We start from the raw sequence: 61,145 nt of genomic DNA, 5'->3' as shown, positions 1-61,145 counted from the left end.
TCTCTGATATCGTCATTCACTTCATACATGTCTTCTTCGGTCGACCTCCTCCCCTCTACCTGATTGCTCCTAAAATACAATAATATTAAAAAAATTGACCGTCAATCGATCTCATTGATAAAATAGATTTCTGTGATCTGATATGCTTTTTCAGCAAAATTTAACAAGCTTCACAATATGGATAAACAACAGTTTAGTATAAAACAGTGACAATATTTACCACTTTTAAGACAAATCTAAAAATTAAACCGCGCTTCTTTAAAACTTTAAAGGTGATTAGGGCGCCCTGTAGGCTTTTTTTTTTTTTTTTTTTTTTTTTTTTTATTGTCACTCTTTTCTCTGCAAGGGTGCAAAGCTTTGAAGGCTGGACATAAGATCTTTCATTTTTGTTGCTTAGTCTAGGGTCTTCTCAGGCATTCCGTCCTCTATTACCATTCCAGTTCTATCATTTATCCCTCTCGTACTTTCGTTCTTCTCATTCATACTTTAATTCTAAACTTAACTTGGGGTCTAGGATGTTTTGGGATGGGCAGTTTACTTTTATTACAATTTCTTAATCTACATAATAATTTACTTACAAATTTTCTTACTGACTATATCTTACGCTATACTTAACTACTATTTATTTTAACTTCTTCCATTAATGCTACTCTACAATATACTCACGATATTGTGATAACATAGTTTTATTCTTTGTTTTTCTTATTTACTACTTTTACTATTTGTACAGCATAATCTATAAACAGTTCCTTAACATTCTTTTCAACTATCAATTTACACAAATTTTCCTTATTTACAGTTATATTTATTTTGTTTTCTAGCTCGAACCTTTGCTTCCCAAAAATGGGACAACTGGTCAGCAGGTGTTCAACCGTTTCCGGCATGCCAGGTTCACAGGCACACGAGGGGTCCCCCTTACACTTGAACCTAGCCAAGTATTCGGAGAACCCTCCGTGCCCCGTAGTGAACTGGGTAATGTGCCCAGTTATCTTCATCTTTCTTACAGTGCTGTACGCCGCTACTGCATCCGGAAAAAACATTTTAGTGACTGATGCTCTGTCGCTATCCCGATATCGCCCGTTCCATTCGTCAAGCGAACCACTCCGGATGATTCGCTTGACGTATGAAACGGGGCACAGGTCGTAATTTGGGCTCTTTTTCGACAGCAGAGCAGCTTCCTTAGCGAGTTGATCTGCTCGCTCGTTTCCCTCCAATCCCGCGTGTGCCTTAATCCAGTATAAGGCAACGGTCTTATTTTGCAGTGCGCATTGTTTTAACATTTTTCTTATGTCTACGGCTAGTGGATGGAGGGAACCGTGATTTATGACTGTGAGGAGTGCCGCTTTGCTGTCGCTAAAGACTCCAAAAGTAGACCCGTTTCGGAGCTGGGCTTCCTTAACCGCATAGCTCAGAGCCAGGAGTTCAGCCTGATAGACGGTACAGTAGGGTGCGAGAGCAAGCTTGAGGGACCTTATCTCGACCTCACCATCCCAAATGGATAAAGCGGCCCCGACTCGGCCCTCAATCTTGCTCCCGTCCGTGAAAATTCTCACGTCAAGGTGGTTGAGATTGTTGTATTGTTCTTCGTCTACCAGATTGCCAAACTCCAGACTCTGTTGCTCTGCGGGATGAGGGGCATCCATCGCTGATGACATTCGCTCGATCTCTCTGTCCCCAAGCCATGACTGGCATACTCCCTTCTTGGCCTCAAATAGAGAGGCTGCCTCTCGAACTCGGAGATCCAAAGGGAGTATCCCAGCCATTAACAGTGCCGAGTTCAGGGAGACCGTGCGATATGCCTTACAAAGCTTTTGAGCGAAGCCCCTTTGGATAACATTTAGCTGTTTTTGGACCCCCAGCTTATACACTGATTCGTGCCACACTGCAGCCGCGTACAGCACCGTAGGCTCTACTACCGCCACATATATCACCCTGATAACCTCAGGACTCAATCCCCAACTAACTCTGGCTGTGCGTGCGAGGATTTTATACATCCCGATAGCTTTTTTACATACATTCCTAACGTGTGTGTTGAATGTGAGCTTATCGTCGATAGTGAGCCCCAAGATCTTGAGTTCTTTATAGGTGGCGATCTCCGTTCCGCCCATGTTCAAGCGTGGTGTGTCGTACTTAAGCCTCCGCGTTATTGTCATCGCACAAGTTTTGTGCGGCGCGAATTTGAGCTTATTTCGGACGCCCCACGCTTGAACATGTTCGAGGGAGGTGTTTGCCTGTCTTTCTATTTGCAGTGCAGAGTCTCCATCGAACACCAGGACCACATCATCGGCAAATGCTTGTATATATTCACCTCTGGCTTGAAGTTGGTGAATTAATGGGTCGAGGAGCAAGTTCCACAAAATTGGGCCTCCGATGGATCCCTGCACGCAACCCTTGCTGGTAGCCCTTTCACATTCAGCGCCTGCGTAGCGCACTGAGACTCTTCTATCGCTGAGATAGCTGCTGATGACCCGTCTCAAGTACTCCGGACACTTTTCCTCAGCCAATCGGACCTCCAAGGCCGGCCACCACGCGCTATCGAAGGCTCCCTCTATATCCAATGACACTATGGTAATAATGCGTTTTTCCTTTAATTTCTCTTTTACATGTTGCACTAGTGTATAGAGGGAGTCCTCGGTGCTCCTTTGGGGCATGAAGCCGAATTGGCGAGTACTCATCTTCGGTAATAGATGGTACTTGAGTCGGGCCACCAGCATCTTCTCGTACAGCTTTCCCAGTACAGGCAAAAGACCAATCGGTCTGTGCGACTTCGGTTCAGTGTACGAGTCCTTTCCCGGCTTCCTCAGTATCACCACTGTTGCCGCTTTCCAGATTTTCGGAAAGTATCTATGCTCTAAGCACTTATTGATTAGGCAGAGAAAGAGTTTTTGGTCCAGGTCTACTGCATGAGTGCATATGTCGGACGTGAGTCCGTCTGCTCCTGGTGCCTTCTTTGGGTTAAAACTTTTTAGGGCATGCTTGAGTTCGTTAACAGTAAACGAGGGTACATGCTCATCATGCACACCTTCGCTTATTTTAGCCCTCCTTCTGATTTCGGCATGCTCATCATTATCCTCCTCTTCTCGGTCCTCCGGGTAGAAGGTCTCTGCCAGGAGCTTTGCTGACTTTTCAGGGTCCAGCGGGGCTCCATCCACATCTATTAAAGGGCAATCTTCCTCCCTTGTCCGAGCTCTACTCATCACCCTATATATTCCCTCCCAGACCCCTTCCCTATCCTGCTTCCCACAGAACTCCTTCCAGCTCCCGGCTTGGGCCTCTCTAACTTCCGACTCATATTTTTCTTTTTGTTTCAGGTACTCATCAACCACGTGTTGTCTTCGATCCTGCGCTGCGTTCCTGATGCGGCGTCTCATCGTGTTCGTCTCCTTCCTCATCTCTGCGAGCTTCTCCGACCACCACGGTATGGTAAGTATTTCTCTGCTTGTCTTTTTTGGAATTGATTGTTCACAAGTTTTTGTTATTATGTTTGTATATGTATCGATTGCAGATTCTACTTTTGTTTTATTGTCTATTGTATCTATCAAAGTTGTCATATTGTTATCTAGCAGTAATTGGGCCATCTTCTCATGAAATAGGCTCCAATTGGCTTTTTTAGTGTTAAATATCCTAGTAGTTCTTTCAATTTTGATGCTTTTTGATTTTTGTAGTCTAATATTGAATACCATACCGTTGTGGTCCGAGCTCACTAGGTCTTCATCGACTCGCCATCCGTCTATCAGGTCCAGCATGTCTTCGGTACAGAACGTCACATCCACGCGGCTTTTGTACCTCTTACCTCCTCTGATCGTATCAAATGTCGGGACATCTCCCTCGTTTAGAATCTGTAGGCCCAACTCTCCGAGAGTCCCCATCAGTTGTTCTCCTCGTGCATCATCTTCCTTACTCCCCCACCAGGTGCTCTTGGCATTCGCGTCACCTCCAAAGATAAGCCTTTTGGGTCCCGTTTTTCTCTCTACCCTTTTGATCTGTTCAAGATAAGACTCTATGGGCTTGTCTGGCTCGAAGTAATAGGACACCAGCGTAATCTCCCAGGCCCTGGTCCGGATCCCCACCACCACGATGTTATTGGTGGTGAGTTGCGGGTACTGTATCACGTCCAAGTCGTGATCAAAGACAGCTATCGCAGCTTTGACAGTCCCATCTCCTTGTGCAGTGCTTTGGAAGACCCTTACGCCCCGGAATCCTTTCATACTCCTTGCCCCGCCCACGTATGGCTCTTGAATTAAGGCTATTGCAGCTTTCCGAGTAGTGGCTTCAATGGCCAACTCAGCGGTTGCTAATTTTTTCCTTTGGAGGTTTGCTTGTAATACTCTGTAGGGGGGTGATGGGGGTCCATTCTTTGGTCTAACTTTAGCAGTGGTATTCCACTGCTCGCCGTGCTATATTGTCCCATTTTGCCATTACGGGGCACTCCCTACTAAAAGCGTTGTGTGCTGTGGTTGTCATATTTGCCTTCCGGCAGTTACAGCAGGTAGGCTCTATGCCTGTCAGTCTGTCCGGACAGTCGGCCCTCATGTGTGGTCCGCCGCAATGGCTGCAGCTTGGTAAAGCTTCTTTGCAGAATTTTCTGCTATGTCCGAACCCCAGACAAAGGGTACACTGCACCAGTGGCGTTTGGTCCGCCACTCTAACTGGTTGTATATCAATGTGCAGCGACCCCATGCTCAGGGCTCGGTTCCAGATGGTTGGGGACACTTTTAGCACTACGTGGTGGGTGTGAGGGTTACGGGCACTCTTTTTATATTTTACCTCTATCCTGTCATCCTCTTTGTTGAGGTTACGGAAGAGGTCTTTATTTTTACTTCTTAAGGCTTTTTGGAGGTCCTCGTCGGAATGCATCTTTAAAACATTATAGAGTATCAATAAGGGATCCTTATTTTTTATCTCTTCAACGACGAGTTCCCTCTCTGACTTTTTTAATCTTTGTGTTGCCTTTGTTCTCTCTTCTTCTGTTCTATAACTCATTATAACTTTCCTGTCTTTAATCTTCCTCACTCTTTCCACTCTCACCCACCCTTCATCTTCACTAGCTGTTTTTCGGAGTTCCGTGAGAATACCATCGCCTGTTTCATTTTCGTCTTTAGATGAGACCATTATTGAATGTAATGTGGTGGATTTTGGGGGTTGCCTCCCCGGCTGTGATACCACCACATCCGCATAAGTCGCTTTTTGAGTCCTGAATATTTGTTTCAGCTCTTCCATCTTCTCGGAGTTTTCTCTTAGGAGACTGCAATTTTCTTCCAGTTTTTTCTTTAATGCATTTAAGGTCTCATCCTGACCTTTATCCTTTTCCTTGGTCTCTGCTTCTTTCTCTTTATGCATTCCCTTTTCCTCTACTTTCTGCCCCCTTGTAGCTTTTCCTTCCACCTCTTTTACAAGCTCATAAAGCCTTTCTATTGCTTGTAAGACTGCCATTTTTATGTCTGTCTTCAAATTTCTCGAATTTTCAAGATTTAATTTGGCCTTACTAAGACAGGCTCTAGCTTCCGCAGTCTTGCTTGGAAAGCCTTGTATTTTTTGTTTTTGGGGGGCTTCAGATGGCTTTTTTGTGGGAGATGTTGGTGTTCTCAATTTTATGGCTTGGTCGGCCTTGGCTGATTCCCATTCTCCCACACTTCGTCTTACGCTTCTTGTAATATTTGGGTCATCTGTATTGGATGATCCAGCATGTTCTGCGTTTTTCGGAGGAGAGTTTAGATTTTTGGTCACTGGGGTTCTAATATTTGCGTACATCGTTAATTTTATTTTTATTTTCCTTGCAGTGAGGACGCGTCAATATCACGTAATATAATTACCTAAACAGGACGTCACAAAAGGTTTGTATAAGTTATATAAGGGACGGTACCGCCCTGTAGGCTAGCATGGGTATGTACCACCACCCTGTCTATTTCTGCTGCGAAAAAGTCATCGGTTTGACGGGCGGGACAGGTTTCAAGGTGGGTTGCGACATTCAGGTTGTGTTGATGTTTATGGGCTCCGGTAACTACTTAATACTAGGTAGGCTGTAAGCTCGTTCCCCCAGCTAAGAAATAAAAAAAACGTGAGTATCCGTACATAAATCAGAAAAGCTTGTGAGAGCCTTAATCCGTCTGTAACATTTATTACAGAGCTTTTCTTAACAAATTGCACTCTGTGACCCGAGCCGGTCGCGCCCTCCAGCCAGCTCCGAAGGTACCAGCGGCCATTACGTACAACGCTCCATCAATCAATTTCTGAATGAAAAAACGACCTGATACCAGGCCTTCACAAATACACCACCTCTTAAATGTAAATCATGCCAATAATTTTACTTATAATACATTGACATTTGTGTTTGGTCCTGTCATCTGGGATTAATCGTTGGACCAGCTATGTACATGTATAAATTCGTTACGCTCGGATCGTAGTAAAGGTTGTGGAGGAGGTCGGAGGCATGCGCTCTCGCGACCCGCTCCGACCAATGACGTCAGAGCATCGATCCGCGAGCTGTACGCGGGCCGGTGCCGATACGGGCTGCTGTCATTGCCGTCCACGTGAACTGATCTGGAGCGGGTGTAGGCGAAACCGCGTTTTCATGTCGGGCACCCATGTGCGGGCTAAGTTTTAGGACAAGGAACAGCCCTTCGCAGAAAACTTCGCTTCGATGGGGCGACAGCTGCTGGATTGACATTGATCCCCAATAGGACTTGACACTCGAGCGCTCGACCGGCCCCTAACACTGTTATTGTTTATACTGTAATTGTACAAATGATTTAATTAAATACGTAAGTGTGTAGTGAGCGACGGATTACATCAGCGTCGGGTTTTTGGATACGTAAGTACAACCGTCTCAATGATACATGTGAATCGACATAAGTGGTTTATTCCCTTACGAAAAGTACTTTAAAAATCAAAATTGCTTTAGTTTACATAAGTATTACGGTAAAATGTATCTAGGGTGAAGTGATTGAACTATAGTATTTTTTAGTAGATGATGTAAGTCACATTTCAATGGACTATGAGCTGGTTCGTTAACACTTCTAAAATTGCTACTGCATTATAATAATATGATGCTGATTGATTAGTTAATGGGCCTAACTGATTTTAGGCATTTTTGTTGTCCTATGAGCCTTAAACCTAATAGGCCTTCAGGCCCCATAAACCTAAGCTCAGAGTAGCGTGGTACATTTTCGGAGATAATTTTGAAGTTTCGAAGCGATTTAAAAAAGAATTTCTCCTTATGGCTTTATTAAAAATGGCGGAAAAATATGGAACAAGGATAGTTCTGTTTTGTTATTGAAAATTTCACCTTCGTTTTATGGTCAGAGACGATATTAACTTAGTAGGCCACCTACCCAGCATCAGATGGCTCATTACCTCATCTCTAATCTATAAGTAAAATATCATTTCGTACCATCGGTAAATAATTTAATGGGTAGCAGGTAAACTCCAAGAAGAGTCAAGATGATAAACATAGCTGGCGTGATCTCCATCATTCTGTTTTACGTGCTGATCCTGGCAGTCGGTATATGGGCTGGGAGGAAGAAGCCTGCGGGAAATGACTCCGAAGAAGAGGTAATGCTGGCGGGGCGATCCATTGGGCTGTTCGTCGGCATCTTTACTATGACTGGTTGGTTAATTATTTGTAAATTTATTTTAAGCAAACGATTGGTAGGAAACAACAACAAGAATACACATAATTTTAATAGATTGACTGTTATGAGCACTCGTGAGTACACCTTACGTTACTTAAACATTGCTATTATCAATTGGCGGCGGTGGCTATTTTTTTATGAGGTCGCCCGTTTATCTGTTTTCAACAGCGGAAATAAGGACTATTTTAATAAATTTAGAGAATTACTGGAAATTGCATTTGTGCATTTGCACCGTCTGAAATTTGTGAACGTTTTACTACATTTATGATTTCTTTATAAAACAAAGGCCATTGTTTCTACTATTATTAGAATTGAAATATACTATACCTACATTCTCCAAATGTGTTCTGTGTTATTTTTGTCAAGAATGTTTTAATTGGTTCCTCAATAAACTGTTAATATCCTTGGTGTTTTGATGCAAAATATGTTCTCTCATTAATATAATTAGATATCGGATTTAAATTAGAAGTTTCTAACGCAATTCTAGTCTTTCTTAGTCATATTTTGAGGTTAAATACGAGTATAAACAAAACGATGTTAAGTCTAAAATTCTAATGACTACAGTTTTTTTTTATATTCGAGGGATTACTCATGGCCCGGAGGCCTTTCCAATTTTACCAGGTCGGTGGGCGAGCAAGTGCTCAGCCAGGAGAGGTGGGATTTGATAACAGCTACCCGAGCGCCTCCAAAGGAGATCTAACAACCCAAGGGTAGCTTTTTCGCGAATGAATAATGATTACAGTATAGACCGATAGAAGTTTGTCTTAAGCATTGAAGATATTTATAAAAAAAATTATCAAATGTAAAAGTTAATGTGATATTTTCGTTTTTTTAATAGGTTCTGCTATATTAAATTTTTAAACTAGCATATTCTACTGTGTACATTGATTTTTTAATAACGGACCATTTGATATCCTGTCCAATGATAAACAAGCCCGATGCACTAAATCTAATTGAGATAAGTTCAGCAGACTTATCTAGGTGTTTAAATGGCTATGATAGGAAGGTATATTCTAGAAAAGTGCTATGTATTTGTAAAGAAGATGGAATTACGTGTGCGGTCTAAGATACCAATAGCTAATTACAATTCTGTTATAGCGACCTGGGTTGGTGGTGGCTACATCAATGGGACAGCAGAAGCGATATACACGTCGGGGCTGGTTTGGTGTCAGGCGCCTTTTGGGTATGCCCTGTCCCTGGTCTTTGGTAAGTAGATACTTCAATACTTTTCTAATTTCGAGTGGAAAACGTACGAGGTTTGAAATGAGTCATCAGCGGAAAGGATCAGTTGTGACTTCTACATTGTTGGTGTTTATGAGCGGCGGTTACCACTTACCACCAGCTGGTCGGTAGGTTACCTCGAAATACGTTCACGGGATCCTTGCAATTGATCCAACAATTCAAAATAATTCATTAAATATATAATGAAATTTGGATCCTTGGGCGTGTGATTAGACACGGCTTCAATTTATGTACCGCTAGCAAAACTTACCGATAACAGAAAAGAGCCATTTTGATTGTGGAAAATCCGTATCTAACCTATAGCCTCGAATCTCTGTGTTTGACACCATATGCTCCATAGAGCTGGTTTTATGGGAGGTAGGGTAGGTAACGTACCGTTTAATAGAGCTAAACTCCTCACTGTTGTTTGGCAGGCGGTATATTCTTCGCGAATCCAATGCGTCGTCAAGGCTACATCACGATGTTGGACCCTTTACAAGATTCTTTTGGAAGTCGCATGGGAGGTCTGCTGTTCTTACCAGCTCTCTGCGGTGAGGTCTTTTGGGCTGCTGGAATATTGGCTGCGCTTGGTGAGTATGTGGTAGTTTAATGCAGAGGATTCCCAGCCCATGTGGCGCTGACAACTTTCTACCATCCTCAGAGATAGACTACAGAGGTAGGGTAGATAGACTTGAAACTCGGTGGTCTCAGAACTGGTCCGCCCATCTACAGTATGAAGTCTGTTCCATGAACTTGTATCTTGTATAATAGGAATCTAGGCAGCTATTTTGCTTTTATATGTCACTCGTCGGATAAAAAAGCTCATGGTCAGTCTGGTGGCTGTTAAAACCTCAGCTTGAGTCGACTTCACTACGAGTGATGTCATTTGGAGTTGATGAACTAGATAATTTTTGGAGTTGTTACACCGCGCTGTAATCTTGGAGTTGGTGTTCAATCATCATCATCATTATCCTGCCCATCTCCCAGTCACCTGGGGTCAACGCAACATGTTTTCTCTTTCTATACTCCATACTATTTCTTCGTTCACTCCCCTCTTACACATATCGTCTTTCACTTTCTTGGTGTTCAATGTTGATTTAAAATCTTAGTCATCATTGAATTTTATTTTCCATTAGCGAGGTATCCATGGTTTCTACCAGCACTGGCGAGCGCGTCGTCTGAATCTTCATAGGGCCAATCAACCAAATTGTGTTAAAAATACCTAAACTCATTTCACCATAATTACGCTTGTACAAGTACTGTACTTAAATTGCTTGTGTTCGTTTGTATATTTGACGAATGATCGATCATCACTGCTGCGGTAATAATACGTAGGTTGAGTTGCTCATTACGTCGACTACTATTAAATTATTATTTAAATATCGATTTATAAAGCTTTATTTGGAATCATTGAAAAGCATGTGTTTAGATATTGAAAGCTATAAATTTACAACCATATTGTCAAAGTTTTCGGTTTTATTAGAAGACGTATTGTTTCGGTCAAATATAATCATATTTACGTTTGAAACGTAGTTTGTTTAAAATTATCTCTCCCGGGACGCATCCGCCACTTCTAACTCATATTTAGTTCGTCTGGCACGGTTCCCTGGGAATTTTTAGTCTGCTTAAAATGAAGTAAACTGTTTTTAATATCGTCGCGACTTGTCTCGTCGTGTACTGGTGGTAGGACCTCTTGTGAGTCCGCACGGGTAGGTACCACCACCCTGCCTATTTCTGCCGTGAAGCAGTAATGCGTTTCGGTTTAAAGGGCAGGGTAGCCGTTGTAACTACCTATACTTGAGACCTTAGAACTTATAACTCAAGGTGGGTGGCGTATTTACGTTGTGTATGTCTGTGGGCTCCAGTAACAACAGGTGGGCTGTGAGCTCTTCTACCCATCCAAGCAATAAAAAAGAAAAGAAAAGACAAACCATAAACCATAAGTAATTGTCGCTGTTATAACTGACATTGTTAACCAAGGTTGCTTAGAATCATTTTCAAATCTGGTTTAAGAAAAACATGTTAGGCCGTGTGTAGGTGTTCCAAAGAAGAAACTTCAGCTCATACATTGAAGGTATTAAGAATACTATTGTAGCTTGGATGATACGCTTCGAGTAAAATATTAAGGTTGAAATTCCTTCAATGTTTCTGTGCAGACCCGGATTCTTTTATTATTATATTGTCCGGAAAGCTGATCTATCTCTCTCTCTGGCGTCAGTATTAGAAGATCAAGAAACAACCCTTAATAGAGGATCTGGTACAGTCTTTAACCGCGTATGTGTGCGTGCTACCAATTTCTCAAATCGCGCGTGTCTACCGCACGCACCAAAAATCGGAGTACTTAGTAAAATTATATAAACTAGTGGTCCCCCAGTAGTCAAAATTCGACTATAATTAATTGAAATTATAAGTTTGAACGTTTTTGTTGTCAAAGACTATTTTATTATATTTCTATAATCACAGATATCGACTACACTATAGTCAAATAAATATAAAGATAAACAATATTAGCCCATTCTTAATTTGACCAGACTTTAAGCAATAACAAAATTTTGACAATAAACAAAGAGTAAATATATGTGTGTGTGTGTGTCAAATACATGGTAGTGTGTATAATGTTTTATTTATTTATTTAATGTATTATTAAATACACTAGCTTTTGCCCGCGACTTCGTCCGCGTGGAATAGTTACTTTGGCATAACACTAAATTTTACCCGTGACTTCATTTACGTAGAAAGTGAAAATATTTTTGAATAATAGAATGTTCAGGAGCTATTTAAGGTACCAAAGTCACGTTTTTTAATCGACTTCAAAAGAGGAGGCTAATAATTCGCCAACCATTTTTTATCTATGTTTGTTCACTGATTTCTCGAGCATGCTTGAACCGATTCTGATAATTCTCTTTTCTGTTTTTGTTCGAAAGGTTAGACTTCCCGAAATGTCCTGTAATCATCAAGACCTTATGATGAGATCCTGGAGAAATCCACAAAAATCTATAATTTTGAAAGCCTATCTTGAAGTGATTTGGGTGTTTCTTGTTATTGTTCTTATTCTGTCCCACCGCGCACCGGCCGACCGGCGCCTTGTATATCTATATTACGCGCTTGATCATTATTTTGCTGCGAACTTACTTTAAAACTGCGATATCTTCTCATACTCATTAAAATACTTATAGCGAGATACTCATTAAAATCAAGTGTGGGTAAATTTCTTTAAAATTAAATACTTGTGATGAATAACGTATTTATTTGGATAGGGATTAATAGCATCTTTTTTTTTTTTTTTTTTTTCCTAGATATGTGGACGAGCTCACAGCCCACCTGGTGTTAAGTGGTTACTGGAACCCATAGACATCTACAACGTAAATGCGCCACACACCTCGAGATATAAGTTCTAAGGTCTCAGTATAGTTACAACGGCTACCCCACCCTTCAAACCGAAACGCATTACTGCTTCACGGCAGAAATAAGCGGGGTGGTGGTACCTACCCGTGCGGACTCACAAGAGGTCCTACCACCAGTAATTACGCAAATTATAATTTCGCATCTTCATGAAAACACCGTCACAAATAATGATTTATTTCAAAACAAATTTGATTAACAAAAAAAACGTTATAGTTAGCCAAACTTAACATATAGACATATGCTGTCGCAGAATTTTTTTAGATCTTTTAAAGGGGAGCAAATTATTTTAGCGAAACTTTAACCGTTTCCGCAGCGCACGCAGCGGAAGCTCTCAAAAAGGAAAAAAAACCCGATTTTGAAACATTCTTTATTGGTGCTCCGTTTGTATTGGTCTTAGCATGATGTGGCCTTCCTCAAATAAATGAACTATCTAACACTGAAATAATTTTTCAAATCGGACCAGAATTTCCTGAGATTAGCGCGTTCAAACAAACAAGCTCTTCAGCTTTATAATATTATTAGTATAAATAATAAAAAAAAATTAGTATTCTACACTCCTTCTCTATATTCTCTATAAGTGTGGGAAATTTTATACTTCTCCGTCCGCGCAATTTTCATAAAAAGGGGTACAAAGTTTTTGCTTCACCTAATAATAAAGATTTATTTTTGTCGCATAAAAGGTTGAAACATAGTTCTATCTCTCATTATATTATCTTGTGTTCTTGACATCTCACCGCGTGGGCAGCTCCTCTAACTTCCAATGCAATAAATTATACCTTTATAAATGTTAATACATCAAAGGACTCACCTTGTATTTCTAGTACCCAATTACATGGTACTTGTTTCAAAAGACGTGAGACGGGCCCTCGGGCGCAGCCCTTCGTGAATGTGACAGGATGTTAAGGGATGATATATATTTTTTACCTGCCTTTGTAGTTCTCGCGTAATGTTATTTGATTTGACATGTGTGTGGTGAACAAGAAATTTACATGTGTACTTGTGATATAGGCAAACTATTTTTGTTTAATTCGGTGGTACAGTTAGCGCTCCTGACTGTTGCGCTAATGGTCGCGGGTTTGATTCCCACATTGGGCAAACTTTGTGTGATGACGAGGTTTGTTTGCTTTTAATCTGGGTGTTTATTATCTGTTATTTGTGCTAGGACCTCTTGTGAGTCTGCACGGGTAGGTACCACCACCCTGCCTATTTCTGCCGTGAAGCAGTAATGCGTTACGGCTTAAAGGGTGGGGCAGCCGTTGTAACTATACTGAAACCTTAGAACTTATATCTCAATGTGGGTGGCGAATTTACGTTGTAGATGTCTATGGGCTCCGGTAACCACTTAACACTAGGTGGGCCGTGACCTCTTCCACCCATCTAAGCAATAAATATATTTATATGTGTATATATTTAAACGTATTTTAGTAGGTTTGTCTGTATCTGGTGCTCATAAAACAGGGAATCCTAAATTGGGACCGAAGGATGCTGCGTGATTTTTTCCCAGTTATTATTATTTTTATTATTCTTAAATAACTCGTCAGCTCATTTGTCTTGTCTTAACGAATGGGCTGACGCGTGGGCCGTTCACCTGGCATTAAGTGCCATGGACACTAAGACATTAATGTCACCTTGAAAAAATATTTCCAGTACCAATCGTCCGTGACCACGAAAACTGTAAAGTTATTAAACGTCAGAAATAATAAAAAGAAAATGACAAACTCGACATGAAGCCGTAGGTAGGTAAAAGTTGTTACAGTTATCTATACGATTCTCGTAACCCGAAGAGAACTATATATACTTCCAGTAAAATCAATATCTTAATCACAATCGTCGTATATCTGCGAAGTATACTTGTGATTTTATCGTTATTGGTAGGAACTGTCGAAGCAGTTATGTGTATAATAATATGCAAACTTGGCTTAATTAATCATTAACTATGATGGGAAACACGAGACTAACTTATCAAAGGATTCGAAGTTTGAGATTGGGATCATGCATGTATATTACATATTATGTATTAAGTATTCCTCGAGCATTCGCATATGTAATATGCTGTGGTATGACATTTGCGTATGATATAATATAATCTAAGATCCCGTTATAAAACGATCTTCACCGAGATGTTTACTTTACTTCGCTGTGGTGCCATGTCCCATGGGATGTTACGACAGTAATTCATTGTGATGTAAATATAACTACTAACATAGGTCTAAGTCTTATTAACAATTTATATGAGTCATGGTTACTTGCAATAAAAACATTATTATTATTATTATTAATAAAAAGTATTTCATATTAAATTTAATATACCAATAAATATATTGTATATGGATTGCCTATCAAATTTCAGTCCGGGATATGATTAATTAATAATTTTAAAATATTTTTTTTAAACATTTCACCGGTTTGATATTAGACAAATTCCATACCAATCGAAAGTATGAAGCCCATAGAATATGCAAACGTTAGGTTGCCTATTCTTTTCCCGTCACAACTCTCGGGTAGCCAGGTATAAACAGGTAAATCGATACTAGCATTTTGCACCGATCTGTTTATTAAATTAAAGTTTAATAAAAATAAAGGTTACAATAAGAAAATAAATAAAGTTAAATAAAAGGAACCGCGTTACTGTTTCACGGCAGAAATAGGCAGGGTGGTGGTACTTACCCGCGCGGACTCACAAGAGATCCTACCACCAGTAATTACGCAAATTATAATTTTGAGGATTTCATTTTTATTACACGATGTTATTCCTTCACCGTGGAAATCAATCGTGAACATTTGTTGAGTACGTATTTCATTACAAAAATTGGTACCCGCCTGATATTCGAACACCGGTGCATCGCTCAACACGATTGCACCGGACGTCCGTTAGGCCACGACGAATTTAAATATATAAAATAAAAAATTAAAAAAAAATATAAAAATTTCGGCGTTAATTTTTCGCGGCGAAAACAACTAAACTCATTTAATCACTGTACTATTCGCCGCGACTACCGCTCGACTCCGTGGCTCGCGCCGTCCGTATTCATGCATTTGTTTTGCTCGCCCGCCGCATCGCGCGATTCGCTTGGTACATTTCGCCGGTCGCTTCGCCGGTCGCCGGTGTGCGTGGCTTGTTAGGTACATTTCTATGCGCTTATTTTAGTCGCTAGACGCTTCGCCGTTCGCACCGCGCGAATATTCGTATCGGCGAATGTCCCGTGGCCAGGCTGTTATCCTTTAGGCCACGACGACTTCGATGCGATGTCCTGGTCGCAGCGACATTCTCATTTTGATTATTACGTTTTGAGTTTCGATAGTCACTTAATACTGAGTGTGCTGGGATCTCTTCTTCCATAGGGATCCAATAAAAAGTATTCAGTTTTTCTATGAGCGGTAATGATAATGAAATGTGTTCACAAGTGCTTACCGTTTCTTGTTTGTTGATGAGAAGGCGACGGGTATCGCTTTAATAAATTTCATTGAAATAGCATCTTAAATGGTTCAATCCGTGTGGTTAAAATAAACGATAAATCCATGTAAGACATCGCTTGGCGTTACTCCCAGTAATGTTCGGTGATAGTGCATAAGCTATTACGTTAAATGAAACGATTAACCTAAAACCGGAGACTGGGGTGGATATTGACTAACTTACAATACTTACGAAAGTAACGCCTTCTAACTCGATCGATTATATTATTTTTTTATTAATATACTAATATTATAAAGCTGAAAAGTTTGTTTGTTTGAATGCGCTAATCTCAGGAATTTACTGGTCGGGTTTTGAAAAATTCTTTCAGTGTTAGATAACCCATTTATTGAGGAAGGCTATAGGCTATATAACATCATGGTAAGACCAACACAAGCGGAGCACCAATAAAGAATGTTTCAAAATAGGGATTTAAATAGCTCCTTAACATTCTATAATTCCAAAATATTTTCACTTTCTACGTAAATGAAGTGGGGGTAAAATTTAGCGTTATGCCAAAGCAACTATTCCACGCGAACGGCGTCGCGGGCAAAAGTTAGTTTTTTATAAGTTACTTTAGAAGCGGCTTCAGCTGCAAACGCGTTTTTTTTTAAACCTTCATCACTCTTCCCCTCCCTTTCAGAGACCTACATAATGTGGAGCAGTCATACCTCGAATAATAACTTCAGTTAAGGCTATTATTGTAAAGCAAGATTACGTCGTCGTCCTGGCCTAAAGGATAAGACGTCCGGTGCATTATTGCGTATTTACTGGTGGTAGGACCTCGCATGAGTCCGCACGGGTAGGTACCACCACCTCGCCTATTTCTGCCGTGAAGCAGTAATTTCGGTTTGAAGGGTGGGGCAGCCGTTGTAACTATAGGTACTGAGACCTTAGAACTTATATCTCAAGGTGGGTGGCGGCATTTACGTTGTAGATGTCTATGCGCTCCAGTAACCACTTAACACTAGGTGGATTGTGAGCTCGTCCACCTATCTAAGCATTAAAAAAAATAAAAAAATGTACAGGTGTTCATTGCCTTTGCATATTTCGTTTGCTTACATGACACAAAACTTATCTAATTTAGGGGCAAAAAGGTTTCCTATTTAAGGGATAGGTAGAATCGGCTTACAGGAGGATAACATAAAATGAGTTCATGTGCAAGGCTCCTACGTGATGACTTGTGAATTTGATCGTTAAATTACACCGAGATTGTGTGAATTCGGAAACAGATATATTTTCTGGTTAATGTTCCACATTTTTATCAGGGATTTAAATTGTAAATTTCTTTATACTTTCCAGTTATTTGAGATATTATATAGCGTTATATAACTTAATAATAATAATAATAATAAAAGACCAAATATTTGGACCTGGCGCACGAGGTGAACCAACATGTGGAAGGTGGTATCTACAGAAATAATCCCGGTAGTTGTGTCGGTGAATGGTTTGGTCCCTGAAAGCCTCTCAAAACATCTCGAAAGGCTTGGTCTCAACAAAAAGTCGGTGGTGACCCAAATGCAAAAAGCAGTCTTGCTCGACAATGCCCGTATAGTTCGTCGGTTTCTCTCCCAATAGTCCCTAACGCTCCGGCCGATTGTTGCCCACCTCGCCGGAGTTTGTCCTGCCGTCTTCCCAGGCGTGGCAGTGTTTAATACAGGATAATAATAATAAAGCCTTTTTTATTAGCCATTAAATTTACATAACATAAATCTATGTTTGATTTTAGTATAATTTATAATACAGTTTTTATCACTTACTTAATATAATTAGTAGTTATGTTTACATAATATTCTGTAGTTATTTAATCTACCGGGACCCCAGATTGGGTGAAGGCCTCCTTCAGTGATGCCCATTTGATTCTGTCTTCAACTACTTTTTTCCAGCTTGGACCAGCTATTGCTTTAATATCGTCTTCCCATCTTGTTATAGGTCTACCTCTTATTCTTATTATATACAGTCTACTGAGTTTCTCGCCGGATCTTCTCAGTGGGTCGTGTTTCCGATCCGGTGGTAGTTTCTACGAAGGACTGCTCTTGCTAGGGCCAGTGTTAGCATCACTCCAGTTTGAGCCCCGTGAGCTCACCTACTAGTTAAGGTTACGCTGAAATAGCCTCTTAAGGCTATCAGCTTAGGTAGGAGTAGAGTTCATTCATACTACCTGGAGCTGCTGCGGTCATCCACAGTGTATTTCCAGAGGTCTTTTTGCCACGTACCATCCGGCTATGGAATGAGCTCCCCTCCACGGTGTTTCCCGAGCGCTATGACATGTCCTTCTTCAAACGAGGCTTGTGGAGAGTATTAAGCGGTAGGCAGCGGCTTGGCTCTGCCCCTGGCATTGCTGAAGTCCATGGGCGACAGTAACCACTCACCACCAGGTGGGCCGTATGCTCGTCTGCCTACAAGGGCAATAAAAACAAAAAATAGGAAAAAAAAATTATATACACATCAAGATATTAATCATCTTCTCTGTTGGTGTGTGTGTTTTTACACTGTATCTTTAGTTTAGTGTTTTCTAACCGACATGCTCTGTCCGAAGGTGCAACCCTGGCCGTCATCATCGACATGGATCAACGCACTTCTGTGATCTTCAGCGCATGCGTGGCAGTCTTCTACACTTTGTTCGGAGGCCTATACTCCGTGGCCTACACAGACGTCATTCAGTTATTCTGCATATTCATCGGTTTATGGATGTGTATACCGTTCGCTTGGGCGAACCCTCACGTGAAGCCCCTGAGCTCCATGGAAGTGGATTGGATAGGGAAGGTGGATTCTGACTATTATTGGTTCTATATCGATTATGGTCTATTGCTGATCTTTGGAGGGATTCCTTGGCAGGTGAGATTGTTTTTTTTTTGTTGCTTAGATGGGTGGACGAGCTCACAGCCCACCTGGTGTTGAGTGGTTACTGGAGCCCATAGACATCTACAACGTAAATGCGCCACCCACCTTGAGATATAAGTTCTAAGGTCTCAGTATAGTTACAACGGCTGCCCCACCCTTCAAACCGAAACGCATTACTGCTTCGCGGCAGAAATAGACAGAACGGGGGTTTTGAAGACTTTGATTTAGACCGATTTATTTTAGGTGCCTTTAGTGTTTAAGTCAATTAGTGTCACTGATACTATAGTGAAATGTGTTCATTCTACAAATGTATTTCTTCTCGCATGCTCGGTTACGAGTGCGGGATAATCGTCTCAATTGCAGTGAATTAGAATTGAATTTAGATATTTTACTCAGGTTTATTTCCAACGAGTATTGAGCAGCAAGACAGCAGGCAGAGCGCAGGTGCTCTCCTATGTGGCTGCAATTGGCTGCATCTTCATGGCCATCCCACCAGTTCTCATCGGGGCTATAGCTAAGGGCACTGGTGAGAGAAATATCCACACACACACACACACACACACACACACCCAATTCGGAAATACATGAAGTCAGCGTCGGAACGATACTTCGATAAGGCTATGCGTCATGATAATCGCCTTATCGTTGCCGCCGCTGACTACTCCCCGAATCCTGATCATGCAGGAGCCAGTCACCGTCGACGCCCTAGACACGTCCTTACGGATCCATCAGATCCAATAACCTTTGCATTAGATGCCTTCAGCTCTAATACTAGGGGCAGGCTTAGGGACCCCGGTAACCGTACTCGTCGAACTCGACAAAGAGGTCGACGTGCAACCTAACCCATGCATCAGCCCGCTGAGTTTCTCGCCGGATCTTCTCAGCGGGTCGCGATTCCGATCCGGTAGTAGATTCGTTCGCGAAACAATTGCTCTTGAGTTGTTAGGTCTCCTTCGGAGGCGCTCGGGCAGTTGTTAGCAAATTCCACCCCTCTTGGCTGAGCCTTTGCTCGCCCACCTGTCCTGGTGAAACTGGAAAGGCCTTCGGGCCACCAGTAAACTTTCAATCATAAAAAAAAAAAAAACACACACACACCACTCACACATGCACGCATACACACAACCGCATGCCTATTAGAAGGCAGTATAAAAATAATTCATTTAGTTAAAACATTTTTCAATTCACTGGTTAAAACACCCTAATCTTAGAGAGGATATTATTGGGAAATGAAGAAGTTTAAATAATAAAAATAAATAGCTTCGTCAATATACCGCCAACTACGTTCCAATTTTTACAAAAAAACAATATAACGCAAATATTTTTTAATAAAAAAATATGGTATAAATAACTTTAAACAAAAAACTTATTTTTTGTATCAAACCTAAGATCGTGAGTATTTGTTGGACACGTGTCGATATATTTATGTTCCGCCTTAGTTACGTCTATAATTGTGTACAACTTTTTGCAACGTTTTAACAGGCGATGTTGGTGCGTAGTTTAAAACTCAATGAAAACTTCCATCATTTTTTCTAAATCTAAACAGAACCAAATGTATTTATGATTCAAGTCAAGTTTATGTTCGAATTTTCCGATAGATTGCTTCGAAAACTCTATCAGGGGCCAAGGGATCGAGGAACACAAATTTACCTTATCATTATTCCGGGGCTGTATGCGAGTGAGCCCCAAACGCTTTTGTTAGTTTGAAACCTTGCTAAAGCAGTAGCAAATTAAATAAAAAACAGATTCATTCATTAATTCGATTAAAAAAATATTTCTGCCGCGATGTATTCATACATTAAAAGTTTACGAGTTATTAGAGTCATTTTGATATCTAATGTTGATGTCTATGGGCTTTGATGATCACATAGTACAAGATGGGTACACAGCTTAACTACTAATATACAGTAGTAAAGTCTGTGGAACTATCATCCATAATGTAATCTCAAATAGTCATGTCACACTTTTTTCTTAAAGCGTAAAAAAAGTGATCATTTTAACAGTATTTTTTTTTTATTGGATACCTGGGTAGACGAGCTCACAGCCCACCTCGTGTTAAGTGGTTACCGGAGCCCATAGACGCCTACAACGTAAAAGCCGCCACCTACCTTGAGATAATATTTGTAAGGTCTCAGTTTTTACAGTAAAACAGCTGCCCCACCCTTCAAACCGAAACGCATTACTGCTTCACGGCAGAAATAGGCAGGGTCGTGGTACCTACCCGTGCGGACTCACAAGACGTCCTACCACCAGTAAAACCTCAAATAGTCATGTCGCACTTTTTTCTTAAAGCGTAATATTGATCATTTTAACAGTACATGTCTTGTATAAGTTCTTCGAGTATGTTATGTAGGTACTTCTTCTGCAAGTTATCTCCTTAAGTTGTTTGGTGACGCGGCTAATCGAATTGTAATTATGGAGATGTAACTTAACTGATAGTTAATAGAGTATGATGAGACTAGCTTTTGCCCGTGACTTCGTCCGCGTGGAATTTTGACATAACGCTAAATTTTACGCGCGACTTCTTTTACGTAGACAGTGAAAATATTTTTGAATAATGGAATGTTAAGTTATAGTGAACCAACCTTAAATTATAGACATATACTGTCGCGGACTTTTTTTTGTAATTTTGAAGGGGAACAATTCTGTCATACCTAGTTTTAGCTTTAAGCTTTAACCGTTTCCGCACGCATCGGAATCTCTCGAAAGGAGAAACAAAATCGATTTTTGAAAAAATATTGGTGCTCCGCCTGTATTAGTCTTAACGTGATATTATATAGCCTATAGCCTTCCTCAATAAATGGGCTATTTAACACTGCAAGAATTTTTCAAATCGGACCAGTAGTTCCTGAGATTAGCGTGTTCAAACAAACAAACACTTCAGCTTTATAATATTAGTATAGATTGTCTCTGTAACCTTCCAATCAGCCTGGAACGAGACGGATTATCACGGAGACCTCACACCGGATGGAGAGCTCACCTCGGCGCAGACCTCAATGATTCTGCCATTGGTACTCCAACATCTCACACCGGAGTTTGTCTCATTCTTTGGGCTTGGAGCTGTATCGGCTGCTGTCATGTCCTCGGCCGACTCGAGCGTGCTCAGTGCGTCTTCTATGTTTGCCAGGTTTGAATTGTTAGATTAAAACCTAAATAATTATGTGTGATTTTTTTTAAAGTTTATTTTAATGTGTTTATTAATCGGATCGACGTATCGATGATCGTCGGATCGAACAGCCATGACTACTCTGCCAAGAGTATCCGACTAGAAAAAAGAAGAAGGAAGGAAGAAATTGATCGGATTATTTTATTGAGCTCGGAGTAGCTATAAGAAGTACGATTTATTGAGTAGTCAATTTAGAAGCATACAAAGATTTCCTATTATTTTTTCTGGTTATTAGGTGAATAGCATTCTCTATTTCAACTTAACAGTTATATGATCCACTATTATCTAATTATATGATGGTTGTGTGTGTATAAGGCATGAGTTGGTACCGTTTCGGATTTATGTGGTGCAGTTAATGAATTTTAGGGATTTGATTTCGATAATCACTCAAGAACACTTTGATTGAAGACTAAATTAATAATTGTAGGTATAACGACAAAGGGTAAATCTTCCACCGAGCGGGTGATATTTCTCGGTAGACCGACGGTCCGAACATTGTTGTTCGGAACTTGTATATATGCAAGCTTATATTGAAAATGTTGTAAGCGAGATTCAGGCATCCGTGAAATATCTTGTGTTGTATGATGGCTACCCGCCACGTAGTAATGAATTAGATGCACTAGTTGGAAGAGGAGACATACAACTGATTATTTGATGAAATTAATTTAGTTAGCTAGTTTAAGTTAATGTAATCTATATAATAATAATAATAATAATAATAATAATAATAAAGCTTTATTTATTCCACACAAAAATACTTAATTACAAACAATTTGAAGATACATTAATGGTTTTTTTTTTTTTTCATTATTATTAAACAGTTAAAAAGTATATATTAAAGATGAAAAAGTGAATTTTTTTTTTTTTTTTTTTTTTTTTTTTTTCTTATATTAATTTTAATATTATTTACATTATTTCTGTATGGACCCCCTTCGGGTAAAAGCCTCCTCTAAGGTACTCCACTTCTTCTTATCCTTGGCGATATTCAGCCAATCTTTACCAGCCACTGTTATTATTTCGTCTACCCACCTAGCGTAGGGGCGGCCTTTAGCTCTCTTTCCTCGTGGACCTGTCCATACGACCGATCTTTTTGTCCATCTGTTGTCGTTGTATCTAGCCAGATGGCCTGCCCATTTCCATTTCCTCTGTAGCGAGAATGTTAAAGCATCTGTTATTTTCGTTTTCTGACGGATATTCGTGCATTTCACCTTGTCTTTAAGTTTTAAGCCCATAATACTTCTTTCCATTTTTCTCTGAGTGGTCTGGATTTTATTTTTCGTTTTGAAATCAAATGTCCATGATTGACACCCATAGGTCAGGCATGGTAGTATAGTTGTGTCCATGGCTATCTTCTTAGTGGACAATGGCAGTTGCGATTTGAAAATTTCCTTATAAGCCCAATACTTTTTCCAGGTCATGGCGACTCGTCGGTCCACTTCTTCTGAGTGTCTCTCCCTTCTAAAAGATATTTGCTTTCCTAAATATACATATTTTTCTACAATTTCAAGAGGAATGTTGTTGATAGAGATTGGTAACGTATGGTGATTAGTCATTACTTTCGTTTTCTCGAGGTTCATTTCTAAGCCAATTTTTGAGCTAGCTTGATGTAATTCATTTATCATTATACTCAATTGTTGTGGGCATTCAGAAAATAGTATAACGTCATCTGCAAATTCGAGATGGCTCAGATAGCTTCCATTTATGTTAATCCCTTTTTTAGACCATGGTAAATTGCTCGTTATCTGTTGTAAGACGGCTATAAACAGTTTTGGGGATAGAGGATCGCCTTGACGGACTCCCCTCTTTATGTTGATTGTTGCTCCGATTCTATCTAGCTTAACTTTACTTGTGCAGTTGGTATAAATGTTTTTTAGAATGCTAATGTATTTTTCTTGAATATTTAATGCATGTAAAGCTTCCCAGATACTGTCGTGTGATATAGAGTCGAAAGCTTTTTTATAATCTACAAAAGCCAGGTATAGGGGCCTTTGGAACTCTAAGTATTTTTCGATAACCTGGTCGACAACTTGAATATGGTCTGCCGTGCTAAAACCCGTTCTGAAGCCAGCTTGCTCTATCGGCTGGTGTGAATCAATGCTGGAGGATATTCTTTCAAGTAGGCAGGAGGCAAATAATTTATATAAACAGGGCATAAGGCTAATCGGGCGGTAATTCCCTATGTCAGCTGGATTACCTTTTTTATATAGTAATATAATCTCAGACTCCCTCCATAGCTGCGGCACAGTTTCTTCTTCAAGTATTTTGTTCCATAAGATGGTGATTGGTGTCAATAGTAAGGTTCTAGCTAACTTGATGTATTCGTTGGTAATGCCATCTGGTCCTGGGCTCTTTTCTGACTTAAGTTTCTTTACTTGTCTTAAGACTTCAGACTCGGAAAAGCGTTGTACAGATGAGGTATTAGTATGACTAAAGATATCTTTTTTCCTCAGTGGATTAATGTCTGGTTGACTGTATAATTTAGTGTAAAAGTTGGTAGCTATATTTATAATCTCTGTTCGGGATTTACATTTATTAGTGCCCTGTATATTTTATTCAATTTAGATTTATTTTGTAGTTTGCTCCTTTCTTTTATAAGTTCTAGCACTTCCACTGACAAGATTCTGCTCTTTTTTGGCCTTTTTATTCCTTTCAAACTTTCCTTTATACATTTTACGATTTTTTCGTAGTAATCTTCTAGTTTATAATTACTATATGTCGTAATAAGTTCTGGTATGTAGCTCTTAAGGTTTTTGAGGTATATTTCTTGTTCGGCTATACTTTTTAGGTTTGTTGACACACTACAGAAATTGCGTCTATTTTTCTTTGTTGATTTTAGGTGAATTGTAGTTCTTAATAATCTGTGGTCTGATCCAAAAGAAAAAGATGATAGTACTTCGTATTTAGAAACTATGTTAGGAATCGTGGTCATAATATAATCTATTTCATTTCTGGTATTCCTATCTGGAGAGATCCATGTCTATCGATTTTTAGGTTTTAAATTGAACATTGTATTAATAATTTTTAGGTTGTACTCTTGTGCATATTGAATGAGTCTCTCTCCTCGCATACTCCTGATACCATGTCCATACTTGCCGGTAGCGGAACATTCATACTTCTTGGTAGTCCCTATTTGTGCGTTAAAATCTCCCATAGAAATTATATATTTCGTACAGGTTGAGTCATGCGCTTTCTCCAGGTCGTCGTAAAAGTTATCTATATCTTCTTGCGACGAGTTTTCAGTTGGGGCATATGCCTGGATAATTGCGAGACGTATCTTTTCTAGCACGATTTCTAGTATGCACACTCTCTCAGATATACCTGTGAATGATATGATATTTTCTTTGTGTATCTTCTTGATTAGGAAGCCTACCCCGTGCAGTCCTTTGGTTTGGCCTATGTGGTACATAATGTATTTGTCATCTTCGATTATCTTTTCACCAAAGCGGCGGACTTCGCACAGTCCTATTACATCGTGGTTGATGCCTTGTAACGCTGCCTTAAGCTCTATAAATTTTAATTCGGAAGCTAATGATTTTACATTGAAGGTGCAGATATTGAAGGTGCTGAAGTTATTGTTCTTTAAAGTGGTTTCCCTTAGTGGGTTTTGGTCTAACTCTCCCGCGGTGACCGGCCGTATTGGGAGATGATATGTGGGTGGGAGTTCTAGTGTTGATTGCTATTTTGCATTATCCTTGGAAGTATTTGTTTGGTTTTGAGGTGCTTCTTTCTGGGCGAATACTAGTTTGGGCGTCTGTGTTATGTAGCTTTTCATGTTCCTCGCTTTGGTTTTCTTCAAAGGTTGTTTTTCAACGTGTTGAGTTTCTTGGCTAGCAGTCATAGGTGTCTCCGGGGATTCGGAAAGGTATCTCTTGTTTGGTTGATTGCGGAGAGAATGTTTTTTATTCAGTATGATAAGTTTGTCATATCTTATAATTGCTCTATTTCCTGCTTCTTTTTCCCTCTCTAACTGGGCTTGCAACTCTTTGCGCTTTTTTAAGATTTCAATTGGATAGTCTTCTTTTATGTAGTATGCGGTTTTTTGTAAACAATATTTGTCTTTCTGAATTTTTTGTCGAATTTTTAGTCAAAATTTTAAAGTATCCTGCGAAACTAACAGCATTGAAGCAGTACGTAGGTTGGGAAAAAAAAAAGGGAGAGAAGACCAGACCAGTAGTAATAACGTTCAACACATTAGGATTAAAACTAAAAAAAATGTAATCTATACTAATATGTAAATCTACAGTGGTTTTTACGGATGTACCGTTATAACTACTGAGCCATGCATTCGATTGACTTGAAACTCGGTATGCATGTAGAAAATACATGTATTTAATGGATAGGCTAATATTTATATGAGTGTTGGACTCACTGATGATAATGACAATAAATAATAATGTTAATTTTAAATGCCCAGCGAAGCGGGGGAGTACGGCTAGTTTGAAATAAAGTTCTTTTCGCCAGGAATGTGTACAAGCTGATCTTCAGACAGAACGCTTCGGAAATGGAGATCATCTGGGTGATGCGGGTGTCTATACTGATCGTCGGGTTCCTGGCTACCGTCATGGCCCTCACCATACCTTCAATCTACGGATTATGGTAAGTGCTTTTTATTAAGATTTATATTCAACATTCAATTTGCTGGTTTGTTCAATTTGATCATATATCGGCAGTATCCATGCTATGAAATGACTTCATTTAACTTAAATAAAAGATACTTTTTATGTGAGCAATTTCAGCTAGTTCTATGAGTATTTATTACAACGTAAACACGTCAGATGAATAATGAAATATTTTACAAAAGCATTTTCTTGTTGTATTTCTCAAATACTTTTAAAGCTTATTAAAGTATTATTGTAATAAAGCCTTTTGCTGATTAATATCTAAAGGCGTGGAAAGGCGTCCTTTCAAATATGATTAAAAGTCAGGGTAGGGAGAATGATTATCAGAATTTTCATGGATGGTTGTTGGAGCTTAATGAGGATTTGCTACTGGAGTGGCATTGTCGAGAGATTTTAAAGTAAATCTTATGAGTATATTTGCTTTTGATTTAATTTCTATTGTATTATGAGACGTTTTAGCTAATGGCAGTCTATGCGATCGCTATAACTGTATTGTAGCTGTGATGTATTAAAAGCTCCAAAAATGATAGTTAATTCACTAAATACGAGAAAATATGTAAATAATTATTAAAACTCGTATTCTATTCTATCAGCCCACAGACGTCCACTGCTGGACATAGACTTGTTCCAAGCCTCGCCACAAAGATATAACAAACATAATACACAAACTCGTATAGATTACCCATAATACCGTTTCAGTATTTTTATTTAGTGCAACATTCGGATGTACGGAGTCACCCACACACAGTCTGGTGTTTAATGGTTTTAGCAATCATATCGTGGGGTAAAAGATTATTTATTATGTTTAAGTGGCATGGTGGTGACTGGTGGTAGGACCTCTTGTGAGTCCGCACGGGTAGGTACCACCACCCCGCCTATTTCCGCCGTGAAGCAGTAATGCGTTTCGGTTCGAAGGGTGGGGTAGCCGTTGTTACTATACTGAGACCTTAGAACTTATATCTCGAGGTGGGTGGCGCATTTACGTTGTAGATGTCTATGGGCTCCGGTAACCGCTTAACACCAGGCGGGCCGTGAGCTCGTCCACCAATCTACCACCAATCTAAGCAATAAAAAAAATATGCGAATTCAACATTGCCATTAAACTAAAACACGAATTTTTGGAATTATTAAAAAAATAATTCACTCATACGAATCCGCTATTCCGTATGTTATGAGCGCCTCAGCTGATTTCATAGCTTAAAGCACGAAAATTTATGCGATCTTGAGTTTGGTACATCTATACTATACTAATATATAAATTTACAGTGGTTTTTACGGATATTTCGTTATAACTACTGAACCATGCATCCGATTGAGTTGAAACTTGGTATCCATGTAGAAAATGCATGTACTTAATGGATAGGCTAATATTTATATGAGTGTTGCACTCCCTAATAGTAATGACATTAAATAATAATGTTAATTTTAAATGCTCATCGAAGCGGGGGAGTACGGCTAGTCGTTTCCATAGTAACAAAAGGCATTTACAAAGTTTCATGACTTTAATGACCCTCTGTGACACAATACATGTTTTATAATTTGTATTAAAAGGATGACAAAATTATTAGGAAGCGCACAAAACGCGACAAGTTCAGGGAATGCTGCATGTAGACACAGAGATAAGGAGGTTTGCAAAACATCGAGAATTCGTATTTGTTGAAAATGAGAAAGAAAATGCTCTGCTTATGTGTGAACAACAAGAAAAAAGGTCCGAATACTCGATAATTTTATATTACGCTCATCATGTGCTCTAATTACTACTACATATTTCAATTAAAACCGAAATTACTTTTAAGTCTAAATTTTCAAAATGTTGAATATTTTCTGAATGTTCTAGATTTTTATGTCTGAAAACCAATTTGAAAATACTTTAATCGTATCCCTTGATATTATTAAATTAGACAAATTTAAATTATTTAAATATTACTCAACTCAATTTTTTTTATTTTTGTTTTGTCCTTTATTATTTAGACATGTAATTAGCGCGGGCCTCTCCTCTCTCCAAGTATTGATTCATATATAATACTATAAACTAAATGCCTTCAAAGTTTATTATACTTATATAATTTAAGAAGGCAATTTTACTTATTTTCACAAAATGGTATTGTTTGTTTTTCTTTTCTAAATTTGCAACAAAAAATTACATTCTTATAAAACTTGTATAACGTTCCCTTTGATGTTCCATAAAATATTTTAATTTCCATTAAAAGGTTGTACTAATGTTGTCTTATGAAAAAAACTTTTGAAGTTTTTGATATAAAATTCTGCTTTCAACATTCAGCTTGTTTATCTAATTTCGGCTTAATCTGTTTAATGTAAGTGCGTAATTAACTTTTTCTGATATTTCAAGTACTTACGGTTTCGTCATCACAAACAACCGATATGTCACATTTAAAATGTTAGCATGTACTATGAGGCCATTTCATCAAAAACCTTAGGAAATACCATTAATAAAATAAATATATCTCCCCTGCTTAAACTCCATGATAATGACAAAGCACTTTGAGTGATGCTTGTATTGGAGCGTATACAGATTATATTCCAATCAGGACATCAAACAGTAGATGCCCCTTTTAATTAAAATTATTAGTTTATCTCTAACAAAGAAGATTAAATCTTTTGGAAAACAAATCCAATTTTTATGTAATTGTGTTATATTTACACTATTGACGAGATCGTATTTTCATTGTATATTTTTCACGCGGAGTTATTACGCGTTTCGGTTTGAAACAATTTCCTTTTTATTACATTTATTGAAGGCTTTAACTTAATGATGGCTTTAACTAATTTTGTTGTCTTTATGAGGTCGTCCTGGCCTAAAGGATAAGACGTTCGGAGCATACGTATCTAGCGATGCAACGGTTTTCTAATCCCGCGGGCGGGCACCAATTTTTCTAATGAAATATGTACTTAAGAAATCCTCACGATTGACTTCCACGTTGAAGAAATAACATCATGTAATAGAAATCAAACCCGCAAAATTATAATTTGCGTAACTACTGGTGGTAGGACATCTTGTGAATCCGCACGGGTAGGTACCACCACCCCGCCTATTTCTGCCGTGAAGCAGTAATGCGTTTCGGTTTTAAGGGCGGGGCAGCCGTTGTAAATATACTGAGACCTTACAATTCATATTTCAAGTGGGTGGTGGCATTTACGTTATAGATGTTCATGGGCTCCAGTAATCACTTAACACCAGGTGGGCTGTGAGCTCGTCCACCCATCTCAGTAATAAATAAAAAATAAGCGTATAATGAATGGGCAGTAAATTCCTATAACAGTTGTTCGAGCAAAAAGGCTTCTCCACGTCCACGCAGCGCCTGTGTGCAATCATTACCCCTAGCCACCTCTAATTAAGCGCATGATGAAATTAGAATAGATACAAATGTAACAGGTTCATTCAAAGTTCACTGTGTTTCTCGCCGGATCTTCTCAGTGAGTCGCGATTCCGATCTGGCGGTAGATTCTGGGAAGCACTGCTTTAGCTAGAGCTAGTGTTAGCAAATTCTCTCAGGTTGAGCCTGTGAGCTCCATATCCTATACGCGCGTAGTTGGAATATGCCTTTAGACTTTTTTAGGTAAAAATATTATTATTGAAAGTGCTTAGCCCAGCGACCCGCTGTAGCCGTGCTCAACACACACTTTACTAATACTACTACTGTGCTGACAATAAAGGTCCCGGCACTGCGCAACACCTTACCAGTCCGGCAGTTGGAGTTCGCGTAGATCCCCTTCCGCCGTGTCAGACCAGTGGTACTTGGACCTCCCTGCGGTACACCTGCTTCACAGCCTGATCCTGCTCCATCCGCACTATTAGCCCAAGCCACCAGAGTCTCGGCGCCTTCATCTTCCCCAGAATAGTTGGCACACTAAAAAGCTACCCCACATCTTTGTTTTTCCGAACGCGTCAACCGTCATTCCTTCGAACTGGTCCCATTATCTTTCTTTGCTCCGTTAATAGGACCTTTGCTTCTTCTTTCTGTGTAAGCGTCTATGCTTCGCATCCATACAATAGAATCGGTCTGACTATGGTCTTGTATATCCGAATCTTGCCGCTTCTGCCTAGTAACTTCGAAAAGAGAAGATGCAGCCAAGGTACCGGTATTTCAACACTTCTTTGTAGATCATATTTCCTAGATCTTCTCGCTTCCTTCCTATGTTTTTCTATCGATGCTATTAACGCCCACCCTGCACCATAGGTATAATCAGCTAAGTTCGGGTATCCAGTTTCAAGAATAAGATTATTTCAGTGTTGACATTTGAAACGGGGCTAACGTTGAATTGTCTAGAGCGCGGGAACCCGTCAGATGTACGGATTTAATCTAATTGAAATAGTATTCTCGGTAGCTCGGATCGGATTTGCGATTCGATCGTATTTTTAGTGAGTGTTTATTTAAATCTATATGAGAATTATACAAGACTTCATTAAATTAAGTCGTTTTGTTTGTCTGTATTGATTCCGGGTATAAGTATTGCAATGTGTTGAGACTCGAACAAAATAAGTCAATTTCATAATGATTAGCAGTAGTGTGGTAGTTTCACTCCAGTTTTGGGAATTGGGAATACCAGATGTTAGATCAAAGTTAACTATATTTTCTGTGGAAGATTGGTTTCTGTGGGAATTCTATTTCATTGGTATTACTGCATTTTGGGTATCTCAGTCATACTGTAGGCTGAATTTAATTGTTTTGTTGTTGTAACGTCCATTTAAGTTTATTGTAAAAAAGTAAGGTGTTGAATTTGTGGCACACTTCATCAGTGTGCGTTCACAATACATAATTAACTAGACTTCAAACGGAATTTCTGTAATAGCCTCATCAAAATCTACGAATAATAGCTACACATTTTCGCCAATCGTTTACCGTTCACCGTTTATGTTAATGTTCACTGTTAATTGAAACGTAACATGTTAAAAACTTTGTTTTACATTCTGAATAAATTAAGTTTTTTTATTTTATTGCTTTAATGGTTGGACGAGCTCACAGCACACCTGGTGTTCAGTGGTTACTGGATAGATAGATCTATAACGTAAATGCGCTACCCACCTTGAGATATAAGTTCCAAGGTCTCAGTAGAGTTACAACAGTTGCCTCAACTTTCAAACCGAAACGCATTACTGTTTCACGGCAGAAATAGGGGAGGCGGTGGTACCTCATGAAATCAGTATGTATGAGAAGTATTCATGAAATCGATCGCGCCTCATGAATTATATTTTTAATAGTACCGTCGACAGCATTTAGTTGTGATAATGGTCAAAGCGAATCGAGTCGAGAATTCACAAGTAAATATTTTTATAAACTTTATCATAGACACACCACACACCAATCTAAATTCCTCGCAGTACATTTCCAATGAACGTCAATGGGCATTCACGTCTACATTGACAGCCTCAATCAAAACCGCAAACCACTCCACCATACATGATTGGACATAATATAGGTAATTCATACGTTACACAACCAACGGAGTGTGAATTCCGGGACTCAGGATCGACGTGACGTATATGTTATTATGCCGTAATATCGTACCTTTAAAAGGAATTCATATTCAAAACAATTTACAATTTGAAAGAAACAATTATTATTGTTACAAACTGAAGCTCAAGATAAATAAAACTATTTGCCGAAATACATTTTTTTTTATTGCTTACATGGGTGGACGAGCTCACAGCCCACCTGTTCTTATGTGGTTACTGGAGCCCATAGACATCTACAACGTAAATGCGCCACCCACCTTGAGATGTAAGTTCTAATGTCTCAGTATAGTTACAACGGCTGCCCCACCCTTCAAACCGAAACGCATTACTGCTTCACGGCAAAAATAGGTAGTAGGGTGGTGGTACCTATCCGTGCGAACTCACAAGTCGTCCTACCACCAGTAATTACGCAAATTATAATTTTGCGGGTTTCATTTTTATTACACGATGTTATTCCTTCACCGTGGAAGTCAATCGTGAACATTTGTTGAGTACGTATTTCTCATTAGAAAAATTGGTACCCGCCTGAGATTCGAACACCGGTGCATCGCTCAACACGAATGCACCGGACGTCTTATCGCTTAGGCCACGACGACTTCAAGACTCAATTAATACTCAACTTAATTGTTACAATAATAGCCTTCATTATCTTATTTCACTTCTTCCCTTTTTTGAAGTAACTAGTCCATTGTTTGCTTTATTTCGAATAGAAGGGTCTTTATTTCGCCTACATCACGCTTTTATGGCCATTTCGTCTATGTCATACGATTTTCCAGAAAATTCCCGACGGAATTAGAGAATTCGAGAATGTTCTGAACTTTTAATGCCTGTGTCGAGAATATTCTCATGGCTATTAGAAAATCTCGGAGATTATATTATTATATATGTATTATTATTTTTTGCTTAAATAGGTGGACGACCTCACAGCCCACCTGATGGTTACCGGAGCCCATAGACATCTACAACGTAAATGCCGCCACCTACCTTGAGATAATATTTCTAAGGTCTCAGTGTTTACAATACAACGGCTGCCTCACCCTTCAAACCGAAATGCATTACCGCTTCACGGCAGAAATAAGCAGAATGGTGGTACCTACCCGTGCGGACTCACAAGACGTCCTACCACCAATAATTACGCAAATTATAATTGTGCGGGTTTGATTTTTATTACACGATGTTATTTCTTCGTCATGGAAGTCAATCGTGAACATTTCTGGATGGAAAGTTATTATTTGACTGGTACTATCTAATGCATCGACCCTTTTCATCATTTCATAACCAGTGATGGTAATTAAGATACGAGCTGTGGCCACATAATATAATCAAATTAGCTTTAAAGACCTAAATTCTTTATTCTTAATTGCTTCTATTTCCTACATAAATTTATCTCTTACCAGTAGATAATATAATTAGAGAAGAGTAGTAGTTAATTAGATAATTAGAGAAGCAATTGTAGTAGAAAGAGGCGGTAATTTATCTACTGGTAGTACATAAAGTACCACCATATTACCACCAATTACCACCATAATTATAAGATACTAGTGCATGCTTTTCAACAATTTCTAACGTGGAGCCCCTTACAGGTCAATGTGCTCAGATCTGGTGTACGTGATCCTCTTCCCGCAACTCCTGATGGTGGTACACTTCAAGAAGTATTGCAACACCTATGGTTCTCTGGCTGCATACATCGTGGCTCTCTTAGTTAGGATGTCTGGAGGGGAGAAGATGTTGGGACTGCCGCCACTGATCCACTATCCTATGTGGGACCCAAAAGAAGAAGTCCAGCTGTTTCCATTCCGAACCATGGCGATGGTTCTCTCACTCTTTACACTAGCCTTCATTTCATGGCTCTCCGTGTAAGTATTATATTACTATTACTAGTATACTAACTGTCGTTACATAACACTTTCAGATTCACCATTTGTATCTACATCATTATCTAATCTAGTTCCGTGTTATTTTACTGTCTTCAAATACCTATTTGCTAACTTTGATGTGACCATTACAATATGATGAAATCTTTATTTGGGATAGTCCATTAAATTCTGTAGTTATAAACGAGTTAATCTTACAGCAATAATGTAAAAGACGATAAAAACCATAAACTTGTCCCACAATATCCATTACCAATATTTTGGAAATTAATCAGTAAATGAATGGATTGTTTAAACTGCTTAGTTAAACACGCCGCCGTCGGGTTAATGTAAATTGCGTTTTTCATTTTAACATTTCATTAATTATGTATAGTTAATTAATTATCGTAAGATACGCAACGTCTTTGTCAAATTAAATAATGAATAATTTTTTTAAAGATATTTTAAACACAATATTTTCTTGTGCTCACTGGTAGCTTACGTTTATTGGTGACTAGCTGACCTGATAGACTTCGTAGTGCCTCAATCGATAAATAAAAGACCTAAACTTTTGTATAAAATAAACTTAAAACAAACAAAAGGAATCTGTCCGCCGGGAACACATCAAAGGAAAAACAAAATTGTAATTTTTATTTAATTCCGAGCATTTTCATATTTATCTACCTTTTAAACCTTCTCTGGACTTTCACAAATAATTCAAGACCAAAATTTGCTAAATCGGTCCAGCCGTTCTCGAGTTTTAACGAGACTAACGAACAGCAATTCATTTTTTTATATATACCTAGTCAGGTCATAAATTCTGTCACATGTTTAATGTAAAATAATTGAAACAAGTTTATTCATTATGTAACCATTCATATACCAAAATGAACTTAACAAAACATAGATTCTTATGACACTAAAGTTTATTCAAAGTGACCTCCGCGATTTTGAATACAGGCCTTCAATCTGCGCGGCCAGTCGTCTATCGCAGCATGAACGAGGTCCATGTCAATATCGGCGGCTGCCTTAATCAAGGATGTCTTGAGTGACTCCAAATTGGGATGAGGCGTTGAGCACGCCTTTTCCTCCAAGTGTTGCCATATCTTGTAATCTAACGGATTCAAATCTGGACTGGAGGAGGGCCAGTCTTCGTGCCGGATGAAGTCGATTTCACGCGCCGCCAGTCAGTCTTGTGTGCTCTTCGCTCTATGAGCTGGCGCCGAATCTTGTTGGAATACCCAGTGCCTGTTATTGAACATGGTATGAGAAACAGGTTCCACAAGGTTCGTCAGGACTGTATTTTGATACACAACTGCATTCGTTTTTACACCTTTCTCACAAAAATGTACCTCTGTTAAGCCCCAATAAGAAACTCCCAACCATACCATGAGCGAGGATGGAAAATGACCTCGTTGGACACGCGGAATACGGTTGCTCGCTTCTTCACTACTGTGTGCGTACACCTTATCATTTTGTTTGTTGTAGCTCTCTTCTACGGTAAAAATTTTTTCATCCGAAAAAAGAACTTCCCGATATTTTTTTCCCGCGTACCGCTTCAACAAAGCGCGGCATCTCTTCAGTCTCAGGTCCATTAGACGAGCATTCAAACGATGTCCTGTTTTTCTTCGATATGCCCGAAGCCCTAAGTCTTCATTTAACACCCTTTTCACCGTGGTTTTGCTTAACCCCATCTGAAGGGCCAACAGTTTCTGCTTACGTTTGGGATTTCTTTGAATTCGCGCCTTCACAGCTTTTATCACTGCTGGAGTCCTAACAGACCGCGGGCGACCACTTCTTGACCTGTCATCTACACTAGAGTCTTCATTGTATCGTTTGATGGTACGATAAACGAATCTTTTGGTTATATTCAAATTTTTCAGTATGTTAAAAATTTGAATTGGCGCGTAACCGCAACGATGCAACGCAATAACTGCAACACGGTCTTCTTTAAGCGTCCACTCCATATTTAAAAATGAGTAAAGTTCTAAAAGTATACATTTTTATTTTCATGAACAATTCGAAATTCGAATTCGATAAACTTTTTTGTGGCCAGCATTCTAAAAGAAAAGTTTTTACTGTGTGACAATACTTATGACCTGACTAGTTAGATAAGTATTGTGAGCTCGCACGGGTAGGTACCACCATTTCGCTTTTTCTACTGCGATGCCATCATGCGTTTCGGTATGAAGAGTGGCATGCACATTGCATGTTACAGTTGATTCAAATTCCGAAATAATCGACGTCATGGCTGTAATTCGATCATATATAAATATGCGGTCTTGCACATCCATTGGAGAGGTGATACTAGCAATGAATATTGAAATTTTAGCGGTTGGCAGCGGCTTGGCTCTGCCCCTGGCATTGCTGAAGTCCATGGGCGACGGTAACCACTCACCATTTGGTGGGCTGTGTGCTTCGTCTGCCTACAGGGGCAATAAGAAAAAAATCTCCTCCATGCCGTCTCTTGAACGCCATACAATGTCAAACTTTTAACCTTTCAAGTGTCTTCATCGTTAGTGGCTTGACTGCGCCTCTAGAATGGCTGATGTTCACGAACAAATCGCTCAGCAATCCAAGGTGGACCTCAATGTCCCCTATAAACTCTTTTGCAATTCATATATTATAAAAAACTACTTAGCTTTGTATACCACTTTATGAGGATAAATATTATTTTTAAAGATAATTGAAAATAAATTAACTAGAAGTAATAAGAACCGACTGTCATATTCACATTAAATAACACTTTAATGGATTCAATTAAATTTTAAAGTAACAAGTGATGTAAGTAGATACGCCCTAATAATAGAAATAATTCAACTAAGTTCCAATAATTATTTGTGACAATTTCATTGTTGCATCGTTTTGAAGTAACATTTCTTCCGTGTAGGCTGGAGAGAGGGGTACTTAGAAACTTGCACATTATTGCCTGAGTTGTCTGCCTCATTATAATCGTAATTTTTTTGTGTCTTCACTCATACACTGGGATTTTCAGTAGTTTGGCCTAGGGTACCGCATAGTGGTGGGGGGTGAGTGTCATAAAAGAAAGAAAGGATTCTTGAGAAAATGGGACGCAGTGGTCTCTTATCGAACCAGCGTATTGTGACTGATAATTTGTGTTTGCTAAAGTTCGGATGTATTGTGAGGCCCCACGGTGAGATTGCATAGTCCAGCCAATTTTTATCGCCAAGCCATTATATTTTTACCAGTTTAAAGGGTGGGAAGGCTGGTACAATAGAGACTTTAATGTGTCTCATAGTCGCAATATTCACGTTGTCTTTTGGCCCCATGACCCCTGTAGGTATATCAAGGCGGCGCGGCGGTGAGTTCGTCTATCGGTGTACAGTTAATTAAGCGAGTTAGGAACTCATGAAGTGACTAGTTCATGCCTATGCTATTAGTACTGGCTGAAAAAATCATTTCATGATTTAATAGCGCCTTATTTATTAATACAATTTTCTAAAGAATTCTCTTAAAAGGAAACCATTGCAGAATAATGATTTAAATAAGTTTCTTTTATTATTGTACTATGATTCAAATAAATTTCTTTTTTATTGCGTATGTGATTGCATCAGCTCTTGGGTTATCTACTCTAAAGCGGTTATTAAAGCACAATGTAATTACTAAGCCTCACCTAAGCATGAGGTTTAAGTCTGAAATTTGTTGTAAATATAAAGGTTGTCCTACTCTTCTCAAGCCTGAATGCACGACTGCTTCGCGGTAGAAACAGGTAGGATAGCTTCCACCGGAACTCATTATAGCTTCGCAGCATTGTAAGGCAGTTTATTTATTTATTTATAACTTCATATACTAGAAAGTATAAAGGCGGACTTAATGCCATAGGCATTCTCTAACAGTCTACCTTAGGGGAGTGCAGAGATGAACTTTGGTAGGTGTAGTGTGAAGGTGATATTACTTAAACATATGTGTATTGTAACATACATAATATTTATAGATACAAATACTCGTACTTGTTAGTTCGTTGTGTTCTAAAAGCTATCTACAACAAAACTCCTTGTTGTTAGATTTCTCTTTAACTCCGGATACCTGAGCCCCGAGTCGGACTATTTCAACTGCGTCGTCAACATCCCGGAGGATATCCGTCGTGTGGACGAGCCATCCGAAGCTGGAGAGCAGATGTCCGTGCTGGGAGGAGTCCCGGGTCGACTTTACGGGGCTGCCTCCACTTTAGTCGGCCCCGATGAGAAGTCCGGAAGAATCAACCCGGCCCTGGAACCGGATGACGATGACCTGGATGACCCCAATGACGGGCCGACGCCGCTCTTTGGCTCCAGTAGCGCCCCGCCCCCAGTGCAACCCTACGGCAAGCAGACCGCCTTTTAAACCGATAAGTATGCTTTGTATTATATAAGTTGGTGATTTTTTGCGACTCTCAGGTTTGTACATTGCTTTGAGTAAAAACGAATGCAACAATAAAAAAAAAGTATACTAATTCGAAAAAGGATCCTGTTTTTGACGTGACAACGTCTTATAATTCGATGGAGCCGGCTGCACGCACGAAAAAACTTGACTCATGAGGCGTTCCATTTAAGGCTTGAAGTGCAAGCTAGAGCGCGCAACGAGCGACAAAGAGGCACAATCGGCTTCCGCGTTCGGCAGCGTTTGACATCTGTCTCTCTCCTACTTGAGTGAGCGATGCATCCGCGTGGACAGCTGCTATACAGTAATACATTTACATGTTTTCGTCAAGTATGAAGTTCAGTGAAAAGTGAATGTGGTGTCAATTGTTTATAGCAACGATAATTGCGATAGTTGAAAATGAAACCATTCCATAAGTATTTTCTTATGACGTTGTCACGTTCATCGATCGTCAGTAAACCGACTTTACAGACAACCGATTTTTTTGACAGACACGTAGTAGCGCACAAAACATTCTGCAAACCGCTGTCTTTTTAATTTTGAATAGTACGAACGAATGTCGATTAGCGTCTCCATAAAGATTATTTTTCGATAAACCTTACACTGTAATGCTCAAAACTTACATATCATTAGTATCTTACTATGATTTTTACTAAGAGAAATATTAAAGATTTACTTTACTATTTACCGTCATTTTATATTATGTAAACAATATGGCGTTTATTAATAATTATATTTAAATATAGTTTAACTTTAAAAGCAATATACACGTATATTTCTCGGTGTAAAGTAGCGTATTATAATACTTGCACTTAATTCACTGCATTTGTACAAATATTCGTGTATTTCGATCGAAGCAAAATCATTTCTCGTTTAAAAGTTATAATTTGCGTAATTACTGGTCATAGGACCTCTTGTGAGTCCGCACGGCTAGGTACTACCACCCCGCCTATTTCTGCCGTGAAGCAGTAATTGGTTTCGGTTTAAAGGGTGGGGCAGCCGTTGTAACTATACTGAGACCTTAGAACTTACATCTCAAGGTGGGTGGCGCATTTACGTTGTAGATGTCTATGGGCTCCAGTAACCACTTAACACCAGGTGGGCTGTGAGCTCGTCCACCCATCTAAGCAATAAATAAAAAAAACATTGAGCTGAATTTGTTTTTATCAAACAGCATGAATGTTTGCACAAATGTGTCTATACCGTTAGCATTGCCAATGGTTCAACTTTCGCTGGTCAGTGATACCTAAAATTAATACATATCAAATTGTGAATTATCGTTGTTAGTGAATTATATTGTATTGTCATTGAAAGGATTCCTTATTTAAGTCAATTACGTGTTTAGATGTAGCACACAAGTAGTCGTGTACGAAGGAATGTGGTGAGCGCCCAAATCATCAGCAATGGTGAATCATATTTGTTTAACTCGTAAGGCTTATAAAGCATTTATTATGTATATAGATCAGAGTCTATTATCATAATATATTTTACTGTTTATATCCCGTCTGTTTTGGTGAATTATTGTTATATTATTAACATAATGTTCTTGAAACTATTTACAAAAGACAAAACGTAATTAGAATTATACGTTGTTAGAAATCGTGGATGCTTGGCGTACTTAGATTTTAGATGAGACATGTATAAAATGTTATATGACTATTTAAATTTATTATATCGATGTTAAATGTGTTTAGTGGGTGATTAACATTTAATATCAGTTTTTACAGCTTACGTAAATGCGAGGAGTATTTAGCAATCGGCCTAAATTAGCTGATCTAAAGTATGTTGTTCTTGAAATCAGAATATAGTGTAAATACTACACGCCTGGCTGCTATCACTCCGGTGTCTAGCTATGTAACTCTGGACAGAGCAAAAATTTAATATAAATTATATGAATAACCGATTTAGGGAATGTATTGATTTCCCCACGGCATAAAGTCAAAGTGGGTGTTACTCTAATGCATTCGTTGATGGACTTTGGTTACCATTTATCATCGGACGGACTGTGCCCTTGTTGCCCTAACATGGTCTACATTGAGATCTAATCACAGCATACGCATAGTGTACACCTATGTACCTACTAAGCCGCGAACACGTCATTTTGTCAAGAACAACATACATTTTTGACAAGTTTTTGAATGCGCTCATTGTTGAGATTCAACAGCATTAAAGGATATTATTTAAAAGTCAGCTGTTTAGGTACGCCCTCGATAAGTGTGATTTAAACACAGGTCCTTTTACGATATATATGAGACACTGAACCCAAATCAATAATGAAGCCAAGTTGGCATCAATGGGCTCCTAAAATCACTTAATATCACTCCGCGAGCTGGTGTACCTATCTATAGCAACAAAAAGAAAGTTATTTCAATATCATTAATAGCTTCGGGTCTTAATGCATCTGCTTATAGTGCAGCATAGCGCATCCATAGGCTAACACAAGCGTTGAAGCGTTTTGAATGGCATAAGCTATAACCTAAGCCATGTTTAGCTAACATAAGCTAACATTAGTTTTCCTGTGCATGCTTACGATTCGGTTCGTAACATTCCCATGCAGCTAGTCAGCCTTTAGTCGACAAATTATATGTCAAAACTAGTCAAAGGAATAAGTATAGAAAACTGATATATAAATGTTGATAATATTATTATAAAAATCTGTGTGTTGGTGTTTCAAGTTCTGTCCGTATTTATTGTATTTTTGTCTTGATAAATATTCTAATTATTACTGCTAATGAATTTACATAAAAACGAGTCTTAAAAAGATTTGTCGTATTTCGGTTTACAATGTCGAATAAATCTTGAAGACGACTTTTTCAGATTGAATTTCTAGATTGAATTTCCTGCTGTTTTTAGTAACCATATTCTGGAATTCAAAAATGGAACCTTGGATTATATAATGTCTAATATTATATCTATTATCTAATGATTATACAATTCTCAACATTTGTATAGTCGGACAAAAGTCTGTTGTATTTACAACTGTGACGAATATAACAAAAACCTTAAAAATTACGTAAGCTTTGGGTAAAAAAGCTATATTAAAGCTTTTGAATCGAAACGAAACATATCATAAAGTGGATTTAAAATAAATAATTATATATAGCTTTTGAATTATTTATTGATGTATTTAACGAATTTTAGAAACTTATATATTTATAAATCTACATACCTACTTAATCTAAAGACGAATTGGTCCCTTTCTCGCTTGTTGGAGCGAAAATGAAAGTATCATATCAAAGTTAATATAATTTGCTTAATGTACAATATCATTTTTAGAACACTGTAAAGTAAGAGGTTTGTCATATACGATTTTAACATGAACTATTTGTACATAAAATATGAAATATAAATATAATATGATGCTCGGTTAATAAGACGAAAAGTAAACTAAATAAGAAAGAAAATTGCAGCGGTAAATTCCTAAAGTCATTATAAAGAGTTTGAAAAGCACTGGAAAATCATCACCCTAATATCTCAATGTTCTTATAACTTGGACGATATCTTATCTTATACCTTTAAACGAGCAATTGTTGTATATATATTTATATATATACATAATCTGAATCTCGGAAACGGCTCCAACGATTTTCATAAAATTTTGTATACAGGGGATTTCGGAGGCGATAAATCGATCTAGCTACGATTAATTTTCAGAAAATGTTGTTTTATTCGTGTTTTCAATAATCAACTTTATCGATAATCAACTTTATGACTCTTCCCGACATCTATTGGTGAATAATAATAATACTATTTTTCTTAATTGAAAGCAACTAACTGCTTTAAAGACACAACAAGATGACGTTATAAAAAAAAAAAACCGAGCAAAGTCGGTCATCATCTATTAATTATTAGTTGAGGCCATGCTTTTGTAAGGCCCCTAAATCCAAACACGAGAAGTCAGAAGCTGCGGAAAACCATCTCACGAATTTTTGAACACATTCCAGCTTTACGCTTTCCCAAAAATAATATTGTACATTCATACTGTTGTGATAAAATAGAACTTCATATGAACTTAATTGTACTAAGACTATGTAACGAAACATATCATATGTGTGATTTTATCTTAGCGTTTTAGCGGTATATAAACATGTTATATGTAACTAGATATAGGCATTGTTGTTGTTCTAATGTAATGCTTTTTAATATATTGCGGGATGTATGCTTAGTGCCGAGAGAGTTTCTGGCATTAACGTGAGATTGATGGTAGGTGGTAGCATTTGTAAGGGATTTGTCGGTGGCGCTGTCTACTTACCATTATACACTCCGACTGCTCGTTTAGTTCTGATAACAGCTAGAAAGACACAGGTTCGAGATTCGGCACAAAACATCTCAATACTTCTGAATGCCAAAGGTAGTCGCCAATTAAAATTCACTGCTTGTTATAAATATTAGTTAGTTTGGTTACTGGATAGCGAGTGTGTTTGAACGGTCCATATTATTATGTACATGATTATGTTACCAACTTTAGATCGAGTTTATTTTTATATTATGTGTATTTTTAACTACGATATATCAGAAAGCATTACAATCACTTTAGCAGTAGATAAATGTACCAACTTTCGACCTATTCCTAGTTCTTGTTGAATATTTCGAAGGATATCGTGTAATTAAATGTGTAATGTTGTGAAATGCGTTGTGCGAGCAACGTTAATAAAACTTATAGCGTGTTGATGCCTTTCTTTATTCAGCCTTTAAACTAAAACTTTGATAAAGAAAAAATATAAATCTAGAATTTTTTTTATTTAATTCATTTTTTTGGTGAAGTCACCAAAAGGGCCTGGTGCTAGAACCTGTAGAAATCGCAACCTTTATAGCGCCTTTCTCCATATACACGAATTTTAATTATTTAACTAGCCTGTGTGACGTGGGAGAATCTTGAAGACGTTCCAGAAGTCCAGAGATGCTGAAAGTTAGATGCTGCGAATTGTTCTGGTGATAGGACCTCTTGTGAGTTCTGGTGGTAGGACCTTTTGTGAGTTCTGGTGGTAGGACCTCTTGTGAGTCCGCACGGGTAGGTACCACCACCCTGTCTATTTCTGCCGTGAAGCAGTAATGCGTTTCTGTTTGAAGGGTGGAGCAGCCGTAATAACTATACTGAGACCTTAGAACTTATTTCAAGGTGGGTGGCGCATTTACGTTGTAGATGTCTATGGGCTCCAGTAATCACTTAACTGTGGCTGTGATTGAGGACAAAGTCTCCATAGCATTGAAAAGTCGGCTTTCAGATATAAAAGCACCGAAAATATAACAATGAACGTATTTAAGAAGTATACTTAGTTTCTTAGACTAATAAAAATTTGGAATTATAATTGCAAGAATAACAGTATAGGGAAAATCATAAACGTATCAAACATTTAAAAAGTATTTATTTATTAATTAAAAAAATAAACTTTACAAATACACTTACAATTATATTTTTTGTACATTTCACATTTAATTTAATTAACTAATACTTTCGTTTGATTGCACCAGCATGGCGACGTATTGCTCACCGGGAGATGCTTTTCATAGAGAGCCCTCTTCACTTTAACACTAGTGAGATATTTTCTATCAATGACCTTGGAAGTTATGTAGGACCTGGTGAGTTTACGTGCCCATTACGAAAACACATAATTAGATTTTTTTTTCTTTTTTTTATGTTTGAAGGACTACTGGTGGCCCTTAGGCCTTTCCAGTTTCAAGTCATTCCAATTTGTTTTGTCTCGTGCATAATGACAAGTAGCCTTTGCTGTCCATTGAAAATCCTCGAAATCTTGTTACAGAGAGCCAGTCAGTTTGGTAGTATTAATGTTAGGTCCGAACTGTTTCATTTGGATTAACTATCGTAGTTTTGATTTGACGACGAACCGGCACAGGAATCAGGGTTCAGTGAACGTTATGATTATTGAGGTGTATCATCCCAAGGTTAAAATGAAGAATTGACTATTATTATTACTCCTTGGTTAATACGAGCCAATTCTAGTACACGTAGCCACCATTAGAAGAATAGCTTTGGCTGATAGTGGCTGGTACGCCACCGCTTGAACCACTTGATGAAAATCCACCTCCGCCAGAGTATCCTCCAGATCCTCCCGAAGAATAACCTCCACCCGATGAGTAGCTTGAGCCACCAGAGGAATATCCACCTGACCCACCAGAATGACCACCAGACGAATGCCCACCGGAACCACCTGAAGAATGTCCACCTGAAGAGTATCCTCCTGATCCACCTGAAGAGTATCCTCCTGATCCACCAGAAGAGTATCCTCCCGATCCACCAGAAGAGTACCCTCCGGATCCACCAGAAGAGTATCCCCCTGATCCCCCAGAAGAGTGCCCTCCTGATCCTCCAGAAGAGTACCCTCCTGATCCCCCAGAAGAGTAGCCGCCTCCAGATGAATATCCACCGGATCCACCTGATGAATGTCCTCCTGAAGAGTGTCCACCTGACCCTCCCGAGGAGTAACCGCCGGATGAACCTCCAGAACTGGGGGCTCCGTATGAACTTGATGGAGCACCGTAAGAACTTGAAGGTGCACTAGGGGCACCGTAACTTGAAGATGGAGCACTGCTTCCAAATCCACTTCCGCCACCAAATCCACTAGCTCCAAAACCGCTGCTACCGAGCCCGCTACTACTGAATCCGCTGCTCCCGTGACCAGAGGAAGAAGATGAAGATGAGGGGGCACCATAAGACGATGATGGAGTTCCATACGAGGTTGACGGTGGAGATGGTGCTCCATATGATGGTGACGGAGCCGCCGGAGTTCCGTATGATGCGGAGGGAGCGGGGGCACCGTATGATGAGGATGGTGCTGGGGCACCGTATGATGAGGATGGTGCTGGGGCACCGTATGATGAAGACGGTGCTGGTGCACCATAGGAGCTAGATGGAGCGGGAACTCCATACGAGCTTGAAGGCTTGGAAGGTTTAGGGGCACCATATGAAGTGGAAGGACCAGTAGGAACACCGTAGCTTGTTGCTGGTGGTCTTGCTGGAGCACCGTAGCTTGACGATGGCTTGGAAGCGGGTGCGCCATAGCTAGATGAAGGTTCTGGGGCTCCATAATTGGAAGAAGGAGCAGGGGCACCGTAGCTGGAAGAAGGAGCAGGGGCACCATAGCTAGACGAAGGGGCTGGGGCTCCATAGCTGGAAGAAGGAGCAGGAGCACCATAGCTAGATGATGGAGCAGGAGCGCCATATGAGCTAGATGGAGGTCCATAGCTGCTCGAAGGACGTGGTGGGCCGTAGCTTGATGAGGGCTTAGGGGCTCCGTAACTGCTTGAAGGTTTCGGTGCTCCATATGAGGATGATGGCTTGCTGCTGCCGTGTCCACCTCCATGGCCACCTCCTTTGCTTCCTCCATGGCCACCTCCTTTGCTTCCTCCATGGCCACCTCCGAAAAGGCTACCGAGACCGCCACCATGGCCACCGCCGAAAAGGCTGCCAAGACCGCCACCAAGGCCACCTCCATGTCCACCGCCTTGACCGCCTCCGTGACCGCCCCCGTGACCGCCCCCATGACCACCACCATGTCCGCCTCCTTGACCACCGCCATGACCCCCTCCGTGGCCACCGCTATATCCACCACCACCACCACCCCCACCGTGTCCACCAGAAGGCGGCAGGTATGAGGAGCTTAACGGTGCTGCAAACAAAAACAACCTCATTACTTCAATGACGACTAATCGTTAATTAAGTTAATACTCTTAACTTAGACCTCTAAAGTAAATTAATCTAGACTTACTTAAAGATATATAAACTACTTTTGCGTCAACTACTCCTTAAAAACTCGTACATAGCTTAAAATATGAAAGCCCTTTTAAAACTCGAGATGGCGTCGCGTCTGGCGAGTTGAAAGCTGTTATCTGCTTAATGGGTCTATGCCGGGTCAAGAGCTCCTCAAAGCTCGGACGAGAGGTCGAGAGAAACTGACTTGGGGCGCTTTTCATGTTTTTCATGTCTTAACTTAGATAGAGCGTTCGGTAAGTTAGACTGAAGTAAAGTTTGTTATTAAAGCTGAATTTTCGTTACGTATTCGGAGGTTTAAAGAGACAATGTATTTTGGATAGGTACATACATATATTATGTAATTAAAGAAATAGCCGGGAAAACGACAGATCTTCCGTGGCAAAAGTTTATCGATTACTAGCTAGGAGATACGGGTATGGCTTAGTCGTCCAAATTCTACGAAATCTTTCACATTCAGTGGTTTTTGAAATATTCGTAGTCGAGATAATTACACTGCGGTTTCACGGCTTTAGTCAGGAACATTTATTTTTCTCTTCCTATGATATATTAATTGGATTTTATATATTATCTTTATTTACTGCATTGGATTGGCAGGCGAACTGACAGCGTGTCTCAATTTCAGAGAAATGAGGTCAAATTCTCAATTAGGTTGTACAATGGCTCTCTCAATGTACACGACGCTTTGTGGCAGAAATAGGCGTGATGATATTGCCTTTTTAGACTGGTTCGCAATACGTTTAACCACTGCTATAATGGAAAACAAAATTGCGAGGTTCCTATGTTACTCTTTCAGTTTGGAAGTCGTTGATGAGCACATCATTGTATGTATGTCATTCAGGGTTGAATCCTGTCATAGACACATCATTCGATACTAATAAACCAATCGGTTTACGGTAAAAAAAAAACTTTTTTTTCTACCCAAGCTGATAGCCTTGAGAAGCTATTTCAGCGTAACCTTAACTAGTAGGTGAGCTCACAGGGCTCAAGCCTGACGACGTTGCTAGCACGAACCCTAGCAAGAGTCGTGCTTCGCAAAATCTACCACCGGATCGGAAACGCGACCCACTGAGAAGATCCGATCCGGGTTAATTTACTCGTCGAGCCCTTCATCGCAAGCGACGAGTTTACGGCACAGATTACATACAATCGAATAATAAACAAAGAAACGTACCATCACGCTTGAAATTCTTTTGGAAAGTCCCAGAAGCAACGCTCAGCAACACTAGTGCTGGTAACAGCTGTAACAAAATAAACATTCAGATTAATACATTGAAGTAACAAAATAAAGCTATCATCTCACTATCTCGTTAAGTTATTGTTTTTTGATGGATTAACCAGCAGATTAAGAAGTAGAATACATGTACAAGAAAGTCATTACGTAGACACTTGTAGTCGGAATCTAAATTTGTATTTGTACTACCCTCAAACTGACTTAAATTGATTGATTTGACACAAGATGATCCTTTGTATTGGATGCTAGGGGCATATTTCCAGAAAACCTGATGAAGGCCCGTATTAAAGCAAAAAAATATATATTTTCTTTTTTGTTTAAATGAGGCTGAGAATTGCGATGTTGCAATGAAGTGCGTGTTAATGAAAACCGCAGAATCCTTGGTTCAAGAGAAAAATTGCGGTACTCCGTCTTGCACAATGCGTAGCCGCCTCTTAAGTAATCGCTCTATTCAAATGTAAAGGACCGTCAGGGTCGCACTGATAAAACTATCTATGGCTTAGAGGTAAAATCGAATATCACTTTACACAATTAATCTTTAGAATTACTGCTAATGTGATCATCTAGATCCGACCAAACGCATTGTTAATTTTTCAGTTCTAGAACCTTCTAAATGCTTATATTAAGAACTTATGGATCACAGGCGAAATCTATTTTAAAATTAACAACAGCGCCCTTAATAGTTTAACCAAAATTTATGTACGCGCCAAACTAATTATGATATGTTTTATAGCGGCTATTGCAGATTCCAAAGGAGAACGCTACGTGGCATCGTGTAAAATAGTCAGGATGGAGGTACCAACCATGCTGAATTATAATACGTCCCAGAACTTTTTATTTTTATGATTGAAAGATTACTGGTGGCCCGGAGACCTTTCCGGTTTCACCAGGACATGTGGCCGAGCAAAGGCTCAGCCAGGAGGGGTGGGATTTGCTAACAGCTGCCCGAGCGCCTCCAAAGGAGACCTAACAACTCAAGAGCAATTGCTTCGCGAATAAATCTACTACCGGATCGGAATCGCGACCCGCTGAGAAGATCGTCCCAGAACTAGAAGCATCTGAAATGTTTAAAGGTATTACTGAATTTACTAATAGTCTTGTGCCTTTTAGACTTTACTTTCTTCGCAGTGAAACTGTGAATGTTTAAATTCGATACACGATTGAATCTGAATTTAAATGCAGGTATTAAAATGTTGATCGCGTCCCAAACGTAAATATAAACGAATGCTTTCTCTTAAACTTTTGTAGGTATGTTGAGGATTTCATCTTAAGCTGTTTGACGCAGTAAATGACAAACAGAAAAAAAAATCATGTTTCGTGTGTTGGTACTCGTGTACCAGGCTTATATCGACCTCATATCTCAAAGGGATGTTCACGTTGAAATATTTAAGGGTTCCAGTAAACCCTTAATGCTAATAATACTAATATTGTACGCTAAAGTCACAATACTTTATAGGTGGTAGGACCTCTTGTGAGTCCGCGCGGGTGGGTACCACCGCCCTACCTATTTCTGCCGTGAAGCATTAATGCGTTTTGGTTTGAAGGGTAGTGCAGCCGTTGTAATTATACTGAGACCTTAGAACTTATATCTCAAGTTGTGTGGCGCATTTACGTTGTAGATGTCTATGGGCTCCAGTAACCACGTAACCTCAGGTGGGCTGTGAGCTCGTCCACATATATAAGCAATAAAAAAAAAAGGAACATAAATAAAGATTAATACATATTATGCAGTAAACATTTACGACCGATTCAAAACCTACAAGCTAATTAAACGTTATTATCGGAAGCTAGTCGAAAACAGTACGCTCAATTAACTGAACTCATTGTATATATTAATTGAAAATCATGTTGTTAATTGGATTTGTTTGTTACAAAGGGTTTTGTCGGAGCAATGGTTGGAGTTCATTAATTATTCTTGTGTTCCAGAAACAGGTACTGAAGACTTGTGGTAGACGAGCTATTATATTTTTAATACGCTTTTATTAGCTTTATACGTATGTTAGTATCTATGTGAGTATATAACGGAATGTTTGGACATGATTTTGACCTCATTCAAAACGTGACCACCGACACCATGCATGCCGCGCTTTTTTACAATTAATTTTTCATGGGTGTTTTTTTTTACCTTTTTTTTTCGTTATTGGATTTTTAAATTGCTTATTACATACCATGAAACTGTACGTTAACTGTAAAACCAACAGGAAGTTATATTTTTTTAATAAAATGCACTATATTGTGCTAATTGAGTCACCGCGTTTTGCCGTTGATATTTTTTTATTATGAAGGTTTACTGGTGGCCCGAAGGCCTCTCTAGTTTCACCAGTACAGGCTCAACCAGGAGGAGTGGGATTAGCTAACAGCTGCCCGAGCGCCTCCGAAGGAGACCTAACGACTCGAGAGCAGCTGCTTCACGGATGAATCTACTACCGGATCGGAATCGCGACCCGCTGAGAAGATCGGCGATTTGCCGCTGATGTACATTGTGGCGAACCTTGGAGATGACTGTGGTGTCCTTGATTGGGAACACATAGTGTGTAATGTTCCTTTTACCTCATTTCTATGCAATCCGCATGAAAAACATTAGACGTTAACCTTAAAAAAACACTTGGCAGACTTGTTTTGTTTAGTAATACCGAATTATGCATGTTTCGAACTGTTTAAATGCGATGCGTGTTTCAACTGCAGATTCAAGGAGATAAAACAAGAAAGCGACGTCTGGCTTTGAAAATTTAAACTGATGACAACAAACAAACGAAAACAACCATCAGCTTTTTAAACCTGTGACGCAATTCTCAGTATGTTAAGCTTATCTTGTTATAGTCCCTGTGTTTTGATTTTTCATTCTACTGTTTTATTACGAGTATAATACGATTGACTATTAGGTGATTAGAATATTCGATAACCGACTTTGAACGGTCAAAATAGTTCGAGTTTAACTTAAGTTATTGCATATATCTACTTTTATTTTTCAGTTAGGGGCCGAACCTCCTACGAGGTCCGCGCGCCCCATAGGCGCGGATGTGTGGGATGGTCCGCTTTTTCCCCCCTACCTATGCTGATAGCCTTGAGAGGCTATTTCAGCTTCGCCCTAAATTGTAGGTGAGCTCACGGGGCTCAAACCGGAGTGTTGCTAACACTGGCCTATTAAGAGCAGAGCTTCGCAGAATCTACCACCGGATCGCAAACTTGCGACCCACTGACAAGATCCGGTGAGAAACATAGTGGGCTGTGTCTATGAGTTAATTCGGTTGTCGAGCTCTTCGTCGCAAGTGACGGGTTCGACGAGGACGGTGACCGGTGCTTGTGGTGCCTAAAAGCACCGTTAATGGATCGGGAGGATCCGTAATGACGTGTTTTGGGCGACGTCGACTATTTATCATTCAGATATCAGTTCTAAGGTCTCAAGTATAGTTACAATGGCTGCCCCACCCTTCAAACCGAAACGCATTACTACTTCACGGCAGAAATAGGCAGGGTGGTGGTACCCACCCGTGCGGACTGACAAGAGGTCCTACCACCATAACTATGCTCTCATCGAACCATGCCGTGAGTCGACATATAGATCTTTTTCTGTTACGAACTATTTCGACGATGAAGTTGCATAGTCGTGTGCTTAAAAGTAATCAAGTGAATTAAATAAGAACAATATCGGCATCGTCCGATATATTTCTGCCGTGAAGCAGCCGCATCGTTCCTATTTGCAGAGTGGGAAAGTCGTTATGTAGTACAGTTGGGAGTTTCGACCTCATGGCGGGTGGGAGGCGATTCAAACGCTGATCTCTATTGGCTCCGGTAACAATTTTTAGATAAGATCAGTCGTTTGACTGTTGAAGCGTGACTAAAGATTTTCGAAAAAAATAATACTTAATAATTGTAGATAGACATGCTCTAACAAAATCGACTTCAAATAGAAAAAAAAGATATTCCAAAACAATTTAATATACACTAAAAACAATAATCATCGAAATCGGTTAGCGTGATACTGAGTTATTGCGTTATTCATCTATTTGTCGCGCACGTACTTAATGCAAATTTAAGCCTTTTATGGTTTTCTCATGGATACCATTATCAGAACTGGACTAAATTGATGATTAATTGAATGGGACCACACGGGAAGCGTCAGCTTTCTAATAAAAAAAGAATCATAAAAATCGATTCATCCAGTCAAAAGTTATGAGGTAACAGACATATAAACAAAACATACAGTTGAATTGAGAACCTCCTCCTTTTTTGAAGTCGGTTAAAAACCGAGCAATGTAACGCAAACAAAATGTATGTATGTTCTCAATCTTAGCGTTTACACTTCGTTTACTCCTACTTTCTCATCACGAAGACCCATATTACATCATGTAACACACGCATTAAATTTTATTATGATTTACAAAGATAACTTCCTTAATATATTCATATTCTTTTTATTTAGACATTTGTATGTGTTTTTGATAAATGATTTTGATAAATCAATTTTGATCAATTTTTGATAAATGTGTTTTTGATAATTAAGTTCGGTGTTGAATATGAATATTTTATTACGCAAAGTTTATGACTTCCATCGTCATATATGACTGGATAACGGTCTGATATTTAACAATGTGTTGTTGGTACACAAGGCCTGATTAATGGCGGTAACATTTAAAACCAAACAAATGAGACGAAATGACAATGAGGTTGTTGAGAGAGTTTTAACTATGAATGTGGAAAGCTTTAGAGGAAGAGGTGAAAGAAAGAATGCATGGATTGCGTGAAAGACAATATGTGTAAGAAGGAAGCGACTAAGAAATGGTATATGATAGAGGAGTATGGAGGAAGGAGAAGTAATGTTGCGTCAACCTCAAGTGACTGGGAGAAGGGCAGGATAATGATGATCATGATGATAATTTAAAACCAAATATAGTCATGGTTTACTCAGTTTTTTATTCTGCTTTTAGTGTTTTTAGACAGACACGACGAGATTGTTTCCCAGTAGAGCGGGTAGGGCAATGGACGGTCTACTCTAGATTGATGTCGTGAACAGTATCTATAAAAACATGGGCTATACTACCAAAAACGAAGATACTGCTGATCTGTAATTTTTCAAATAGTGGGTATTCACCAGCCTTATGTTGCTGAAACCTCAAAAGGTCAAAGCTTGACAAGATAATAACCTCAAATTATGGTTACGCAATGAAATTGGCGCGAAACGGTCGCCGCCATTATTCAATGGAAAGTGTCATGGCGGTTCCGCATGTATCGCGAAATGCTTCCTAGAAACACAATAAGTACTAATTAGATACTTCTTTTAAAAGAAGGTGTGTTGAGTTTTCCCAGTTTCGAGATAAATATTAATAAATTTTATTGATCGTTTTTATTATTTCTTTATAATCGATTAATTGCTTTGACGTTGTAGAATCTAAGGACGTTTAATTATAGAGCTATTTATCTTCGAGTGATTATTATATTAATTTGGGTGCAAGTTTGGATTCTTGTCTAAGCTATTTTACAGCTTTACTTAAAATTGGCCCGAATAATTCCTAGTTAAATAAAAGAAATATAGCTCTTATAGTATCATCTTGTCCCCTTCGTTTTAATGTGACGGATATTTTATTATGGACTATTACTTCCGGTAATAGTCAGTCCGGCTGTTCATCAGGTTTGAGCTTAAACTAGGTCATGCAAAATGTTTTCAATTATTCCGAAGCATTTTAACGGGTGTCCATACAATTACGTGGTCTACTATAGAAAATAATTCCCAAGATAATCCCGAGCCCACAAATAGAGCCGGACCGCGGGAAAAACCAATAAAACAAAATGAGTTCCACCATTTGATATATTATAGTTTCGGTAACAATGCGGCCCGTCGGCCATTTTGTTGTTCTGATTCACATACATCGTTCCCATGAGGAGACCTCTTCGTTTGTTTTATTTTTTAGCGTATTGATGGGAGGCAAAAACATATTTGCGTGCAGTCTATGTATGTAAGTAGGTCGAGTTATAACAGTTTCGATGTGTAACATTTTCATTCAGCTTTTATGAAATGTTGAGGATTCTTGTAATAATTTCTTATCAACGACGTCTAAACTTACGACCCTTTGCATCTATGACGCCACAGACACGCAGTGGATTTTCAAGCCTCACTTGGAAATGCCCAAAGGAAACATTGAAGTAAAAAAATGTTACGGAAATAATTTGATTCTGTAGTAATAATTGTTAGTCGTAAAATCTTTGTAATTTAAATTGTAAAGTGTTAATAGAGATTTATCCAAAACGATAAAAGCGGAGTGCGGTTATTGATTAAAAGTTTTATAGTCGTACCGTAAGATTCATTTGTCTACATATAATATTTCGACCTAAATGAAGTTACGAAATCATATATCACGCTGACATGGCAATTAGCACGGTAAATAACCCATCACGTAAAACAGTGACGTAACTTACGGAAATCAATGTCAGCCTTGACATTACTTTCTCGATTACGTCAGAGTAACATTACTCGGCGTTTGTCAAACGTTTTACTGCACTGGGTTATGACAGTATTGACAGATGTCAAGAAAATTTTACTTTCCTTTGTATACCAATCGGGATTATGTCATTTGCGTAATAAAATAAGCATTTGAATGAATGAAGGCCAATTTTTAATAGTTCTATTGAAATGTTAAAGAATGAAACTCACGTACACACTTCGAAAGGGACCAGTTTTGGTAATTATTTAAATTGTTGCGGGCTAAACTAAAGTATGTGTATGAGTATGTGGGTTTGATACAGGCAGCGGCAGGCAGCGAAATATCTAATTTCCTTTCAACGTGTGGCTGCGCTTATGACGATGAAAAGAAATTTTATATTGTAATATCATTTAACAGGCTTGTGTATTTAACGGTAGTCAGCGGCTTGGCTCCGCCCCTGGCATTGCTGAAGTCCATGGGTGACGGTAATCACTCACCATCAGGTGAGCCGTGCGCTCGTCTGCCTATACAAGGGCAATAAAAAAAAACATGATTTTTCACACAAATTTTGATACTAATATTAGCATAATTTGTACTAATTAATACGGTATATTCAAATATAATCATCAATATCGATATTCGCCGGTCGCGCGTTGGAATTTCGAATAGCATATAACCCGTATCTGGTTTGATAAAGCAAATTTGACCGAAATAGAATTGATTGTATATATAAAATTAACAAACGAATATTATATTTAAACTAATTGGAAATCTGCTGATTGTGGTCAGTAAAATGTTAAAAAAGATTAAAGTTTTGTTGACGTGCGATTACTAAATCATCCATACACGCGATAATAATAAAATCACTGTAAAGAAGATGGTGAATTTGTTTTAGCTCATTGCTGTAGTGAGTACTCAACTCATGAAGACGATCAGAAAGCAAAAAGTGGGACATCACGGTCACTTGCTTCGTCATTGTAGGTACTGACTAATAGCGATGGGCAAGGATAAAAGCAGAAGACTTGTATGATCCAAAAGTCCAGGCTGAGGAACATCAAGTTGTACACCTTGCGCTGTAAATAAGCATCGGTCACCGACATTAGATTCTGTGACGCAATACTGCGGCTTATGAATAGTTGCGAATAGGGTGACAATAATATAATATTTCGAAACTTTTTTTGGTAATAATAATCCGTGTTTAGTAGCCTTTCCCGAAGTGGGCGATAACGCCCCTTTGTGGGTGCTGCAAGCTTTAAGGGGGGCGGTAAGAGACCCCGCAAAAAAAAAGGGGCGTTGTGCAGGCTTGGGAGGCGATTTATAATTTCATCTAGGAGGACTTTGAGACACCGACTGAGCCATCGCTATAGTGGTATTTAGGTAGGTGAAAAAATGGGGATGCTAAAAATAATTTACACTAAAAGTGGACAGTAGAGATAATAAGTTTGGGAGCTCTTGGTGTATAGTAAATCATATAGCGTGAAGATCGGACGGTCGATAGGACAGAAAGATTTTTGAGTCAAGACTACGTACTGGCTAGCGCAGTGTGGGACGACCGCCTACCAGATGGACCGACAACCTGGTGAAAATAGTTGGGTCACGTTGGAAGCCGGTGGCAATGGACCGGCCGCACTGGATATCAGTTGGAGAGGCCTATGTTCAGCAGTGGACAGGCTGAGACGATGATGATGTTGATAAGTAAATTACAATAGTCGTTATTGATCTGTTGACTGGCCGAAGTGATTTAGTGTATCACGTGACTTGATTATTTCGAAATTCAAGAAAAAGTATACTTTGAGAATATCTGTGAATATATTTTTGTAATTTTTGCTCTAACATTCCTGATTCGTTTCAAATTGATCGTTACGTAATCATCTTTCTAAATAGGTAGCTAAGCAGACTGATATCACAACGCCATCTACTCAAGGCTTGCTACAGGATAATCAAATGATATAGAACAAAAACACAAAACAAGGAGAACTCAATTCGGCTCTCAAGCTTGCCTCCATGGCTACGGTTCGGGAAAGCTTTTAGATTTTTGGGCTCTGGATGTACTTACTTCCATCTCGTATTTATTACTGGCTCACACAAAGCAATAACTAGCTTGGGGTCGAATGTGGAACGGTATTAAAAAAAAACATAACTTATTTAAAATCCGTAATAATTAAAAAATCATGGTATTTCTATATATATTACGTAATATAACGCAGTCTTTTATTGTGCTACGGAACAAGGAAAATGTTTTGGTACTAGCCGAGAGAGATTTCTTTGCGTTTTGCGACAATGTGTGTGGTTAATGATGACTTTCGGTTTACGCTTAAGTTAAGAACGCCTATATGCCTCGTGGCCTAGTAGCGTGAAGACATTATGTCGTAAGGTCGTTAGATCGAGATTGTCAAAATGATTTTAAGCGCCATTGACGGCTTTATCTTTATAAATAAGTTCGATAGGACTTGGTTCGAATGTGAACCACATGAATTGAAAAGCGGCGTTGACTGTGTGATGTTAGTAGCCATTTACTACCAGTACTACCACGGGATTGCTCATCTTAACTAATAAATCAAAAATTAATCACTTTGTTAGTTTCGAGGTGTGAGAGAAATACCATGGTGTCTAGTTGCGACTTTCGATTGCGGGTCAGCGTCATTGCTAAGTAAGGACCTCTTGTGAGTCCGCACGGGTAGTTATCCCCACCCGCTTATTTCTGCCGTGAATCAGTAATGCGTTTCGGTTTGAAGGGTGGGGCAGCCGTTGTAACCTATACCTTAGAACACATATCTTAAGGTGGGTAGCAGCATTTACGTTGTAGATGTCTATGGGCTCCAGTAACCAGTCAACACCAGGTGGGCTGTGAGCTAGTGCACCCATCCAAGCAAGAAAAAAAAAGACATCTGCATTCAAGGGTACTTACTACATACCCGATCCTGTGAACCGAGTGGTAAACAGTCAACGTCGCACATAACACGTCATTTCTAGGAGCTATTAGGTACCTCAAGCACTGGTCACAGTTCTCGTCGAACTTGTCGCTTGCAATGAAGGATTCGGCGAGTAAACTAACCCACAGACACAGCCCACATCTCGCCGGATCTTATCAGTGGGTCGCGTTTCCGATCCGGTGGTAGATTCTGCCAAGCACGGCTCTTGCTAGGGCTAGTGTTAGCAAATTCTCTCAAGTTGAGCCCGTGAGCTCACCTACCCGCTAGGTTACGCTGGCATATACTCTTTAGGCTACCAGAATAGGCAGGAAAAAACCAAAAAAGGGTATTAGTCCTAGTTTCGTTTGTATTTCTGGCAACCTTGACACACGATAAAAATCCTAGTTTGCAGGGCGTTGAGTACAGTTTTTAATTCATTTACAAACAAAAATCTTGTTTGAATGTGGTTCGTTCATTCACCTTGCAATATCTCAAGCTGTTATACGATGACGCGCTGCTTCTTATTATGCGATGCTTATAGTCTTGCAGTCTTAATTAAATCTGGGCTATCACCAAGATTTTTTCTTTGTTTTATTAAGTTTTATTCTTTGTATTATGATTTGTGGAGTTAATATGTGTTAACAATCAACAACTATGTTTTTATATTATTTTTTATTGTCCTTCTAGACAGACGAGCATACGGACTATCTGATGCCCATGGACTTCAGCAATGCCAGGGGCAGAGCCAAGCCGCTGCCTACCGTTAAATACAAAAGCCTGTTAAATGATGTTATTATATAAATTTTCTTTTCATCGTCATAAGCGCAGTCAGACGTGTGTCAAACGTATCAAGTGCATTGACCTTTAAATAAGTGCATTATCTCTTTACGTTTGTGAAGTACTGTTTTTTTTTTGTGAACATCCGTTAATGTATGCCCATTACAACGAGATTAGTAGAAAAGTGAAAGTGTGGAGCCCGCATTCAAGATGCTATCATTGAATTGAGTAATACTTTATTTTTATAACACGAGAAAGAACTTTGGTTTTGTGGATTTGTTTGCTTCAATTTTGCTGTCGATTAAAATCTGACATGTGCATTGAATAGCTTATACATCGAAGTTAGTTGTAGTTTTAGTAGCGAAAATCAGAGAAAATATTTTTTTCGAAGAGTTAGTCATGGCAATATCATCACGCTTGCTTCTTGATGCTGGGGTCGCAGATGCTATACAAGAAATAATCACGTCTTCATCTCAATTAAGCATTTTCGTATTTTCAAAATCAAATATCACGTTTGCAACCGAGCAATAATGACTGACATACGCCCTTTTTTTGTATTGAGAGTTACCGAAGCTCAAACACTACAACACTACAACAAATGAAAGCTCCCGGTCACCGTCCTCGCCGAACCTGTCGCTTGCGACGAAGGGCTCGACGAGTAAATTAACCCATAGACACGGCCCACTGAGTTACTCGCCGGATCTTCTCAGTGGGTTGCGTTTCCTGGTAGATTCTGCGAAGCACTGCTCTTGCTAGGGTCAGTGTTGGCAACACTCACCTACTATTTCGGTGAATATAGAATAAACTAGAATAGGTAGTAAAAAAAAACGAAAGCTCCCACTCACTTAGTAACGAGGACTGACTCTCTATTGTATTTTAAAAAAATATTTTAGTATGTGCATTAATTAAATTTATTATGCATTGAATAGAATGAAAAATTTAAATTCATCGAAAAAAGAAACAAAAATTCACTTTGCGCATCATTAATATACACATTATAAATTGATGTAATATTAAATCGTGAAACTGTTTTATGTTTATTTGACTTGTTCACGTAATTGAGAAATTTAATTTCTATCGCTATGGAGTGTCTGCTCAGGTATGTATATAGTTTTTGGTCGACAGATTAGAATGTTTTTTTTTTATTTTTTTTTATTGCTTAGATGAGTGGACGAGCTCACAGCCCACCTGATGTTAAGTGTTTACTGGAGCCCATAGACATCTACGACGTAAATGCGCCACCCACCTTGAGATATAAGTTATAAGGTCTCAGTATAGTTACAACGGCTACCCCACCCTTCAAACCGAAACGCATTACTGCTTCCCGGTAAGTACGTATTTCATTAGAAAAATTGGTACCCGCCTGCGGGATTCGAACACCGTTACATCGCTCGATACGAATGCACCGGACGTCTTATCCTTTAGGCCACGACGACTTCGAAAATGATTATTTTTGACGAACAAGTGTAATTTTATTATAGACTTACCATTAATTTGAGTGGAGCCATGTTGCTGAGTCGCACCGTCGCTGATCTGCAACGAATTTCAAGTTTTTTATTTAAAACACAACATTAACAGATTAACATTAACGGCCGTCTGGTGTAGTGGTAAGTGACATGGTCACTACATAAGTGGGTCGCTTGTTCGAATCCCGCCAAGGGAAGGTATTTGTATGATAAATATAAATGTCTTTTCCAGGGTTATTAAATATATGTATGTGTATAATAAAAATTCCTCATTTATTTCCGTTATCTGGTACCTGTAACACAAGTTCTTTACGAACTTATCACGGGACCAGTTAACGTGGTGTGATTGTTAGTAAATATTTATTTATTTATTATTTACTTTTTCTTACAGATCGCTCTTCCTGGCTAACTTACTTTACCTGGTGACCTAGCACTGAACCACTGACTTTTGTAACACAGGTTTTCCTAGCATAAAAGTCAGGGAATATTGTTATTGTGTACCTCATAAAAAAGCCATGTATACTAGTTTTATGAATTCTTGTACGTGTTTGTATTTTAAGAGGCTTGAATAAATATATTATTATTATTATTATTAAAAATTTATTAGTTTCAACATTTTTTTTTGTTTTTATGTGTGAACGAACTCACGGCCTACCCGATGTTAATTGGTTACCAGAGCGCATAGACATCTACAACGTAAATGCCGCAACCTACCTACTTGAGATATTAGTTTTGAGGTCTCAGTTTTTACAGTACAACGGCTTCCCCATTTATTTTCGGTGGGTAATAAAACTAAGATACTTTAAAGCATACGTCCTTACAACTAGTGATTTGATAGACCAGAAGTAACGAATTGTTCGCGCAAATATTATTTTTATTAGGATCCTTGATCTACATAATATTATGACAGTATGTTATCCTTATATATTAGACCTCAATTTTGTTTTAATTCATAGTTCATGCTTGTGTTGTCCGGGATAGTTAATATCTGTTTTTAGTTTGATATTAGTTTTGTAAATAAAATTAATTGATAATTGTTTTTTTAATGCACAAAATTATAATAAGTATAAACATGAATTTATCGTTATGAGTGCCCAATTACTTTTACATACAATTGCATACGTTTAGTACAATAGCAATTAATTAATAGTTATATGTATTTATTAATAATGAGCTGGTAGGTAAGTTAGCCTTTAGTTCGCTCTTTGTTTTGTTTGAAAGTTTTTCTGTCTGTCTGAATTTATAACATATATTGCTTAGAGGGTTGTCCTACTTAATGACCTACCTAGTGTTAAATGGGTATCGGAGTCTATGGAGATCATAAAGTGAACGCTGCCCCTTGTACCTTGAGGTCCATGTCTCAATTGCTTAGTGATTACGCAAATAGTTTATGCGAGTTTGATTTTTATTACACGATGTAATTCCTTCACCGTTCAGATCTAGCAGACTTGTACATATTGTAAAGAGCGTTCATTTTTTGACTTAGTTAAAAAACTAAATTAATGTCATTTCTTAATTTAGTTTGGATACTTCAGATTATAAAATATTATAGGAATACCAGACGCTGTATAATACAGAGCAATACGTATGAAATCTTTATATATAAAAATGAATTTCTGTTCGTTAGTCTCGCGTTTTACTCGAAAACGGCTGGATCGATTTGGCTAATTTTGGTTTTGAACTATTTGTGGAAGTCCAGAGAAGGTTTAGAAGGTACATAAATATGAAAATACTCGGAATTAAATAAAAATAACAATTTTGTTTTTCCTTTGATGTGTCCCCTGTCAGATGCATTCCTTTTGTTTGTTTTAAGTTTATTTTATACAAAAGTTTAGTTTTTTATTTATCGATTGAGGCACTACGAAGACTGCCGGGTCAGCTAGTATGTAAATAATTTTGTTTTCCATATTTTGATTCACCAATAAATATTCTAATGTTAAAAGTTTGAATTTTAAATAATAAATGTTACATTTTATGTAAAGGTACATTGGTTTCAACCACTGTTCGTATCTATATATTGTTAAGCATTCATTAATTGGATTGGGTACTATTAATTTTGCTTGTTCCAACATTAACTAGCGCTCCGAAAAAGTTTTGGACTTCATCGAACTTACCTCAAGTTATAAGTAATCCAAAAACACACACGGATTAACACTTATAAAATCGGAAAGGTTCTATCGAGTGAATTTGCGATCAACCGACAATGCGTTTGGCGGGACTGCCGTTTGTATGACAGGTACAAGCTTTATACAAGTAACAACCCCACTCTTTAGAACGCATCTCAGCACGATTGTGATGTACAGTGAATTTTTGATCCTTAGTAAAATGAAATTATTTTCTAGAGGTTCCCGCGAAGACGTACGTTAAAGAAACCACTTTTACGAATTTAGTTCAAGATTGTTTTTTTTATCTTAACGTATATCTAACTTTTCGTATATAATCTATACTCTATACTAATAATACTAATAATATTATAAAGAGGAAAGATTTGTTTGTTTGTTTGTTTCGAATAGGCTCCGAAACTACTGGACCGATTTGAAAAATTCTTTTTCCATTAGAAGCCGA

General features: G+C 38.8%; 2 protein-coding genes across 3 annotated transcripts; one reads left to right on the top strand and one right to left on the bottom strand.

The window, feature by feature from the left end:
* The first annotated feature begins 6,503 nt into the window (after positions 1 to 6,503).
* ChT (choline transporter) lies at positions 6,504 to 42,712 on the top strand. 2 transcript variants are annotated; one of them, XM_028179375.2, is made up of 10 exons: positions 6,504 to 6,811; positions 7,419 to 7,606; positions 8,730 to 8,837; positions 9,287 to 9,442; positions 18,248 to 18,546; positions 18,949 to 19,078; positions 21,478 to 21,676; positions 26,177 to 26,311; positions 33,394 to 33,666; positions 37,689 to 42,712. In XM_028179375.2, exons 2-10 carry the CDS (start codon positions 7,441 to 7,443, stop codon positions 38,005 to 38,007), a joined length of 1,785 nt encoding a protein of 594 aa, XP_028035176.2. In that variant the 5' UTR covers positions 6,504 to 6,811; positions 7,419 to 7,440; the 3' UTR covers positions 38,008 to 42,712. The 2 variants fall into 2 exon arrangements, with proteins under 2 accessions (XP_028035176.2, XP_028035177.2); XM_028179376.2 differs by having other exon boundaries at positions 7,416 to 7,606.
* Positions 42,713 to 43,661: 949 nt separating this feature from the next.
* Positions 43,662 to 60,821, bottom strand: Muc91C (Mucin 91C). The gene is made up of 4 exons (XM_089728231.1): positions 60,695 to 60,821; positions 58,602 to 58,647; positions 46,947 to 47,013; positions 43,662 to 45,671 (listed from the first exon to the last, which is right to left on the bottom strand). Exons 2-4 carry the CDS (start codon positions 58,620 to 58,622, stop codon positions 44,002 to 44,004), a joined length of 1,758 nt encoding a protein of 585 aa, XP_089584357.1. The 5' UTR covers positions 58,623 to 58,647; positions 60,695 to 60,821; the 3' UTR covers positions 43,662 to 44,001.
* Positions 60,822 to 61,145: the final 324 nt, after the last annotated feature.

This window comes from Bombyx mandarina, chromosome 06, assembly GCF_030267445.1.
Source record: "Bombyx mandarina strain Sakado chromosome 06, ASM3026744v2".
NCBI lineage: Eukaryota > Metazoa > Arthropoda > Insecta > Lepidoptera > Bombycidae > Bombyx > Bombyx mandarina.
Note: the sequence above shows the minus strand (reverse complement) of the source record. Positions and strands in the feature narration are given on the sequence as shown.

Excerpts from the sequence above, each read along its gene's own strand:
- Muc91C (XM_089728231.1), bottom strand. The coding sequence starts at position 58,622 with ATGGCTCCACTCAAATTAATG. Across the intron at positions 47,014-58,601 it reads TGGCTCCACTCAAATTAATG|CTGTTACCAGCACTAGTGTT; the intron begins GTAAGTCTATAA and ends ATTTTGTTACAG. Across the intron at positions 45,672-46,946 it reads AAAGAATTTCAAGCGTGATG|CACCGTTAAGCTCCTCATAC; the intron begins GTACGTTTCTTT and ends TTTTGTTTGCAG.
- ChT (XM_028179375.2), top strand. The coding sequence starts at position 7,441 with ATGATAAACATAGCTGGCGTGATCTCCATCATTCTGTTTTACGTGCTG. Across the intron at positions 8,838-9,286 it reads TGCCCTGTCCCTGGTCTTTG|GCGGTATATTCTTCGCGAAT; the intron begins GTAAGTAGATAC and ends GTTGTTTGGCAG. Across the intron at positions 18,547-18,948 it reads TTGGAGGGATTCCTTGGCAG|GTTTATTTCCAACGAGTATT; the intron begins GTGAGATTGTTT and ends TATTTTACTCAG.